We start from the raw sequence: 72,089 nt of genomic DNA on the forward strand, positions 1-72,089 counted from the left end.
GACAGATCTAGTGATCCAGCACGCCAAAACAACATATCAACACAATACATAGAGTATTGCGTTACAACAGCGGTATTTGGTAGAGCGTTATCCTGTTAGAAAACACCTCCTGGAAAGCTGTTCATGAATGGCAGCATGACAGGTCTAATCGCCACATTGACGTAGAATTATGCAATCTGGGTTCCGTTTGATGACCACGAGAGTGCTCCTGCTGTCATATGAAACCACACTCCACATCATAACTCCAAATGTAGGTGCAGTGTGTCTAGCATGCAAATAGGTTGGTTGAAGGCCTTCAGCTGGCCTCCTTCTAGTCGACAGACGGCCATCCCTGGCACCGAGGCAGCACCAGTTTTCATCAGAATACATTGCAGATCTCCACCCTCCAAAAGTGCTCTCGCTTGACACCAGTGACTTCGCAAACTGTGGTGGTTTGGGATCAGTGGAATGCACGCTACAGGCCATTTGTCTCGGAGCTGTCCTTATAGTAACCCATTTGTAGCAGTCCGTTGTGTGACTGTGGTGCCAAAATCCATATTGCTGCTGGAGGTGCAGTATGATGTGCCAAAGCCATACACGGATCACAATGGTCTTCCCTTTCTGTAGTGCCACGTGGCAGACCGGCACCGCGTCTTCGTACGACCGTACATTACCGTGACCCTCGCTGCTAGCAGTTATGCACAACGGCTAAATACCTGTCATGTCTTTCTGCATTACCGCAAAAGGAATTTGCAGCTTCTCGTAGCCCTATTACGTGACCTCATTCAAACTCAGAGAAATGTTGATAACTGCGACCTTGTAGCCATAAGGCATTCTTGCCTAACATCAACTCACGACGTCCGGTCTCAAACATCATTCACGCCGTGAGCCTGGGTTAATCTGCTATTCTGTTATTCTGCGCAACGGTTTAATCTGAGATGTACCTTTTACCCTGTGGTTCCTGCAGGATGCAATTTCCACCCCCACACTACTACAGAAGTCAGACAGACGCTCCTAACGTTCTAAAGAGAAATGCCTGAAAAACTTTCAGCAATAAATATCTTCTGGAGTCGTCCGCTGTAAGGAAATGACATATAAATTTACAAAATTCCTTACGTAACTAGTGGGATACTTTGGTACTGGAGTAGTGCTAGTTAGTGTAAGTAAAACATAAAACTAACGAAAATTATTATTTATTTTGCAAAAATTCTGAAAAATCACAATGATGCTTTTAGTTATGAATTGAACAAGTTATATCCTGGTTCTTTTCGGAATGTGAAGTTACCTCTCAAGGATAGGATTTGCTAATGAAATTTCTATACAGAGTTTAAGATTGTTATTGACTTGGAAGAATGGCTGAGAGGCACGCCTACTCAACTTGAATAATTATCCTTTAGAATGTTGCTAGGTACGGTCGAGGCTATCGCGTGTGAAATGCAGTGAAGTGTACTGTTGTGGAGGAAATATGGTGCTTGCAATAGCTGTAGCGCACAATACCGTAAGCTGCGATGACTGGTGCCTGCGCCACTTGCTGCTGACAAATAAGATAACTCTCGTTCTATCTGGATTGACCTTCGCCAATCAAACTCTCCCTACGCCTTGATGAAGTCAAGGATTTCTATTCGCCCCTAGTCTAACTATTGGCGTGGTACACCGGTCAGATAACCAGTCCAGCGCGATACCACTCAAAAATTCGCTCGCAGGCGTTTAACTATAACTCTGTCCATTCACACTGCACAAAAATCGCAAGGACTCAATATAGAGTCGTACTTCGATTCGCTCTCGACAGAAGTGCTCTCCCAGTGAAGTACTGAGGAGAGACTTGTTCCCACTCCAAGAGCGACAACGGTCCCTCTCCATGCAAGATGTGAAGGGGTATATCTTTCAGTTTCTTCCCTTACTCCTTCAGCTCAAGGCGTCAGAAATATCGTCTGCCAGTCAGCATTGCTCTTCTAAAACGGGAGAATGACGTTTCGTTTAAGGCGACCAATCCGGAATTCTGTAGTATCGGCGTTTGGCGTTTTCTGTCTCCCTGTGGAAATCTCTGAAACTGCGTGCTATGTGTAAAGAATGCGTAGGTTGGACGCTCCCACACAATGTAGCGGAATTTGCTTTTAAGCCGAAAACGGGGTCGTTCCCCCTTTGACTCGGGCGCACGCTGCCTACTCCACGGGCAGCTGAGGTTGACTCATCCTCTGAAAGGACCGGCCTCCCGGTGTGTGGTCTGCTTCTCTCGAACTAAAAGCTCCTGTGACCGTCGTGTCTGGAATGTATGTGTGTACGCCAGCCTCGAGTATTTCAACCCCAGTGCGCACTTGTTATTTGCATATCGTTTACATGAATTCCTACAACATTGACTTTATCTTAACGAGTTCGGGTTCGAATGAAGCGTCTTGATGTGCGGAATATGATTGTGTGGGGGGAATATGTAAGCAATGAGGGTCAGGAGACAATGACGTTTTACAATACTCATGACTGTTACAGTGTGTATTTACAGTAAACCTTATTTTCCTTCTCATAGTAGTGCTACTAGCGCTAGTGATACGCAACGGTCGCGGGATTTGGACAGCCATCACCCTTCAGATGTAGAAACACGCTTACCAAGTTTCGCTTATGTCGCACAACTATTTGTAAGTGTTGCTACTTTTTCCCTTCAGTGTATATAAATAATGTAGTGGATATCACCAGAGACTCTGTGGGACTTCATGCAGGCGATACTGCTGTCTAATGGGAGGCAGCAAAGCCAGAAGACTGCATGGACATCCAGGAAGACCTGTAGGCGATCGATGATTTGGTGCAGGAACTGGCAGTTGACCATGGACGTAATTAAACGTAGCTTACTGCGTGCAAATAGACGAAGAGGTCCATTACTGATACATAAAAATAATGATGATAAGTCAGTGGAAAGAGTAATAATCGTAAAATAACTAGAAGCTATCTGTATGGAAAGCTGATGCCAGGCTCAGCTTCACAGGAAGGATCTTACGAGAATTTAATTCACCCAGAAAAGAAATGACTTACAAAATAAGTATTGTTCGATTGATTCTTTATTGTTCATCAGCCTGGGATGCTTACCAAGTGGGAAGAAGAGACAGACATCCAACGAAGAGCGTCATGTTACGTCACGGGATCTCTTAGTAAACGCAGAGATGCTCAACAACCTCTTGCATCAGTCACCTTAAAAGAGACGTTCTGTACTACGGAGGAAGTCACTGCACAAATTCTGACAGTGTACTTTCGAATAAGAGATTGGCAACATATTACTGCTTCTCACAGAAGTCTCGCGAAATGACTACGACGAAGAAGTCACATAAACGGCAGTTCATACGAAAGTCTATCGACTCGTTTCTCCCATGCACCATTTGCGAATGGAACAGAGAAAGGGACGTATGATAATGACAACAGCTCCTTGGCACATATCTGACATGGTTTGTGGAGTATACATTCAGATGTTCACGGTCACTGTCGTCCGCCGACCGTTCGTGCCAGTAATGCGACATCCACGCACGAAGTCAGTTCCTTTGTAACATTTTGCATCACATACCCTGTAGATCACTTTCGTCGGCTGCCTGGAGTGTTGTATTTTTGGAGCTTTCGGTGAAATGGATATCTACGTCATCCAAATACTTCGTAGTCATCAGTCTTGTATGGCAGCAGCTGAAGATCGTTGCATGCAAAAGAGCGTGAGCCCCATGCATATTCTACCACTGTCTCCGTACCATATTCACAGAATGCCAGGCTACATATCAAGATGTACGCTAAGACAGCTAATGCACCGGCAGCCTTCTCTCCATGAAGATCAGTTTTTGGAAAGTGGCTTGGTTTTAAAACTGCAAGATGAACCTAGCAGGTGTCGCAATAATACTAGGCTGCCCTCAAAAATAATAACTATTTTGTCACTCCTAAATCAGACATAATTACTCTGATGTATTCCCATAAAACTATTGGCAAAGCAAATGACAAACAGTGTGACATTAATATAATACAGCCGTGGCATATCATACAGAGGTGTCAGGTGGAAAGATGCTAACAATCGGCAGATCCAAACAAACTGGTACACCTACTTAATATCGTGTTGGGCCCTCGCAAGCACCTAGAAGTGCCGCAATACGTCGTGACATGGACTCCACTAATGTATGAAGTAGTGCTACAGGGAACGGACACCATGACTGCTGCAGGACCGCCCGTAAACAAGTACGAGGCGATGAAGATCTCTTCTGAACAACATATTGCAAGGCATGCCAAATATTCTCAATAATGTTCATATCTGGGGAGTTTGGTGGCCATCGCATGTGTTTAAACTCAGAAAAGTGTTACTAGAGCCAGTCGGTAGCAATTTTGGATGTGTGGCGTGTCGCAGTGTCCTGCTGGAATTACCCAAGTCCATCGGTATGAACAATGGAATGGAGGTGATCATACATGATGTTTACGTACATGTCATCTGTCAGAGTCGTATCTAGACGTATGAGGAGTCCTCATATCACTCCAATTGCACACGCCCCACGCCATTACAAAGCCTACGTCAGCTTCAACAGTCCGCTGTTGACATGCAGGGTTCATGATTTCATGAGGTTGTCTCCATACCCGTACACGTCCATTCACTCGATATAATTTGAAAAGAGACTTCTTGGACCAGGAAATATGTTTCCAGTCCTCAGCAGTCCAATGTCGGTGTTGACGAGCCAAAGCGAGGTGTAAAACGTAGCGTCGGGCATTCACCAAGGGTACACGAGTAGGCCCAGAGCTCCAAAAGCCCATATCGATTATATCTCGCTGAATGGTTCGCACGATGACACTTGTTGATGGCCCAGCATTGAAATCTGCAGCAATTTGCGGAAGGACTGCACTTCTGTCACGTTGAATGATTCTCTTCAGTCGTCATTGGTCCCATTCTTGCAGGATCTTTTTCCGGCGTCAGCGATGTTGGTATTTGATGTTTTACCTGAATCGTGATATTCATAATACACTCGTGAAATGGTCGTACTGGAAGATTCCCACGTCATCGCTGCATCTGAGATGCTGCGCCCATCGCTCGTGCGCTAACTATAACATGATGCTCAAACACACTTAAATCTTGATTACCTGCCATTGTAGCAGTAGTAACCGATCTAACAGCTGCGTCAGACGCTTGTTGTCTTATGCAGGCGTTGCCGACCGCAGCGCCGTATTCTGCATATTTACATATCTCTGTATTTGAATACGCATGTCTATACCAGTTTCTTTAGAGCTTCAGTGCATTGTAATCGGGAAGTGGCTAGTGGTTGTGATGTTAACTGGTAACGGATAGTATCACAAAAGTTAATACCTCACCCCTGCGGTCGGAGCTGAAAGCAACCTGTTCGTTGACCTCAAAATAAAAGCCTGAGCTAACCGAAGTACTATAAAATGACATTAATGCGCTACGCTATCTCACCATAGCATGTGCAGGCTGAGGTGGCATTGGTTGAACCGACAATCCAAGCCAAGTGCTGATCAGCTTCAAAGACCAGATTAGGTCGGTTCAGGCAGCCGTTCTCAGCATGGAAGTGTGGGGGCTCCCGAAGTTCGAGTGATTTCTGATCGGATGTTACTTAAAAGGAAAACTTGCACTGCTGCATGTTGCGTCTCTGGTTACATTCAGATTGGTTGGACTCCGGACTTTCAAAGCGCTACCCGATAAAATTGCTCGTTAGAAAACACTCGTCCATATCCTACAGTAGCTTAATACCGTCCACGCAACCCTCTTTCACAGAAAAATATCGCATCTCTCACTGTGTCTCTCAGTCTGTCTGTCTGTCTCTCTGTCTCTGTCTCTGTCTCTCTCTCTCTCTCTCTCTCTCTCTCTCTCTCTCTCTCTCTCTCTCTGTGACCAGTGAGGGGGTTTCCCATCATCAACGTCCCGTTTCTCTGTATCTGCGATGAGTAGTTTGCTTCCATGAGCCAATGATGACGGTTCTAACATTGAGTCAAAATTCGTCCTTTTTTTCACCGTTCAGAATGCTTTCACCCTTTCCTCCCTACTACAAGGCACACAAATTCGAATCAAGTGTAATAAAATAGGTTGCCTTAGTTACCGAAAATCACTTGTACTGCTGTTAATCATATCCTTCGGCGTCAGTTAAATATTTCAATCAAATGGGTCTTCAGTACGAATTTGTACACATTACATAGTTGTTTCCAGAAAAATGGTCGCGTAACATTCTACTACAACGAAGAAAACTAATGTATTAACATTTATTGAATTTATTACATGTCGACAACAGATACTCACTTCCCACAAGAGAGCTTTGAGCTGGTACGGCTCGTTATTTAATTTTTTTTTCTTTTTTTGTTTATTGAAACCACCCGCCTCCTCAGTACTTGCCGTGATGTCAGTATCGAGATCGAATTGGAGTCTCTAGTCGCCGCATATCTGTCGCGAGTTGGTTTCTCGCGCGCTGCGAGGTGAAGGGAAGAAGGAAGAAGGTGCTTGCTGGGAGTCATCTCTGGAGTCGGTGTCTGAGGGCAAGGCCGCTATGCCGATGGGCCCTGCAGAAGCAGTCGGTTGGGGACGGAATGCCGTGGGCTCGAAGATCCTAGCGTGAAGGGCCGGTTTTGTCCCGATGGCGATCATCGTGTGGCCATTCAAGGACTGTAAAGGGATTTCTTGGTTCTGGCCTTGGATTCCGACGAAGAATTACGGCAAGTGTGGTGCATGAGGTTGACATAAGAATACTAAAAAGGAGCAAGTCGGTGGCGCATATATCAGACTTGTGGGTGGTGTAAGCTTCGCTTCGGTACTGCAGTCTCCAGTTAGAGCGCTGCTTAGGAGGAGAGCGTAGATATCGGCACTGTCATCTATTTAGCTGCTTTAAAGTAAATGACTGTTTTGGATCGGAGGTGGATCCAAGTGAAGGACCCATTCATTGCTTGTCTTATTAAGAAACCTAAGTCGGCCCCAGCGTGTTAAACTCTGTTACGTACAATCATAACGAGTAATTGACACTCTGGTAGTGTCCACGAGAGAACTATGGATGTACTGTTAAGTGTTTGTAGTAAGGTAAAGATTGACTGTGGAGCTTTTCTGTCGAACGCTTATGAATCGTGTTAATTGCAGTTCACTTCTTATGGTATTTTACGGTTCTACTTCTCGCGGCGATATCACCGATACTATTTTCATAATTTAGCTTGGGACGTCATTCTGTAGTTTGGTGTGGCCCTCTCAAGAGTTTGAAGCCCCTATAATTTCTTATTGCCTTGGTGAGTTTGCCTTGCAACAGTTGTGGATTTGTCTCTTGTTTACCCTACGGTACTGCTGTTTGGGGCAGTGTGGTATAGTCGAAGAGTTCAGATGTAACTCATCTACTGCACCGCCCGTTTTAAGATTTGCGAACCGCATACACATCGATGCATAATCATAGTATGCATGTTAACATTTATCCATCGTTGAAAATCTTTCCCGTGCCGCCTGTGATTCTGAAAGAAAGCACGGCGCACAACAGCGCATGACCAAGACGAAATGAAAAGATAGGCATTGCATATTTTTTTAACGGATGTAATCACTGAGATTAAGATTTGATTCTTGTGTTTTTCTTTATTTAACGTGAAAGGAAAAGATTATATACCTGGTTAATTATTTCATCTATGCTTAATTATTTGTCATAATTCGTTGGGTGTAGTATGCATCACATGTAAGGAGGTTTATGATGTAAGGTGTTTAAAAGGAAGGAAAATATATTACCATACTGTGCGCACCGTAGAGGCTACGGGGTTTCAGTGTACGTTGATAATAATCAGATTTTATTGCATTTAAATTGTTTTAATTAAAAATTTTGTGATCAACATTTTCTTGCCTTTAGATATCACAAGTGATATCTACGACAATTTAGGTATTGCCGCGTGGCATTAGAATCTTTTATTTAGCCTTGCATTATGCTATTTCTATTTTTTTTCCTTTGCATGAAAAGGGATTCTGAGTTTTAAGCGTTGTAATTTGATTCTGATAGCTGTTCTTTGATCTGTTAAAATAATACTTCAGGAACTTTTATTAAGGAACTACATTGAGGATCATGTTGTTCATGATAACGAATATTCACTTACTATTTTAAAATCAAGTTATTAAAGTGTACAATTTTAAAGGCAAAAAAAGGCTTTTCTTAGAGAAACGGTGCCTGCCCGTACTCTCTACTACTTCCACGTATTCAAACATTGGCCTTTGGGAGTTGTGTGATGTTTTGCCCGGTATCTATCCCACCTAACGCCTATGGGGCCATGTCAAATTCATTGTTTCTTTTAATAAGTAGTGTGTGAACAGAAAACAAAAACGTTTCTGCAAGCGAAAATTTCAAATATGTAACAACTTCACAAGCCACAATTTTGATTGAAGTGTTGCATTATAACTTAACTTCAGTTATGAGAAAAGTGATGGTAATGACAGTGTAATATCTTTGGAAAAAGCTATAATTAATTTATTGAGCTACAATTGCTAGTTTACAGCCAAAATAGAATACATCTAATGAATTCGTCTACAAAATAAGCAAAGAACTGAAACTCCACATAATTCTCCATTAGGGATTCTGAAGTTTTATTTTAATATATTAATGGTTTCTTGAGTAATTTCGTTGCCCCATGAAGTGTTTGTCGACATCTCATATGCATCACATTCTTTCTACTGCCTAGTGAAAAGCTGCGACGCCATTCTACTGCATATTCATTACTATTTTATCTCAGCAGGAAGAGTAAGCTCAGAACTAGGAGGGCTACAATTGCGAGTACCAGGTTCACCTAGGCACTGCTGACGGAGCATACGCTATTTTGATTCGTTCGCAAAAGAAGGACAAATACCTTTCATTGTAACTGGGATTTTCCATGCTACGTTGCGAAGATAAATTAGGATTAAAGGGGGGTTAAGTCCTCTTACTGTGTGTCCGATACATTGCAGTTTCGCCGAGTTAGAGCCAACCAAATCACTTAGTGCTTATGTTTTTTGAAATTTTTTTGACAGTTATTGTGATACCTGTAATATATCTCGTACTCATTTCAATACTATGCTATAGTCGTTACTCATAAAGGTCTTCGTCAGTTCCTCGCGACCAGTTGTGGTGGCTTTGCAGAGGCTTGTTGATTGTGGTTTTCAAATTCTGTAGTCAGATTGTCTGCATTTTCCCACCGTTTGAAACAAGTACATTCCACCCGTTGCATCGCAGGCAACGGCAGGTATTCCCATTTAGATTTCAGACGGTACATGAATAATGTTTAGCAAACCTGAAGACTCGTTCCTGAAATTTTGAAATGATTTAATTATAGACGATTCGAGGAACGTAGTTAATTTTGACATGTTTGCGCGTAATTACTTCTACAGTAAAATTTTAAGTTATTTTGGTTATAGGTTAGCATCTGCACATTCAGACCTCTAGTGAGACAGTTATCCTGGTACAATATCTACTCCTCATTACACCCAGCACGATCTCTTGTGGAGTACACTCCTCTCTAATTGTATGTTTTTAGCAGCACCCTTACTTGCTTTCACTCACACTTTATTCTCTATATTTACATTTGTGCACAGAACTGCTTTCTTATTTTGGATGATTAGTTTGGAGAACAAATTGCTCGATGTTGATTGATGGAACGACAACTACTTATTATATAAGAAAAACTATATGTTGACAGCACAATATGTTACAGATTGGGTTCAGTACCAAAGCCAATGTACAGTAAATCATTCCAGAAATTAGATCATTTCAGAAATTAGACCATTCCAGAAATTAGATCATTCCAGAAATTAGGCTCCAATGGTTAGAAATGCTTATATTCCGCGATACCGGAAATTTTGTCGTACTGCGGAAATTTCACGAACCAGGCTACACTTGTTGGACGACACACTGTTTTCAGGCGAAAGAGAAAAGGCCGAAGGCGCATTACGAATAATCCTTATCGCATATTGTGTTTCAAAACAGCGTCCATTGAGACAGAGGCTTTTTGCAGGGGCGGATAAAGATGTATAGGATGTAGGCACATGACCCTCTAGAAATAGTTCTGATGAAATTATATGTACCACTATATGTTATGTAAATGATAATAGTCAGTTGGTGTAGAACTGAAGACAGTAACCGGGATAAAACTTGTAGTTAAAATTTCATCTACGCTACTCAAAACTGAAACTTGATAAAAAAAAGAAATAAAAAAGCTTGACAACGAAGGTTTTTTTTCAAATGTAGTGAAGGTTTTGTAGGTTAATTACTTTACACGTTTAAATTGCGTGTACGGGTTCTGCGCTTAGCCGGGGTGATGTCGCTTTCCTTCCGCCATTGGTTATCCTTATATGATGTACACCTAACAGGAATCAAGACATTGTCGTAGTGCAGAATGATAGCGTGTGTTTGCATTGCGAGATGAGTTTTCACGTTCACACAGAGAGAAGTCGGCGAAATGATTTCATAGGATACGATTGATATGTACGATAAACAAGCGATAAAGTTTGCAAGTATTGTGGCAATGATTGACATCCGTTCAGAGGTTACATGGAGTGGGGGGAAGGAGGGAAGATTGCTTGGTGGTGCGGGAGGGGGAGGGGGGGGGGGGAAGCGAAGGCAAAATATAACTGGCCAATAGCAAGTATTTTATGCACCGTAAGATAGGCAGCCCGGCGTACACCATCTGCCACAGATGAAGAAAACGTAAATTTGGTTGCCTATATTAAGTTGCATACCACTCATTGTTCAGAACAGATCAAAATTCACTGGATGTAATTTAAAATTCTTATTACCTAGTATAAGCTTGTAAAGGCCATATAGAGATTGTCGAACAGACCTAGTATATCTACTGTCAACTTATGTGATCAGAAGAAACTGGAGCAGCAAATAGAATTTATGTTCAGAGAAGACCTATAATCACATATCTCGAGTAGAAGACTACCTAGATAGGAACGCGGAATTGTCATACCGAGACATCTGTGTGACATCGAACAAACAGGTACAATATTTTTTTTATTGTTCCAAAGGCCATTGAATCTAATTTCTGAAACTGTTCTCTTTTTAAGTTTTACTCTCATTAATGATGTAGAACAACGAGAAGAAATGCAACAGTAGTCTGTATTTGTTAAGCCTCATTGCCATTGTCAAAAGCAAATGCGAACTACAAAAATGGCTCTGAGCACTATGGTACTTAACTTCTGAGGTCATCAGTCCCATAGAACTTAGAAGTACTTAAACCTACCTAACCTAAGGACATCACACACATCCATGCCCGAGGCAGGATTCGAACCTGCGACCGTAGCGGTCACGCGGTTCCAGACTGTAGCGCCTAGAACTGCTCGGCCACATCGAGCCGGCTCCGAACTACAGATGTACGCCACCCTACTACTCAAAAACTCGGCTGCGCAATCCATATCCATACATATTACAAAAATTTATACACATGAATACATGGTGTAACGGTCATAAGTGCTAACATTATATGTGTTACTTTAATACGTACACAAATCAGTGTGCTGGTTGACACCAGTGTGTTGGTTGTTTTTTCTCTGTGTCAGTCTTCCCACAAACACATTACAAACTTCACACCTGATGTTTACTGCCAAGTTGCAAATGCATTTCTACCTGGACAACGCCTGTCAGTACTGAATAACTGTTTTGTGTCCACGCGTTCAAACTTGCAACAACTGACATACCACCCAGGGGAAAATAAGTATCATTGACTTGCTTGTGCCCTGCGTACGTGGAGGTATTACCCAACCTAAAATCATATCACTTGTAATCTGCAATTATTAGTCTGAAAATGGCATAAATACTAATATTTTCGTGCCACATCTCTTCCTAAATTACTGGTCCGTTTTCAACAAAATCTTATATATATATATATATATATATATATATATATATATATATATATATATATATATATATATATATATATATATTACGCACTAGTTCTATACAGAAACAGCCAAAGTTGCAAGATTCACTTTTTATTTAATTGATGACTAGTTTCAGGTAGACAAAACAGTATTTTGCAAAACAGCATATAAACCATGTCAAGGTTATGCATACATGCATAAGAAATTGAGGTTTATCCAAGAACATTGACAGAAAAAACATATAACAGTATTCACATATGTCACATTATTACTAAATTATATCAGTGTACAACGCATAGTTCTGGAGATATGACGTCATGTTGACGAAGATGCATGAGAAATAACCACACCATTCATCACGTTTTAATTTGTTATTTGACTTTCTTTCTTTCTATCTTTCTTTCTTTTGGTGGTGCCTTGTCCCGCGGTTTCGCAGGGTCGTCAGCACGGTTACTAACGGATTTGGCAAGGTTAGCTTTAAGGGGTGGCCGGATGTCCTTCCTGCCGCCACCCCGTACCCCCCAAGACGGAATTAGTGTATCCCAGCTGTCTGCGTCTAGTTAATCCATGGAATAGGGCTAACGTGTTCAGATGTCTGCGAGTCGTGTAACTCAGGCGGAACGTGGGGACCAGCCCGGTATTCACCTATCGGGATGTGGAAAACCGCCTAAAAATCACATATAGGCTGGCCGACCCACCGGCCGCCGTCGGTAATCCGTCGGGCGGATTCAACCCGGGGCCGGCGCGTCTACCCGAGTGTAGGAAGCAGCGCATTAGCGCTATCGACTAACCTGGCGGGTGCACGTTTTAATTCGTTATATCTTTACTGCTAATTCTGTTCGCAGATGGTATTGAAAGACACCGCTGTATGTACCTGCAAAATTATGTCACTGTACAACACACTGTTATAGAATCAAGACCTCCTAAAGATTAGTAACGTGAAAACAAAGTTGCAGTTGCTAAGTTCGCCTCATGTACAAGTGAAATACGTTTAAAACTATGTGTGAAATATGTTAGCTACAATTGACATGTTACTTACATGGGCGTAATCAGGAAAAGCTGTGGGTTAAACGGGTCCTGGATCGATTTCATCCAGACTTGATATATTTCTTACTGTTTGAAAGAAATACTGTGGGGTTACGTACCACTAGCCTGCCATTGGTATGACGGTGATAACTTGAGAAAGAAGGTGCGGAGGAGGAAATAGCCACAGAAAATGGATGGGATGTCCAAAGATGGGGTGAGGAGAAAATGGACAGGGTGAGGGGGAAGGAAGAGATGAACAGGGCACGTAAAGTCTTCAAAGGACTTTCATTCCCATACTTTTTGATATGCCGGTGAGTACAGACACCTGAAAAGCGGGCAGCGCGCCTCAGGCCTTTTTTCTTCAAATTTGCGACAAAGCCGCCGCCGTAGGCAAGCGAGCGCGTGTCCTCAGGGGTGCTAGATTACCCGTGACTCGCCACTCGAGCGGCCCTTACAACGCCACCCTCGTAAGAGCCCGGAGGAAGTGTAAAGATGTCCGAGGACCGCCGCCTTCCCCAGGAACAAGTTAGGGCCGCATTAACGTCGCCCGCGACGCCGCTGGAGGGGCTGCCCGCCCACGGCGCCTCCAGGCGTTGACCCTGGGGTAGCGTGAGGTGGCGCGGCGTTTGCAATATTCAAGTGACCTTGCGCAGCCGGAGCGCCGACACAGTAATGACCTGCACAGTACGCGTACTGACCACGAGGTGTCCTCACGGACGTTTTGTAGTGGAATGAGATACCTGACGTCTCTGGATCACGTTAGTCTCATTGAACAGGGTAAACATTCATGAAACTGATAAACAACAGGGACGGATTCCTGACTGTAAATGGTAGAAGAAGGGTTCTCTGAATATGTGTTAGGAAATGGACATGTGCGTGCAACGACAACGAACGTCCCGGAACACATTAGAGAGCTGCATCGCATCCACGTCACAACAAAAAAATGGTTCAAATGGCTCTGAGTACTATGCGACTTAACTTCTGAGTTAATCAGTCGCCTAGAGCTTAGAACTAATTAAACCTAACTAACCTAAGAACATCACACACATCCATACCCGAGGCAGGATTCGAACCTGCGACCATAAGGGTCGCTCGGTTCCAGACTGTAGCGCCTAGAACCGCACAGCCACTACGGCTGGCACGTCACAACAATGTTCAAAGTGGCTTTCATGGAATTGCAGCTGATAGGGACAGCAGCGGTTGTCACGCAGGATACACATCTTCCGATTTTGGCTTACACGTTGTCTGGAGCTTGTACTGGGTTCGTCTCAGTATCCCGCAGAACTCGTCCTCCATATCTGGTGTACTCACAATCCGCCGTATTCCTCCACGTTCGTCTGTCTGAAAGGACCCATGGTCACACAAATGGCATAATGGATGTGATGTGGTTGGTATCTGTGATTTCACTTGTTTTGGTACGGCCGTGCTGCCTCTCGATCAATTCCATCTGTTTGTCCTTACACAAACACTATATCTGCATGATCCCGACATGAATAATGGGCCATTCTGCTGCAAAAAGTATGCTGCCTCAGTCACTCAGACTGCAACACGCAAGGAACACACAGCACATGGTGAGAGGAACTGTCGTTCGTCAACGCCATCTACCGCGGCAACGCTGCATTTTCGGACACATGTTCACAGGACCTTTTTTCCTCCATTTCCAGTCAGGGATTCATCCTTGCAGATTGTCTGTTTTGTTGACGTCTACCCTATATGCTCTACTTATCCACGGAAATGATTCAATATCTTTTAAATTCTGCTTTGAAAATAATGCAATTATCCACACATGATCTACTGTAGCACTTGTTAAAAGCTGGTCACAACATTTAGACTTTAAATTGACCCCGTTTTAATGCCCTGAAATATTCCCCTTTAACAAGCTGAGCACAGATCACGTTTTACTGGGCTTTCAATTGAGGCTGCTGTCCCGTGTTCCGGCGACTACTGTCGTGTATATTCGAGTGAAACATAAAATGTGACAACTAGGAAAGCGGTTTAGATAAGAGAGAAACCGCTATTCATCTTTACGATCAGATGAGCGCATATGGCAGTGCTCTGAGAATTACACGAAAATGGTATCTTAAGTTAACTTTTTGAAACCGCTGTTGTGAATGCTTTAAATGCATTACAAGATGTGACGGAACGGAGACTATCAATCACGATATTTCGGAAACAGTTGGCAGATGCGCTCACACGGAATTTACATGAAGCTACCCCAGTCAGTACCCACATACGAGAGCTATTCGGAAAGTAAGGAACGATATGTCGCGAAATGGAAACCATAGTGAAAATCAAAACTGTTTTATTTCCAACAGTTAGCTACAACTTCCAGATACTTATCTCCATAATCGCCGATCCGACTTAGACGTTTGTCGTAGCCTTGTACCAACTTTCCAATACCCTCGTTATAGAAAGCTTTTTGCCAATTCTCTACGCTGGCCTACAGCTCGTTGTCTGTGCCAATATGTTGTCTTCGCAGCCAGCGGTTCATGTGAGCAGAGATGAAACTCAGAGGGAGACAATTACGGGCTATATTGTGGTAAATCAAACATTTCCAATTGAAAACGATGCAGGAGCATCTTCATTGCCACTGCAGAATGCGGCTCAGAATTGTCTTGAAGAAGAAAACGCGCGACAGTTATGTAATGTTGGCTGCATAGCTTCAGGTGAAATTTTTCACCAGGCCCTCGTACTTGGCGGAAGAGACTATTGTTCTCGGTATCTTTGTGTGCTCCCTGTGTGCTCAGAACTAAAAAGGACGACGTTACGCGATCGACGGGCATACTAGAGACACTGCGCGACACACCTGTGCAAAACCTCATCGGATTTTCGCGGTGCTTTCCATTTCGCGACCGATCGTTCCTAACTTTCCGAATAGCCCTCGTACAAAAGAGCAAATACCGGTTGGGCAAAATGGAGAAAAGTTGCATAAATGGGCAAAAAGGGAAGAAAGCTGCAAAAATTGCATAGACATTTTTCTGAATGTTACAAAACAGACACAGAAACACTCGGCCGCAGTGCACCTAGAATATTAACTTGACAAGTGGTTCCCTTTTGTAATACGTCCAAATCTAAATCCCACATGTGGACTCAATGTTATTAAAAACTTCATTAAAATTACATTTGTTTTTTAGCCTTCTTACTGCCGTTCCTATGCACGGATGTCGTCCAGTCGGAAACTATACTGCCAGTCCGCATGGAGGGATTTTGTACAAACGAAAAGTACATTGTCAAGCCCAAAGGACTGACGTTACCCAAACTAAGAGTCCATTGACGGCGCGCTTAACGTGTTGAATGAAATTTGGCCTATAAGTAAACAAGAACACAATTGACTACTTCATGTGATGTAGTAGCCACCATCTTCCTTATAGAGCAACATAATAATGAAAGGAAATTTAACATCAGCTAAACGAAGACTGCATGAAACCATAACGTTTTCAACAATTACGTCGTAGGTGTAAATCACGTGTTGCTTTGTACATCACCCAGCATTCTGGAACGAGATGGTATGGTAGCTAAACATCGAAGTTTTCGTCACCACATACATGTGCCTTGAAGTTCCACTGCGACCCACACTTACGTTATTAGCTGCCAGTAAAATAATCAATCTGTTGAAGGCCGTTCCTTCACTATCTTCGTAACATAAAATGATAATGAACTTAATTCTCTAGTGAACGAGGTTCTTCAGGGGGCACACATGGGGATTTAAAATGCATAACGGGGGCAGAAAATTATTACGTAAGAGTTGCGAGTTATGTGAAAATAGAGCAGACATTAACGCATTATGCAGAAAAAGGATACAAATCCGGATGAATTAGAACATAACACCTGACTTAACATTTACATACATTTAGAAAAACTGGAATAACAATCCTATATTCGTAGTACAACTACATCTACATTTACAAACATACTCTGCTAACTAGCGTGTAGTATATGGCGGAAAGTACCGCTACTAAACATTTCCTTTCCTACTCCACTCGCAATTGAAGCGAGATAAAAGCGACTGTCCGTATGCCTCCGTACGAGCCCTAATTTCTCCTATCATGCATTCGCAGTCCTTACGTGAAACGTACGATGACGCCAGTAGAAACGTCCTGCATTCAGCTGCAAATACATCTTCTCTAAACTTTCTCAAAGCTGTTCGGCGAAAACAACGTCATCTTTTTTCTAGCATATCCCATTTGATTTCGACAAATATGTTGATCGCATATTCGTCGAGTCTAACGGTAAGACGTCTTCAGAATGCTGCTGAGATGCTTCAATGTTGCCCTGTTGGCAATAGTTGATTAATGCTCAAGGAATCCCAGAATATTACTTAACGAGAGGAAATGCAATGCGAAAAACTACACTACTGGCCATTAAAATTGCTACACCAATAAGAAATGCAGATGATAAAAGGGTACTCATTGGACAAATATATTATACTAGAACTGACATGTGATTACATTTTCAAGCAATTTGGGTGCGTACATCCTGAGAAATCAGTACCCAGTACAACCACCCCTGGCCGTAATAACGGCCTGGGCATTGTGTCAAACAGAGCTTCGATGGAGTGTACAGGTACAGCTGCCCATGCTGCCTCAACATGATACCACAGTTCATCAAGAGTAGCGACTGGCGTATTGTGACGAGCCAGTTGCTCGGCCTCCATTGACCAGACGTTTTCAATTGGTGAGAAATCAGGAGAATGTGCTGGACAGGGTAGCAGTCGAACATTTTCTATATCCATGAAGGCCCGTACAGAACCTGAAACATGCGGTCGTGCATTATCCTGCTGAAATGTAGCGTTTCACAGGAATCAACTGAAGGGTAGAGCCACGGGTCGAAACACATCTGAAATGCAACATCCACTGTTTAAAGTGCCGTCAATGCGAACAAGAGGTGACCGAGAAGTGTAACCAATGGCACCCCATACCATCACGCCATGTGATACGACAGTATGGCGATGACGAATACACGCTCCCAATGTGCGTTCACCGCGATGTCGCCAAACACGGATGCGACCATCGTGATGCTGTAAACAGAACTTGCATTCATCCCAAAAACTGACATTCTGTCCTTCATGCACCCAGGTTCGTCGTTGAGTACACCATCGAAAAGGCTCCTATCTGTGGTGCAGCATCAAGGGTAGCCGCAGCCATGGTCTCCGAGCTGATAGTCCATGCTGCTGCAAACGTCGTTGAACTGTTCGTGCAGACGACTGTAGACTCAGGGACGAGACGTGGCTGCACGATCCGTTACAGCAATGCGGATAAGATGCCTGTAATCTCGACTGCTAGTGATAAGAGGCCGTTGGTATCCAGCACGGCGTTCCGTATCACCCTCCTGAACCCACCGATTCCATATTCTGCTAACAGTCATTGGATCTCGACCAACGCGAGCAGTAATGTCACGATACGATAAACCGCAATAGCGATAGGCTACAATCCGACCTTACTCAAAGTCGGAAACGTGATGGTACGCATTTCTCCTCCTTACACGAGGCATCACAACAATGTTTCACCAGGCAACACCGGTCAACTGCCGTTTCTGTATGAGAAAGCGGTTGGAAACTTTCCTCATGTTAGCACGTTGTAGGTGTCGCCACCGGCGCCAACCTTGTGTGAATGCTCTGAAGAGCTAATCATTTGCATATCACAGCATCACCTTCCTTTCGGTTAAATTTCGCGTCTGTAGCACGTCATCTTCGTGGTGTAACAATTTTATTGGCCAGGATGTACTTGGAGACTCCCGCGCGTCCAAACCAAGTAGTTAGATAGTTAGATTCGATAAAAAAGCTCAACTTCCTCACATGAAATGCAGTTAGAAACCACCTCGCGTGAATAAATTAGCAAACAGCGTAATGGAAAGTTTTGCAAACGCAACGCTGCAAGCGTTGAGCTCCACAAGTTAGCGGATGACGTCGCTTCAGTGTCTCAGCATCAAAATGCAAATGTCTGTGCTAAATGGATCAGCACATCTAACCAGAAGGAAAGAAGAGCATGTTCACGGTAGCAGGTGGAAGCGAGAGGTTTCCCTTTGTGCAACAAGACATGCGTCGCCACGCATCTTCTCTTTATGGGTCGGATTTCATTTAAAGAGGAATGGTTCAGGACACTAAAACCAGGGTCACAGTATCTTTTGAACTCTTAAAATTCAAATGTAGTGGGCAACATTGAGCAAATATTACACGTTGTGTTAATAGTAATCTCCAGTTTAGAGAAAGTCACCGAGTTGCACTGGTTGTCTGCCAGGTCATGTTATTTGCATGTTCCATGTGTAATAATTGCGACCTCTCAGTATGATATGGAACTAGTGTTTCAAAATTATACACGGTGCATCACATTAACTTGACTACCGCCTATGTCCGATGTCCACATGTAAAAACCATACGCAGACGACAGATGACAGCTTTAGCAGTGGAGGTGGGGATGCAGAAAAAGTGCAGCCGTTGTCGCAAAGCGGAAACGTATCTATTTATCGGACGTCTAAAACGGCATGATCATAGGCTTCCAGGCCAAAGGTGGAAGAAACTCCAAGTCCGCTAAGTTTGTAAACTTCACACGCCGCACTGGCTAAAGTATACGACGTTTCGCAGGATGGTGAATCCAAAACCGGCGTCTAAGCAATATGTGGCACCACAGAACACCGATGATAGGGGTGAACGACGGCTCCAGAGATTTTACGGGTGAATAGATGGCCAACAGTTGAGTAGTCGATCGCCCAGATGAACCAAGGATCTACCAACACTTTCTCCTCGATAGCTGTTCAGCCAACGTTGCTGCTTATGGACCTCCACAGCAAGTGCCTTGTTCGTGCATTCTTGCTGGTGTTCATCGCCGACAAAGCCTGGAAATTTTACTCCAGAACTGCAATTGGGCATCCACTTAGTTTTGGTCTTTTTAGATGATAGATGGCAGTGGGCGTGAATGGCGTGCAAGGTTTGAAAGCAAACAGCATGTAGTAATCGTCGGAAAGGTCAGGCCGGAGGAGGGAGCGTTGTGATCCGAAGAATGTTACGTGGGTGATTTCACCATTCTGGAAGGCACAACGGATCAACACAAATAGGCATCTATCCTTAGGGACCATGTTCACCCCTAAATGCAGTTCGTTTCCCTTCAGCACTTTGGCATCTATCAGCAGGACAATGCTACGTGTCACACTGCTCGCAGCGAATGTACGTTGTTCCAAGAGCACCAGAAAGAGATTCACTGCCCACCAGTTCTCCCGGATCCAAACCCAGGCGAGAATCTTTGGGATCACCTCGATCGGGCTGTTCGCGGCATGGATATTCAACCGGCAGTAGAGTCGGCATGGCCTCACATCCCTGTCGGCAGTTTCTAGAAAGTGACTGCCTGTCTTCCTGCACGTCTTGCAGCGGTCTGCGCTGTGAGATGTGTTTTAGGGCTTTTGACAGATGGTCACATTAATGTGGCAGGACAACTTCTCAGCGCAAAATATTCCAACATGCTGATGAACCACGTAACTTCCGAAGTTACATTTATAATGTTTTACACATTCTTCCACGGTTAGCAATCAGATATGATCGTATTGTGTGTTATAAGTGAATGTACTTTTCCATTTAACTCTTTACTACAGTCGGCAGCTGTCTGAATACTTCACTCCTACTTCTGTCATACAAAGGAAGAGCGAGGGACAGTGAAAATCATTTCTCCTTCCAGCATCGTTTTTGCGACGTTATGAGACGTTATTTAGCCACTATAGTTTGAATATTTGTGTGAACACAGTTTGCAGCTGCGGCGTCGTGCCTAATGAGGGCGCTGTCAGCAAGCTCGGCACGACACCAGCGATGGCGTGATTCAGTGTGCACGGCCATCTGGACGCCTGGTAGGACCGAGAGTCCGACAGAGTGAGTGACGCGAGAGAGAATCCTGGAGTACGAGTAGGCCGGCGAACAGGACTGATTCGACTGGACTCTTGGGTAGTTGGCGGCCGATAGAAGGACTGTGTTGTTCGAGTAATGGAGGTACAGCACCCATTGTGATCTTTGCCACAGAGCGGCCTGTTGCTTAAAAGCTACAATTAGGGTGACGCAAATGGAAATTTATGAGTGTGTTGTCATAGAGGATTTTTTCTCATTTCTAGTGCCGGTTGTTACTAACTCCCTCCTTTATACAGTTAGGTCATGTTTAGAGGATATAGCAGAAACAGTTACTGGTGCGTACATAGCTTCTGAGTCTGTGCAATAGTAATTATTTACTATCACATGGCTATCAAGCATTTAGTAAAAGATTACCACTGATTACAAATAATTGTATTACAATCACTTTGGCCGGGTGTACAGCAGTAGTGGGTGCATCGCCGGCTTACGTTATCGTGCCTATTTGCTGGGTGATATAAGCACTCTAAGTAAAGCAAACCTTTGACATATTTTGGTGTCTTCGATATAGCGTTGCTGTAACTGCTCTGGTTCCTTTCGCAATGAGTGAGTTATAAACCTTGCTCTTATTGTTACTGCGGTCGCCACAACTCAAGTTCTGAGTACAAGGCCTAAACGTTTTTTTGAAACTATATGGAAACGTCTTCTCACCCTGTTGTAATTTTTGACTGTAACTAAAGTTCTTACGCCTGTCTATACTGCTGGTTTCGTGTCACTGTATTATTTAGCAGAGACGGTGGCCATAATTACTCAAAGGAACTTCCATATTTACATTCTCACTATTGTAGTAAAGCCGGCCGGAGTGGCCGAGCGGTTCTAGGCGCTACAGTCTCGAACCGCGACCGCTACGGTCGCAGGCTCGAATCCTGCCTCGGGCATGGATGTGTGTGATATCCTTAGGTTAGTTAGGTTTACGTAGTTCTAAGTTCTAGGGGACTTATGACCTCAGCAGTTGAGTCCCATAGTCCTCAGAGCCATTTGAACAATTTTTTGTGGTAAAATTGTCTTGGGTGCTCTAACCCTGTTGCCTTTAAATCATTTTTGTATCCGTATGTGGTTTGAATATTTTCTCATTCCTTGGGTTTCCCCCGTTGTAATTTAATTACGTTATTTGTTTCTGATATTATGCTTAGTATCTTTGAGGCCCGCTACCTGGGTTTGAATTTTAATAAATTCTGATGTTTCCACTGCTGATTATTTGATGTCATTCAGCCAATTTTACTGGATTTTAACCCACTGATCTTGTATCTAGTTTAAAGATAGGTTGTAATGTACAATCTCTCCGATGCTGTTAAATAAAGGTTTTAAAATTATGATCAGTCAGCTTCGTGCCCAGGCCTAACACTTCCAGATAGTTACGTATTTATGAAAAGTATTGTAATTTTCTAACTATGAATGACTGTCAACAACAAGTTTCATGAGGGAGTTAATGCACTGTGGGAATTATTTTATTTAACTCTAGCTTTCGCCTAAAATTATTATGGAAATTCTAAATTTACCTACATCTCTACAAGAGGGCATGCGTTGCTGGTCTAGAGAAATAGTTTCATGAAATATTATTTCTGAGTAGACTAAAGAGCACGTTATGCTGCAGTCGTCTTTCCAATTTTCCCAAAGTCACAAAAGACACGTACTTGCTATCTAAGGCGCAGAACATCCATTGGTAGACGATTAGATACATTAACAGATGTTACGCAGTAACGTCGAAGTCTTATTAGTTACAACGACAGCGATGTCATATTAGTCAGGATACCGTCCGAGCTAACGTCGCAGCTCTGGCATGTAATTTATCGTGTACTGTGGTCTAATTGATTACCGTTAATTTCTTCCCCTGTGAGGAGTTTAAACGGTATTATAACGAGGTCGCGTAAGTTGTGCACACAAGTAATGAGATAAAGACATTCGATTCACCTGTGAAAAATCGCAGAGTACCCTGAATTTCGGCATTAAGTCCACTTCATGTATTACTATGAGATAATTATGAAGGAAATCGGATCGAATGTGCAGAGCAAACAGGAACTATTTCTTCCAGAATATAGTTTTTAGTTATTCCTAAAGGTACATCGGAATTCTCATTTTGTGAATCGAGGTGTATGTATCCCAGATATCTCGGCGACTCATAGATACTGCGGACCCCTAACAAAAAGATCAGTAGTTAGAACTTGCACACTCGGACTTATTTAAATTTGTAAACAATTTTATACCTAGGAATTTATTTTTTATGGCAGTACAACGGTTGTCATCCATTTCCCCCCGGCAATGCCTTCTTAGCACACGAGTAAGCTCCGGACTGTCTGTGAAGGTGAAAGTAATGGTTTCATGAAGCTTCTAGGACCAGCAGTCCCACAGTTTCTAACCCAGGTTGCAGAAACGGCCGGGCCAACAACAAGACATTGTCAGAAAAGTTAAACTCTGGATCCACCGAGCGTCAGGTTCTGTTTCTAGTGAATTCTGAAGGAAGAGCAGAGCATTAAACCGCTGAATGGCTGTAATTTTCTGAATAACAGAAGCCTCTAAAATCAGTAGGTATTAAAGACAATATTTTCCCCTTAGCCACTATAGTTTTTCAATCAAAGGAGATCAGTTAATCAGGCAGTTCACAATACTTCATTTTGGACTACAGTTATTATTGTAAATAACTGATAAAAGGGCAGTAGGGTAATATTTCAGTGGTGCTCTGGGTCACAGGACTTTATGCAACTTATGGTGGAGTCCAGTCGACAGCAGCAGAGCAGCCCAGATCCATGAAATATGAATCTCGCGTCGTTGCAACACAGCGAACAGGCAAGCATGTGCAAGAATCCTATAACTTGCTCACCTGTGCCACAAGAGTCTGTTAGCTTCCTCCTGATTATGTGTGTGATACAATCTGTATGTTCGGTGCTCTTAGATGCATAGTGCTTTCCATTTGTAGCTCTCTTCTTTGTATAATCTTCAGAAGTAGTCTTAGGGTTTAATGTATGCGTATACTTCCCAGGATTTTTTACTGCATTTTGTTTGGAGTAGGTTGTGTGTTATTTGTAGGAATGTGTCCCCATTAAGAAGGAATAGTCGTTTACTAAGTGTACCTTTGTGTTATAGTGAGGACTTGGGCCCAATTCTAAGTGAAATATGAACAGCATGTTAATGTTGAGGTAGTTCAAGAATTAGAGTAAGTGCAGGAACTAGCAGCAGCAAGTGATACAGTAGTAATTCCTTTAGCCGAGATCCTGCAAAATTTGAGACTGCTATCCTATGAAAAGGATTTTTTCTAGTTCACTGAGATATTTCAAAAGCAGAAGGGGATTGCAAATGAGCTAGCTGAATTTTGTAGGGCTCAATTGCCACACGAGGTCGCCAAGGAAGCACAGGAAACATGAACAAGACAAGATACATTTGAAACTAACGTAGGGCAGTTAGCAGAAACTGTAACGAGTTTGTTTACATGTAGTGAAAAGCTAATTGAACAGAAGTTCAATGAGCATAAAACACTGTTCTCAACCAAATCAGTTGCATGGGCTAAGGATAGAGGAACAACTGGTTGCCCAGTATGTCGAAGAAAGCATTCATGATGCAGCGGAAAATCTGTCTTCCGATATTTTCTCAGCAGAAGGTCAGGTGAAACGAGAAAGAAGTAAAAGACCAACGGGCAACAGAATTCTCGCAGTGGGGAGCAAGAGCCGCCAACAATTACCAACCGGCAACCGCAACAACCGATAATTACGAAAGCGGTAGACAATCCCGTCCATTCCAACGATCAGTCAAACTAAGCCTGACTGTACAGTACCCGCCGGCCGTTGTGACCGAGCGATTCTAGACACTTCAGTCCGGAACCGAGCTGCTGCTACGCTCGCAGGTTCGAATCCTGCCTCGGGCATGGATGTGTGCGATGTCCTTAGGTTAGTTAGGTTTAAGTAATTATAAGTCTAGGAGACTGATGACCTCAGATGTTGTCCCATATTGCTCAGAGCCATTTGAACCATCTGTACAGTATCCAAGACGAGCGGTCTTCAGTTGGCACACAGGGTATAAACCAACGCCTGTACCTTCCATTACAGTGATGGAATAAATCTCAGGGAGAAACTCTCTGTAGGGGTCAATAAATGTTTTAGTTCATAAAACGATTTCTAAAGCTTCTGTTCCATTCCGTGGTAACAGTGAAAAGCAGTAAATGAAGAAATACAGAGGATCATGAAATGGGACTTCACTGAACCATCAACCAGCCCCTTTCGCTGTCTGCTCCTTGTGTTCTCCAAACCGCGAGGGAAGGTACAACGTGTTTTGGATACTCAGGTGATTCAAAGTTACCACAATAATGTCGACTAGTTGATTTAATAATTCTGTGGGGACCTTCACCTAAACAGAATCGATTTGTGGCATTCATGTGGACAAGTGTCTCTCAGTTAAGATTCGAGAAATATACAGCATTCATTTATATGGCGGCTCTAAAGTCCTCCCCTCAGGCCTTAACATCAGTTCCACAGTATTCATCCGAGCATTAGATTCTGTTCTCGGATTTTAAGTAAGGTGCCAGCAGGCTTCGTTTGTTGGTGGCTTATTAACTGAACTACTTCATAGAATAAATGTATGATGGTACTCTGCTGGGTATTAAAAACATTTCAGAATGTGAGAGTAAGAGCATACTTGCAAAAATAATATTTTGACCTGGACAAATCAAGTTTCTCAAACACATAATCGATTCTAAATGGATTTTGCCGGTAGTGGAGAAAATTAAAGCTATCAAGAATTTTCCAGTTTCCTGAGCCAAGTGATAACTAAAGGGATTGTCAGGATTAACTTCAGTTTTCCGCCATTTTGTCGCTGAACAATCCATTAATGCGGACTTGCCGTTATGATTATTATGCAGAAATATGACTTAGCAGTGATTATTGACTGTCAACGAGCGTTCAACGATGTTAAGTAAGCACTAGTGACTTCAAAGATTTTCTACAATTTGCTATGTACTACAATAGGGCATAAGGATAGATGCCACGAGAGTGGGACTAAGTGTTTGTCTTTCCCAGACAAAAAAATGGAATACAGTGTACGCTATAGCATTTGATGCCTGATTCTTATGGACTGTGAACAGTCAGACACTGCTGTAGAACCGGAAGCTTTTTCAGTTGCTTGGCGATTTCGAGAATTCAATTAATATTTATACGACGCTCAAACTACAATATATTGTGACCATCAGATATTCAATTTCCTACAGAAGTGCAAATCATTACATTCCAGTGAGGTCCAACAAGGGTACAGTTACGTCAATGGAAGGGACAGCATCATAGTTGATGTCGTATCACGCCTATAGGAACGCCTAGAAGAGGATATTCTCTGAAAAACAATCAAGTTAGTTTCCCTTCCTGCTGATGAGTGATCAAGTACACCCCAAAGAAATATGTCTCGACTGCTGCTGTTACAACAGAGATTGTATCTAATTCGACAACAGCTGCTACGCCCAAACAAACACAGAGTACAGCTGTACTACAAAGTAGTGAACACTGAGTTATTTCATCACAGGACTGAAAAAATTCATAATTGGTGTGTTCGTATCGCAGTATAAGCCTAATCTGATACTTTATAATACTGTGCATGGGGGTATTCTATGACTATAAAATATGTGAATAAATTAAGAAAGTATTGCTACTTCCCTAATCTACGATGGAAGGTTCAACAACTATTGAAGAGTTGCACATTTGTCAAAAATCTAAGTTAAACAACTGTGGTAACAAAGAACCCTCACCTCTTACCATACCTGACAATCCTTTGGCAGTTTTCTACGCCGAAGTCTGTGTCTGTTGCTGAGTCCTTTTGGGGATTGGAAATATATATAGTAGTATTTTCGAACTTTTTACAATCTGAAGCTATATCGATTGATGACAGCTCCAGTGTACCAATTCTCAACCACCTATTGAACGGTATGTCACATGCTCTTCTGTCAGACAATGCGTCCAACTTCACCTGCTACCATTCGATAAGTACATTGGCACAAAACCGTAACACACCGATATTGACATCCTGGTAGCACCCAGAAGCTAACCGATCTAAATGTGTTTTCTGGGAATGAAGCATATTTATGCGAATCTATTATCAGAAGCAGATATTATGGACTGACTAGCTTTATGAGTTTGAAGCCACAATGAATTACCTGCCACCACTTGAACGTAGCTTACATCATGATTCAACCAGAGAAAAGAAGGAGTGACATGTATAAGGTCTAGAACCTGGTGCATAGTACTAAGGACATAAGAACAATAGAACAGGAATACACATGTCACTGAAATCTGATCATATGCCATAACCTAAATGTATTACCAGAATATAACAGATAAAGATGACGACGAGTGTATATGTATCAACATCACTTGAAGAAATTAAACAAAAAAGAAAGGAGAGAATAACTGCGAACTTATGACTGAGTCACTAAACCGATGGGAGTGGTAAACATCTTTAAAAATGGTCAACTTCGGGACTAAGGTAAAAGCGAGTAGTAACTACCAGCAGCTACACTGCGCACATGGAACCTACATGCCTACATATTTCTCCCGTTGTGGAAATAATTATCTATTGTCTATAATGTGCGAAGGGCTTCTACAGAAAAAGCGTTATTTTACAGTAGCCGGTAACAACACAAGCTCACAAAAATATTGTAAAAATTCTTTTATATTTCGATTATCGTATAAAAATGATTTTTTTATCTTTTGGCTACAAAGGACAAAACTACGTTCAGCAGGTATACTGAAGTTTGCACACAAAGACGAGTACGAAGTTAACACTATAACAGGAGCTGACATAATCGTCTTCAGAGATTCAGTAACTGTGCTGATATTTAAGATAACTTTCATTTATTGTTCCGTCTCGGCTGCACACTTTTAATTATATTTCACGTTTCGATCACTCTTCATCATTTTCAGATCTCTGTCGCTGCGTCAGCAACCCGTCTTGTCTGCCCGGAACCACGTATCACACATACCAGAGTACTCTTAGTGCCACCTGTTAAAAGAATACACTTCACCTCACTTTTAGTTGTATAAATTCCTTAAGCGCAGTATTCACTAACTGTGTAGACGTCACTATACACCGGTGACATCTAGTTTGGCACACGCACACCAAACTCTTTACATTTAAGGGGAAAATTGTGTAATCTATTTTTGGAAAAAAATCGATACATGGACATCCGTTAGTCGAAATTGTATGATAGTCACAAATTCAAGTTACATTTGTAGTACGAAAATATGGTGTAGCACAACCGCCATGTGTGAAGTGCCACTTCTTGCCACTTACATGACAACACATAAGGGTTGACGAGATACTTGTACTTATATTGGACAGAGTCATTCTGCTTCTAGTTACTCATAAAACCTTACGGTGCATCTTTCAGTAAGTGTTCAGTTTCATTCTTTTGTCATGGTGTATTTCCTATCATGCGTGTTATCACTTTCCTCGTTGATACCCATTTGAAAATAGCGTAACGCCGTAAAGTGTCAGGTGTAATAATGTCAATAAGACTCTGTGATCAAAACAAATAATGTTATTATAGTGGAATATGATAGCCACATTCGCCTTTGGCAGTAAGTCGGCGATAACCGTGCTCTATGGATTATTACACCACGAAAATCTTCACAACGGCGATATCTGCTGTGACTCAATCATTTAGGAATCTGTGGAAATACGTTCGGGACAAGACTTATAATCGTGATGGCTACTTTTACGAGGTGTGAGAAGACTATGGACCTGGAAATGTCTTGAATTTCTTACCAAAAATATAATTTTACGGCAAATGTTTCGTCTGCCGAGTGTTAGTCTTACCATTTTTAACAATGAATCTGAATGCTGCAGGCTCGCAGTTTGACAGAGGGAGTCCACACAATATCATCGCTATGTACGCCGCTCAAATGGGGCAATACTTTACAGACGTCGCTAAACTCTACAAAATCGGCAGCGAGCTGCGATGCGGCGAAAACGAATAAGCCACTGGGCCAATTTTAGGTACGGGTGAACTTAAAAAGTTAGTTACGCGTCATTATATCTGTGAGCGAAGGGTCGGAAGTTTCTGTCAGTCGTTCAATTTATCGAGAACCTAAGTCAATTCCTTTGTCTCGGAGCAATTCGAGTGAACGTCTTCCTCGTTGGAAAATATCTTCACCACCGCTTCCCCCCCCCCCCCCCACACCCACCCATTTCTGCTTCCTAGACTGCCTGGACATTGTCTTACAGTATGTAGCAGATGTCGATGGCACTCTTTATATTTGCGCAATAGACATTTGTGTGTATGAATTTTCATGCAAACTTTAATCAAAACTTATAGATGTTGCATTCATAAACAGCAGTAATAACGTTTGTATTTAAATCGCAAGTTAAAATTTGACACACATGTTTTTTTTTCTTTTTGTTTACGATGCAATGAAGTAAGATCTTTAACTATCAATGTATATATATCAACGTAAAACCCTAGAGGTTAGATATACGCAAGTTATTTAGATTTGTGAAAATTCATCTTCCTTTGTCACTTACTCAAATTTCCCTGTCATAGGGTTGCAGTGGCAAATTGTAACTTCCTTATACTCTCGCTTATAAAATAGTGACCCGAGGGTTAATTACTCAGCTTTGTCTCTCTTATTACGACCAGATCACATACCTTACTTGAAATAATAATTACTGAATTAAATGTGTTACTCCTTTTCAATGGGACCCTATTTCAAAGGCTGTAGCCGGAATGTCCATTGACCAAACGATTTGGGTATGGTTTGTGTTCATTCGTTGACTATTCTCGTAATAGAAAAGGACCAATTTTCGTAAATGTAGAAGTGTGATTATCACAATTCCTACATTATTCTAGTACAAGGATTTTATTAAACTCTCGAGGTGAAGCGACTCTGAACAATGACGGCAAACAACCAGAACACGTTGGCCGGAAAAGGAGAACATTTTTGTAATATGACGAAGAGAACTATTTACGATATCACTCATGCTTTTCAGATTCAGACAGGTGCATATGAAAGACGTCAAATCGGGGTTCCAACTACAGTTAAAATCCTGTCGCTGTTAGAATGTACCTTCTTGATGCGACAAAAGTACACACGCGAAACTTTGAATTGTGTGCATTTCTTACTGGTGATGTCATCTAGCTGGAGATTTGTCTACTTCAGAACTTCCTCTAACAAGAAGGGACCGTTTACAGTCAATCATCAAGGTTTGCTCCAGAACTCTAGCTGGTGGGTTCTTAAACTCGAAGAAAGTAGAGAAATTATTTAACTAAGTAATCACAATATTACTGAAATCTTTACAGACGAAAAAATTCGGCTTATCCGACACTGTAACAGTACAGCTTTATTTCAAGGACGCAGCTCTGCTATTTACGTTTCATAAATTGCTAACAGGAAGTGTAACTTCTAAGTAGGTTCTCCAAAAGTATTCGAATGATTGACGAAAATGGATAGCAAATTTTCATGGGACTAGATCCGTATTTGTTTCACTGCCTGTGAGATTAATGGGTACGTGCTGCAAAGTAAATAGCTATTGCGGTACGTTTATTACTAAGTGGCGTATCTGTATTATTAAATAGCTGTCCTGATACATGGAGCACCGTCGCAGAAGCTGTATCAATATCTAACTGCTTCCTGGGCATTCAATTTCTGACTTGCGATATTTTAAACAATTATAATTGTGTAGACCGCAATCATGTTGACGTTCATCTTCCTTGATATCTTCCTTTCTTTGATGTCTTGGTGGAATCTTCCGTCCTGGTCTTCACTTACATCACCAAGGTTTGCAGGGAAGTAGTCAAGATGAGAGTGAAGAAAATCAACTTTAATGCTCATGTTACAACACAGCTTCTTAAAGTTGTCGAGCATGTCTGTGACGATTGTCTTGTAGACTGGATCTCTTTTGTTTTCTAGGACACCGGTAACAACTAATTTTAAAAATTGTCCATGCTGCCTTTTCTTTTGTTTTCATTTTGTCGACAAAGATGGGATCTGTCATTAGTTTTCTAATGTCTGGTCCGACAAAGTTTCCTTCCTTTAGCTTTGCCTCAGATAAACCAGGAAACTGTCCACAAATATGTTTGAAATACTCCCCTTCTTTTGGCAATGCCTTAACAGATTGTTTCATCAGCCCAAACTTAATGTGAAGTGGTGGAAGTAACACCTTTTTGGGATCCACAAGGCTTTTCCTCTCAACATTTTCAACACCTACCTGTAAGTTTTTCTCAAGGGCCAAGGTTTTTCTATGTAGTGTTGCTTTCTGTCTCTATTGTCCCATTCACAGAGAAAGCAAGGGAACTTTGTAAAACCACTTTTTTGACCAAGCAGCAATGAAATCACTTTTCAATCAACACATAGTGTCCATTTGTGGTCTGAATATCAGAGTTCGCTTAAAACGAGCTCAAGGTTTTCATAACATTCTTTTAAGTGAACCGAATGTCCAACTGGTATAAAAGCATACTTATCGCCACTGTGTAGAAGTACTGCTTTAAGACTTCTTTTTGAAAAATCTATAAAAAGTCTCCAGTCATCAGGAGCATAGTCTATTTTGAAACGTGCCGTGAGTCCAGGAACGTCACTGCAAAATACCAGGTCGTCTTCTTGAGAGAAGAAAGATACAAACTCCTTTTCCCTCAATCGATACCAAGAGTTCAATTCAGTTCAGTTCAGATTGTGAGAATGGAATGGGATCGGTTTGGTCAGGATCGTAGCAACCTCTGTCTTCTTCACTATCACCTTGCAGAGCCAATGGCTCGTGATCATCTGTATCATCCAAAGAATCTGGAGGAGAGGGTATTAGTACCTCAGGCCCATGAGGAACAGGGCGAATGGCTGATTGAATGTTAGGGCAAGAAATACGGTTTTTGTTTTTCAAATTGAAACCTCGTACGTTGTAAGAACGAAAATGTCATCACTATGTTTTTTTGGCTCCCTCCAGACCACTGGTATTCCAAACGTAAGGACTGCTTTATACGTTGAAACCATTGCCTCAGTTCTTCAACACATACTGATCAAACTTTGTGTGGGGCGAAGGCTTTTCTTAATCGCCTAACTTTATACGAAAATAGGCTAAATATACATTTTCAACAACACCGTAAGTGTTTCTTTGTTGCTTTTTAACGGTATAGTTACGACAAATGTAGCAGAAGCAATCTGGCGAGTTTATACATCCTCTGGTAGCCATTGTCCATTGTCCATAAAACAACTTCACAACACAAGAAAACAGTCACTAATTTAAAGCGCTAGTAACTACAACACGTGAACAGCACAGAGTGAAGAGGTACTGTGAACTAAAGGACAATAGCAAAAGCTCACTGCTTTGTGATGGCGGGGAAAGGGGCTGCACGACACACAGGCACTGAAGTGAAAATACTGCTGATTTCTCGTAATTACTCTTTATTTTACGAAAATTTAGTATAAAAACCGCTAAATAATAGTTTACGGAGATCCTAAAAACCAAAATACAAACTCATTAGAGTGCTGAAGTATCCAAGAAAGCTAAAACTAGACAAACAGTTTGTGAAATAACTGTACGTGATGGAATTTTCTCACTGTTTTTCCCAAAATCAGCGTTGAAAACACTATAATAATCGCTTAATAAATTTGAAACAATTTTTATGTCTCAGACCTGTGTTATTAGCTAGCCTGGAAATGCTTCGAAATGCTAAATATATGTGGCAATGGGATGTATCTGCTAATTTAGGTGTTACATAGCAGGGTTTGTCTTAAACTTTCACGCAGCATATTTCAGAAAATTATGTCTTCATTTCCTTGATCAATGTAGTCAGTCGCTTCCTACACATTTTGAATGTAATTTCGAACCTTTCCCAAACATTTTCTTGATTACGCGCCTAATGTCAAACATTTAACAAATAAACTTAATTATGAAGTACTCAGACGTGTGAAACTGTTTTATGCTCGGGAGTTAGTTTCTTTGAAAATTCTGGGGTGGGGATTTAGTGGTACTATTCTATGAACGTTAAAATATGGGACGGGGCTTCGCCATATATAACGCGCATGAGTATCCTGAGTGAAGAATGCAATGACATTACCTTTTTTGTACCGTTGATGTAGTGTACACATACCATGGCTGGTCCTCCACATTAATCAAATTCTGGTTATGTGGGACGTTCAGCCTAAATGAGCTCAATCGTGGAATGGTTTCGACAGAAGTTTTTGACTTGTCTCTGGCGACGTTGATTGTCTCAGTACTGAGACATGTAATGAAAGTCATTGTAATTCAGCTGTTTAGGATCTTAAACCATCAAGTTTCTAATTCCGTGTTTGGTAATCGTTAGCATGTCCATGAGAAAATGATTCATAATTGAACATTAGAGTGTACTTTACTATTAATAATGATACATACGTTGTTCCGTAATCATTGAGGTGGCTATCTGTAAATATAATTTTGTAACCGTAATACTCCCGAATGACTTAAACCTCATGCAGTCACCACCAGTCTACAATGAAGTGGTCGAAATTTAACTCGTTTTCGAGATACAGTACGAGTACGTGATTATTCATGTAATACTTCAGTATGCGTGTTTGACCTTTCCCCAAAAAGACATTGTCCAGAATAACACTCGTTGAACTACTTGCCAAAGACAGTTTAAAGCTCTTTGTAACGAACTTTGGTGCTGTGTTTACTGAAGTCTAAATGCTTCATCTCGGTAGCTGCTTTGTATATTTACTTCGCAACCAAAGGTTTATTATTACGTTCGCAATTTAAAATTGCCATTCAGCTACTTGATGAAAGCATTATATTTGTAGGTCAAAAATTACACAATACATAACTGGAAAACGTTATACACATTTTATATCCTGCAACATTTGTTTGTTAATCGGATCCTTATGAGATCCCACGCATTTTCGGAAGCAAATTTTAATACCGGTTTCACAAGCTGCGACATTGTCGCGATAAAACAGCGACTCGTATACAGGATGAAAAGTATTTAAACCGACAAACTCTGGGAGGTTGTAGGGGACACCAAAACAAATATTTTTCCCTGATCTCATTTTTTCCTGTGAGGATTATTTAAACCGGTGGAGGCCGTATTACACTCTTCAGTTGTAGGCAACTGCTGTCCGGCAGTGTAGTAGTGCATTGTGTCTGTTTACTAATGGTGCGATACACCTGGATTGAGTACACTGATATGGTTGGTGCGCACTACGTAGCACACCACAACGGACGAGCTGCACAGCGGGTTTATCAACAACATCATCGTAATCGCCGTATCTCGCATCATACGACCTTTGCTGCTGTCTACCAACATCTGCGTGAGACTGGGTCATTTAGCAGATTACCTGGGCAGGGACGCCGTCGCAACGGTAAGAACGTTGCAATTTGAGGAAGCTGTCTTGCAGCATTTTGAGCGGGATCCTTCAATCAGCACTCGTGCAATTGCACGTAACATGGGGACGAATCAGACGAATGTAAGAACAGTCCTTCGAGAGCAATTGTTACGTCCATTTCACTTACAGCGTGTCCACAACCTGGAACCAGTTGATTATCCATCCAGAGCACAGTTTTCGCAGTGGTACCTGGAACAGTGTGAAATGCGTCCTACATTTCCATCCTCTGTTTTGTTTACCGATGAAGCAACGTTCGGGCGTGATGGAGTCTTCAACATGCTCAATTCGCATGTTTGGAGTGAGGATAACCCACATGCCACAGTTAGTAGCGCTCGTCAAGTGCGGTTCTTCGTTAATGTGTGGGTCGGTGTTGTTGGGGACTGTTTAATTGGGCCGTATCTGCTACCTAGGCCATTAAATGTCAGGCGCTATTACAATTTTCTCGCCAAAGCATTGCCAGAATTGGCGGAAGACGTCCCGCTCTCTACAAGACAACGCATGTGGTTCCAAAATGACGGGGCGCCGGCACATTTCAGTCGTCGTGTGCGTCGATTCCTGGACCGACGGTTCCCAGAAACGTGGATTGGCAGAGGTGGTCCTGTACCATGGCCTGCTCGATCCCCAGATGTGTCCCCTCTGGACTTTTTTGTGTGGGGAGAGATGCGCAACGTTGTTTACGCAACTCCTGCTGCATCAGAAGAGGATCTGGTTGCCCGGACAGTAGCAGCGGCCAGAAGAATTCAGGATACTCCTGGGGTTTTTGCCCGTGTCAGACAGAACATGATCTGACGGTGTAACCTTTGTTTACGTGTCAATGGAGGCAATTTTTAAAAATCTACTGTAATTGAAATTGGGTTGTGTTAATGTGTTGGTCATAAAAAAATGGAAAAGTCTATGTTGGTTTAATTAATTTGCCACCAGAGTAATCTTCCTCTACCGGTTTAAATACACCTCATATGAAAAAATGACACTAAGGAAATTATATTAGTTTTGATGTCCCCTGCAACCTCCCCGAGTTTGTCGGTTTAAATACTTTTCAATAAGTTTTCTTTAATGGTCACAAACGTTTTGTCAACAAAGTCCTGGCTGCAGTACATAAGGTCTTTGTTTTTATGAAACGGATCTAGTAATGGTCATTAAAGACCGAAACCGGTAATCTGTTAACAAAACGTTTGTCACTATAGACGTAAATTAAAGGGATCTTATTATATTATTTTAATACGGTACGACATTGTATAAGGATGTAAATAAAATTTATAGATTCATATTTATTTGCAGAATATTTGATTTGCTTTGCTGACAATTCTTCCAGTCACGCAGAGTTCATACTCTACGTTATTTATTGCACTTGAGAAGGTATCAAGAAAAGCCCTCGATTACCTTCAACTTGTATAATAATGCGCATTTAAGAAATAGGATTTACAGAAGCTAACATTCCTCAGTTTGATTTTATTACAGAAAGTACTTTATGGTCTTATTTAATACGGAGCGATTAGTCAGCTATTGATCTACACGGTATGTACATGAGGAGTTACCTTAAAAGATGTTAGAATCCTATCCCTCAAATATTTGTAATCGATATTCTAATTTGCAAAATGGGGTGCTTAGATCAATAACTAAATTTCTGATGAGGTGGAAAGAAGGTAATCAACGTTTCAAACAAACATTTTACAACATAATTATATCGTTGGAAAACAAAAAATTGTTTTGACGTATGCCGAGACAGTTTCTCTGATTCCAGGAAATGTTGTGACTGATTCTGTAAGAAAATTATCGCTAACGTTTTCATGCTTAGCGAAACATTTGTGGAAGGTCTGTCAGCTTGTAGAGTGAACAGACTGAGTCTAGCTGAGTTACAGATATCTTTTGCTAAATCTCATAAAAATTTTCATATCATATGGAATCTGTAGCCGGCCGCGGTGACCGTGCGGTTCTGGCGCTGCCGTCTGGAACCGCGGGACTGCTACGGTCGCAGATTCGAATCCTGCCTCGGGCATGGGTGTGTGTGATGTCTTTAGGTTAGTTAGGTTTAAGTAGTTCTAAGTTCTAGGGGACTTATGACCTAAGATGTTGAGTCCCATAGTGCTCAGAGCCATTTGATATGGAATCTGTGTTCCTATATGAAAACACGAATGAAATTAGATGAAGCGAGAGACTGGTGTTCGTAGAAAATACTGGAAAGACGAGGCTCTATTAGCTTAACATTCGGATATGTAATACATAGACTTCACAGGGAAATACTCAGTATTTCTTTCAGCCAACACAAAATGATGTGACAAGAATCTAAATTAATGATCTTGTGTGTTTGCAGCCATCGTGATCTCATATCGACAAGTCGCAACAGGTAACAAATGACAAAGTGCATCATCCACTGCATTGTGCATCGTTGTGACACAGTTATCGACAAGATGCAACAGGTTGGGTGGATAAACCGTATATGGAGCACGCTTTTGGCCGTTCTATGCAAGTCAACTAATTTTCCCTTTGTTGTCTTCAGTAATCCACTAGAGTGTTCAGCTTGAGTCCTAAACTCTAAATTGAAAATCTTAGGTTAAATTATAGTGGCACTTGTTTAATTAATTTTATTTACCCAGCCTGTTAGCTCTGAGTGATAAATCTCATATTTCGGGATCAAGAGGCATACCGATCCCAGAGCGAGTACTCCCGCGAATTAATAACGAGGGCGGAGGTGACAGTCAGGCTGAATGTGGGTTTAAGGTAATTTCCCACATTCCATTATGTTAATATGTGAATAAAGGGCATGCAGGCAAGGGCGCCTCAGTTACACGATTCGAAAGTATTCAGAAAATTTACAGTTATGAACTAGGCTGTCTTTCAACAGCAGCGCGTGATAGCAACCGACTACTATTCTGCCTTCTCCTCGCTTTGAATATTTTTCAGGCTTTATGGCTCCTAAATTACTACTAGTTGAATTAACCTGTTCCCATTGTCGTGAAATAACCAAACCGTCCAACAATACGATTATTTGTGTTGGAGACTGTACTAGCATTAATCCACCAGTTATTATAATGTCCTTTCTACTCGTTATAATATAAATTCTTTCCTAACATATGGTCGTTGGCGCAATATACCACATAAATACAACGATATGATGACTTTTAAGTTTTTTCATCTCCGCTTGAAGTATTCGATCATTCGTTTGTTCTCACTATTTTATGAGTTGGTTATACACTACTGGCCATTAAAATTGGTACACCAAGAAGAAATGCAGATGATAAACGGGTATTCGTTGGACAAATATATTATACTAGAACTGACATGTGATTACATTTTCACGCAATTTGGGTGCATAGATCCTGAGAAATCAGTACCCAGAACAACCACCTCTGGCCGTAATAACGGCCTTGTTACGCCTGGGCATTGAGTCAAGCAGAGCATGGATGGCGTGTACAGGAACACATGCCCATGCAGCTTCAACACGATACCACAGTTGATCAAGAGTAGTGACTGGTGTATTGTGACGAGCTAGTTGCTCGGCCACCATTGACCAAACGTTTTCAATTGGTGACAGATCTGGAGAATATGCTGGCCAGGGCAACAGTCGAACATTTTCTCTATACAGAAAGGCCCGTACAGGACCTGCAACATGCGGTCGTGCATTTCCTGCTGAAATGTATGGTTTCGGAGGGATCTAATGAAGGGTAGAGCCACGGGTCGTAACACATCTGAAATGTAATGAACGTCCACTGTTCAAAGTGCCGTCAATGCGAACAACAGGTGACCGAGACGTGTAACCAATGGCACCCCATATCATCACGCCAGGTGATACAGCAGTATGGCGTTGACGAATACACGCTTCCAATGTGCATTAACCGTAGGCTTGGTCTCCAAGCTGATAGCCCATGCTGCTGCAAACGTCGTCGAAGTGTTCGTGTAGATGGTTGTTGGCTTGCAAACGTCCCCATCTGTTGACTCAGGGATCAGGACGTGGCTGCACGATCCGTTACAGCCATGCAAATAAGTTGCCTGTCACCTCGACTGCTAGTGATACGAGGCCGTTGGGATCCAGCACGGCGTTCCGTATTACCCTCCTGAACCCACCGATTCCATATTCTGCTAACAGTCATTGGATCTCGACCAGCGCGAGCAGCAATGTCGCGACACGATAAACCGTAATCGCGATATGCTACAATCTGACCTTTATCAAAGTCGAAAACGTGATGGTACGCATTTCTCCTCCTCACACGAGGCCACACAACGACGTGTCACCAGGAAACGCGCTATGCAAGATTGGAATAATAGAGAATTGTGAAGACGGTTCGATGAACCCTCTGCCAGGCACTTAAATGTGACTTGTAGAGTATCCATGTAGATTTAGATGTAGATCGCTATAATTCTGATCAGAGAACAGACCGCAGGTCACAGAAGGAGTGGTGTGCTAGCAGCCGCCGCTGCGGGCGGCGCAAAGAGGGACGCTGGCCTGCAGCGCGTCATACGGTATCACGTCACGGCCGTTCGTGCATAGCTGATGAGCCGCCAATAAAATGGCCGCTGAATATTTGATGGGCGTGGAACGTGGATGTGCTCTGCGCCCGGCGGCGGCTGGCTGGGGGCAACGGACGGCGCCAACCGCCGTAAAGTTGCCACTAAATACGAACAGTAAAAGAAAAAGGTTCGAATATCTTGGCAAAATGCAGTCCATGCTCTCAACTGATGTAAGTGACCAACAAAAGCACTGGCGGTTTACACGCGTGAGCAGAGGTGCATAACAGGAAAATTAATTTATGCACCTGCTGTTAAAAATTATACCGTGCACTGCTGTTGGGGCAGAAACCGTAAGACAACAGTCGATAAATGTGTCAAAAGCTAATATTGTCCCTCTCGGTTCTTTAATTTATCGTTATTACAAAATAATAGACAATTTGTCGGTTACGGCTCATAATTATTACTTCCGAAATGAGTTTTATAGAAGCTGCCTCAGGTGAGGTTTTTATTGCCTGAGCCTGTGTACAGGGCGATTTTCGTAAGTAACGCTTCCTTAATCAGAGCAATCGCGTTCCGCGTAAACTGACTAGTTTTGCTGCAATGAGTGTCTCCTCCCCATCAATATTTTACAACCCCAGTCATTTTCGTCAACTTACAGGTAATACAGCGCTGATAAACGAAGATTTAAAATTCAAAATGTAACGTAGAAGTGCAAAACAAGACGCTAAATTCGAAACATTAAACGAAAGTGACGATACTAGGTAGTGGTGAATTAACACCTTAAGAAATCACGAGAGGAAGTAAAATCCCTCAAGCTGTTGACTCAGATCTGAGTAAAAGGATCGAGAACGGTTCAGTGGAAGAGGTAAGCCAGTACTCGTAAATAAAGCTGCCTTGCATTAAAGCGACAGGCCACTAAAGGCAGATTTGTAACCATAGGCCATACGAAAGCAGCTGCTGAAAACTGCGAATAATTAAGATGCACTCCAATTCATCCTTAGGAGAAAAAATGTAAGATCCTTGTCTACGAAAAACTTTGAAATTTAATGCGAAGTACATGTAAAGAAACTCAAACAGAATTTCTCAACTGAAATTAGCAAGAGCTACATGATAATGTAGCTTTAGTCAGGCAAAAAGTAAAATGCAAACAAAAATTAATATGTACCACATTTGCCTAGGTGGTCATTGCTATAGTGAATTTCTACTCCAAAAGTAAATGTAACAGAAGATGCAGGTTATTGTAGAAAAAAACAGTTGATCAGAGTTTGGTATTGCACAAGCAAGTGAGGATCGCAGGTTTAAATACATTGAATGCAGCTGAAATCAGTTAAAGCTCTAAGGTCTTGGAAGTTACCTTACCTAGAATTCAAAATTACGACAACAGAGACTTGCAAACAAAAGAAGAACTTTATCATCACTACTGGTATACCGAAGAAGTAACGAGAGCATAAAAGTGAAAATTAGCGATCAGTCTGTTATCTGGAGGCTTTAAACTACTTCTCAAATTTTAAGCTAAAAAAAACGATTTTCTTGACTAAAAGGACGGAAAATTGTTAAGTAAAACTACTTGGAAAACTCGAGAACCTCGTAGGGCCGAAGTGGCTGCGCGGTTCTGGCGCTGCAGTCTGGAACCGCGAGACCGCTACGGTCGCAGGTTCGAATCCTGCCTCGGGCTTGGATGTGTGTGACGTCCTTAGGTTAGTTAGATTTAACTAGTTCTAAGTTCTAGGGGACTAATGACCTCAGCAGTTGAGTCCCATAGTGCTAAGAGCCATTTGAACATTTGAACCTCGTAGGCTACTTTATAATGGAGATAAGGTCAAGTAAATAAACGAAAATCTTTACTGTTTTAATGGATGTACGAAACGCTTCCGACACCGTTATGTGAAATACCGTTTTATCGATCAATTGAGCATAGAGTACTACCGTCGACGAGTAAGCTACAGAATTTACATGTAGTAAGAGTGAATACCAAGGGAAGCAATTTGGTGGTAAGAAGAGTGTAAGCGAAGTGACAAAAGTATCACAGTTTTCTTTAATTAGAATATCGAGGAAAGTACGAAGAAAGTGAAAAAGGAACTAAAGTGCAAAGAGAAATAAACAGTAATGGTCTGGTTTAGAGACGACAGAGAACTTTCGTCAGAAGTTACCACAAATTAATAACAACGGCTTGGTAGAGTTGACTGGGTAATTAGTCTTCTTCACAAACAGGACTCTACTGGCATAAAATTTTAGGACGCGATTAGGGAATAAACTCCAGGAACCATCTGCATACTGTAAGAGAATTGATGTAAAATAGGCTTACAACACGCAGCCAGCACTCCATTAAGTTTAACTTGATGTTTTCTATGTAACAAATAACGCCATAAAATAAAAATAGAACTGGTAAATTTTAGAGGAAGCGTAATATTTTCTTCTTTTCTATTTGCAGGCCCTTTTCCGATATTGTTTCAGCTTTCTTACAAAAATTTTGGTTCCATTTTTATTACCTTTCACATACTGTTGTTTTGTATTATCACGTAATAGGGGAGAGAGTGTGGCAGATATGATACGTGAGTTGGAAGACATTATAGCAAAGACGTTTTTCGTCGCGGCGAGATCTATTTACGAAATTACAGTCACCAACTTTCTCTTCCGAATGCGAAAATATTTTGTTGAGCCCAACCTACATAAGTAGGAATGATCATCAAAATAAAATAAGAGACATCAGAGCTCGAACAGAAGGGTTTAGGTGTTCGTTTTTCCCGCGCGCTGTTCGGGACTGGAATGGTAGAGAGATAGTATGATTGTGGTTCGATGAACCCTCTGCCAAGCACTTAAATGTGAATTGCAGAGAAGTCATGTAGATGTAGATGTAATGGTGGAGTATAAGTGTGCTACTGCCCATGTGGAAGTCCGTCTGCAATAAATTGAACAAGGTAAAAAGCTACAGTTTCGAAAGGTAAACAAGAGTCGATCACTGAAAAGTGTTAAAGAAAATATCTCAGTACCCGAGCAAAGGCATACAGGAATGTGGGAGTACTTAAATCGCGCTACTGCTACGGTCGCAGGTTCGAATCCTGACTCGGGCAGGGATGTGGTTGCTATCCTTAGGTTAGTTAGGCTTACGTAGTTCTAAGTCTAGAGGACATAACCTCAGAGGTTAAGTCCCATAGTGCCCAAAGCCATTTGAACCAGTACTCAAAACCTAGGCTACACTGAGAAACTACGCGTGAAAAATAGCTGCGTCTAAATGCATGAGGGTCTTTCAGACGAAATTTCCGAGAAACGTACTTGCCAAATGATCAGTAGTCTTCCTCATAGAGGAGGATATTGGAAATGAGACTGCTCAGCAACGTTCACTTCTACTCAACTTATTGCACGAAAGATGAACGCCGGCCGAAGTGGCCGCGCGGTTCTGGCGCTGCAGTCTAGAACCGCGAGACCGCTACGGTCGCAGGTTCGAATCCTGCCTCGGGCATGGATGTGTGTGATGTCCTTAGGTTAGTTAGGTTTAACTAGTTCTAAGTTCTAAGGGACTAATGACCTCAGCAGTTGAATCCCATAGTGCTCAGAGCCATTTGAACCATTTTTGAAAGATGAACAAACACAGCTGCCGAACAAAATGTACGTGAAGTCAACACGCCGCGTAGCTGCAGTCCCCTAATAATCGAGAACGAAAAATGTGACGAGAGAAATAATCGTTTACGAAATACACTATCTGATCAAGTATCCGGACTTGTATTAGTGGACATTAATTTAGGGTGTGTCCACCCTTCATCTTTTAGACGGCATAAACTCTGCTTCGAATATTCTCAACTAAGTGTCTGTATCTCTGTGGACGAATGGCAGACCATTCTTCCTCACGAGTCGAAATCAGAGAAGGCAGGTATTAGACGCTGGGTTATGAAGCAAAGTCGACATTCTGATTCATCCCAAAGGACTACTTTTGTCCTCAGGTCGGGGTTTTATTGTCCGCAAACCATTGTCTCACAGACGCAGGATTGTGACAGAATGCAAAGTCATGCTAATACAGTCATTGTTTCAAAACTGTTCCTTAGCTGTACGCAGTACACAGTATCGTTACATGAATTGATATCCATCCGTATTTGCGTATTCTGGAGCGTAATAGTGGGACCATAACCTAACAAAGAAAGATATTCTCGTACCGTAACATCACCTCCTCCATACTTCAGTAAAGGTGTGGCACATGACGGCATTCGCCAACCCCAACCCTTCCATTAGATTGATACATGGTATAGTGTGATTCATTATTCCAAATATGGTGCTATTTTGCAACCAACCTCTGCAATGTTCGACGGTCCCTATCCGTCATTGAATGTGGCCTGCTTGGTTTTGTTTTAGGAGTGGTTGTGTTTCCACTACACGATGTCTAGTCCACGTTCGAAATCGCTGAGGTCTTCTATTCCACCAGTTCTGTTGTTACTGCTTCTCCACTGACAAAACAATGCTCCCGGACTGTCCGGATACCTTAAAATAGTTTACTTCACAAGCAGCTCAGTCTCGGACGTTCTCTTAATGAGCAGCCTATTTATTGTCGAGGCCATCTATACTCTACAAAACTTTGCACCCACAGTGCCAGAGAAGTGTTTATACCGAAACTTAGCGGTCATATTTATTAGATGTAGGGGCATCGTAGCATTTTCTCAGAGCTCGAACAATCAGAGAACACTTAGGTTCCTGCCCAGATACGAGTAACATGTAATAAAAAGAAGAGAATTATACCTGCGGAACTGTATGACTTACCATAATTTGTGCAAAGACTGATAAGCGCAGTCAAATCGTTTCTCCAGTTTCAATAGATTTCAAAGTCGTTTCCACCAAGATTGGTGGAAAAGTAAGTCATTTTATGTGCAAAAGAATTAACTGAAGTAACTGACTCAACCTAGAAAACTTTTATAATTTATAGAGTTTACTACAGAACCACATAATCACAGAGAAACTGAATCAGACCCTACTATAGCTCATGCCTAGTAAATAGTATTAAAAAGATGTTCGAGTAACTTTTTCGAAGACGTTTCATACATCAGAAGCGAAATTTACGTAGATAGCAGTGGCGTCGTTTTGCAGTGGGAGACAAATTCCAGTTCTCATTAGTGTTTCGCTAAAAGAAAGTCTTCTTTCTTCCTTATCTGAGTAGTCCCATTTTAGTACCAGGAAGAGGTTTCATCAAACCACTTCCAAACAATCTCTTTACCGTTCCTCTTTCGAACAGCGCGAGCGACAAATGAACATGGAGGTCTTTCCGTGCAAGCTCTGATTTTCCTCATTTTATTACAATGATCATTGCTCCCTATGTAGGTTGGCATCAACATACATTCCTGCATTCAGGGAGGAAGACCAAAATGTAAATTTCATGAAATGATCTCGCCACAGTGAAAATACCTTTGTTTTAAAGGTTTCAATCCCAGCTCATGTGTCATATCCATGGCACTCTTCTACATGTTATGCGATAATAAAACACCGTATGTCCATCTTTGAACTTTTTCTGTTTCCTTCGTCAAAGAGCACCACAGTACACTACTAGAGGACGAACAAGCGTACTACAGGCAGTCTTTTTTGTGGATTAGTTGCATCTTCTAAGCGTTTTGGCATTGTCTGTTTCAGTAATGCTTAATGATGGAAGCGACCGGTAGCAGATCTAGGAAAGGGCCTCTGGACTATTCTGAACTCCTCCATTAATCCGATGAACACTCGAGCAGTACCAACCTTTGGGTCGCATAAGTTTTCTGAATGTGGTACTCTTTACAGATGAACTGTACTTTCCTGGAACTCTCCAATAAACATAAATCAACCATTCGCCTTACATAGCATCAATCCTACGTGGTTATTAATTTTCAAGGTGGTTTCTAACGTCACGACCAGATGTTTAATTATGATACTCCTTTGGATGCTAAATGTCTCTGCCTCATGGTTGATAGGTGTTCAGTTTATTTTGATCCTTAATATAAGACAGAGCTATAGAAACCTCTTATTAGAAACGTAATGTATTGGGTGCATTTTAGAGCAGCAATAAGTATTAAAGTGAACAACATAAATATTGTGTTGGTATATATGTTCGTAGCGCTTTTCCATAAATTAAATAAACTCAGCAGATACGCAGAACAGAAACTTTAGTCATAAATAATACAATCTGCTTCACTATTTTCAATAGTCTGCAAAGATGGGGGAACTTCTCGATTCTGCGACTGTAGAACTCACATAGTTTTGGTTAGTACACCCCAGTGTCGGTTAGTCCGTCACTGAGAGAGCATGTCGTGTTTCTGCTGCTAACATGGGAGTTCACTGTTCGTTTGTCATATATTTTACGAGCTTCCAAGAGGAGCGACTTATTTACTGATACCTGTGTGGTTACTAATTTATTTTTCTAATTTATTGTGTGTTCGAGTGCTTAGTAGGCACAAACTTTCATTTTTATTTTAATAACAGCTTAGCTTACTGTACTGTCCTTGTTATCGACCCTCGTATCGTATAAGCTTTTGTTTGTTTTGGTTAGCGTAGCTCAATGACGGATAGACTGTCAGCGAGAGAGCACTTAGAATTCCTGCTCCTAATAAGCTGAGTACACCATTCGTTTTTTACATATTTTTACGAGCATCAAACAATAGTGACAGCCGTAATGGATAGGGACTGTGAATGCTGTGTACAGATGCGAGCTGAGTTGGCGATCCTTCGCTCACAGCTCCAGGCTGCATTGGCTTCTGTCACACAGCTTGAGTCTGCTGCCAAGGGGCATCACTGAGGAGGGTCGGATGCGGGGATGCGAGTGACATGGAGCATGTCAGCATGTCCCTCGTGTCCCCCGATCGGTCCACTGCTGAGGTCGCCCCAGGTTGCACTGAGGTTGACCCCTCACCTGTGGTCAAGCAGGAGCTCATTCCAAAGTCTAGTAGGCAGCAAAAATTTTCCGAAGGGCCTATCGTAGGGCCTCCCCGGTTCGTTAGACGAACAGGTTTCGGGCGTTATCTCTAGCTGACGATGTCTCTAAGTCGGATGCAGTCGTTGACCCTGTTCCAGAGAAAGTTTCTCGCACCGCAAGGTCTGGGAATTCACACAGGTTGGGCTTGCTGGCAGTTGGGAACAACATTAGGCGCATAGTGGAGCCCCTTAGTAACATGGCTGCCAAAGAGGGGAAGGAAGCCAGTGTGCATACTGGGGGGGGGGGGGGTCATTCCGGATGTGGAAACGGTGCTTCCGGATGCCATGAGTACAGGGTGCAGCTAGCTGCAGGTGGTGACTCATGTTGGTACCAATGACGTTTGTCGCTTTGAACTGGAAGAGATTCTCTATGGTTTCAGGCGACTAGTGGAAATGCTAAAGAGAGCCAGTCTTGCTTCTGAGATTAAGGTGGAGCTTGCCATCTGCAGGACTGTGGTCCTTTGGTGCAGAGCCGAGTGGAGGGTCTGAATCAGAGGCTCAGGCGGTGCTGTGAGAGTGTAGGCTGCAGATTCCATGACTTGTGCCATAGGGTGGTGGGTTACCGGGCTCCACTTATTAGGTCAGGGGTCCACTACACATAGGAGGCGGATACACGGGGAGTGGATGCTGTGTGGAAGAGACTGCGCGGTTTTTTTAGGTTAGTGGGTCTCAGGGAACCAGAGAAAGGGCGACCGTCTAAAGGGAGGCAGGTAAAACACAATAAATTAGTTGTAGAAACGATCACTATTGTAGTTGTAAATAGTCGTAGCTTTGTTGGGAAAGAACCAGGGCTCCAAGCATTAATAGAAAGCACTGAAGCTGAAACATAGGTACCGAAAGCTTGCTAAAGCCGGAACTAAGTTCAGCCGAAGTTTTTTGTGATAAAGAAGCAGATAGTTCCTGCGAAGTAGAATGGGTAGAAGTTATACCTGACAATGGGACAAAACTATTAATTTAATCTTTTCACCGACCCCTGGACTCAGAAGACATAGTTGCTGAACAGCCGAAAGGGAACTTGAGTCTAATTTCAAATAGGTACCCCACTCATACAATTATTGTCGGTGGCGACTTCAATTTACCCTCGATGTGCTGGAAAAATTATACGTTTATGGCCGGCGGGAGGCATAAAACGTCAACAGGAATTGTACTGAATGGTTTCTCAGAAAATTCTTTTGAACAATTAGTTCATGAGCCCACTCGAAGCGTAAATGGTTGCGAAAGCATATTTGATCTCTTAGCAACAAATAATGCTGGACAAATAGTGAGTATCGTGACGAATACAGGGATTAGCGACCACAAGGCAATTGCTGCTAGGCTGAATACCGTAACACCTACAACCATCAAGAAGATATGCAAAGTGCATTTATTTAAAAGAGCTGATGAAAATGTTGTTAACAGCTTTTTAAAAGACAGTCTTCACTCCTTCCGATCTGATCACGTAAGCGTAGAAAAGTTGTGGAATGATTTCATAGAGATAGTATCGCCTGACATTGAGAGATATAAACCATATGAATTAATAATTGATGATACTGATCCCCCATGGTACACGAAACGGGTCATATCGCTGTTGCAGAAGCAGCGAAAAAAGCATGGCAAATTTAAAAGAACTCAAAATCCCCATAAATGGCAAAAATTTGCAGAAGCTCGGAATATAGCACGTACTTCAATTCTTGAATTCCAATTAAGAACAACTGCCAAGATGAAAAACATAAAAGTAGATATCCTCAGTGTAACAAAGCAGCTTCAATCGCTTAATAAAGGCAAGGCCTCCGGTTCAGATGAATAGCAGTCAGGTTCCTCTCAAAGTATGCTCATACAATAACTACACATTTAGCAATTATATACAACCGTTCGCTCGCAGAATGATCCGTTCCTAAAGACTGGAAAATTGTGCAAGTCACACCAGTATCCAGAAATGGAAATAGGAGTAATCCGCTGAATTACGCGCTCATGTCACTAACGTCGATTTGTAGTAGGGTTTTGGAACATATACTACATTCAAACTTTAAGAAGCACCTCGAAGAAAACGATTTATTGACACATAGTAAGCACGGATCCAGAAAACATCGCCCTTTTGAAACACAACTAGCTCTTTATATTCATGAAGTAATAAGTGCTATCGACATTGGCTGTCAAATTGATGCCATATTTTTAGATTTCCACAATGTTTTCGACACCGTCCTCTCAGGCGTCTTCTAACCAAACTGCGTGCCTACGGATTACCGCCTCATTCGTGCAACTGAATTCGTGATTTCCTGTCAAAAAGGTCACAGTTAGTAGTAATAGACGGAAAGTCATCGAGTAAAACAGAAGTAATATCCGGCGTTCCCCAAGGAATCGTTATAGGCCATCTATAGTTTCTGACCTACATTAACGACATCGGAGACAACCTGAGTAGCCGTCTTAGATTGTTTGCTGATGATGCTGTCATTTACCGTCTTGTAAAGTTAATCGGAGGACCAAAACGAATTGCAATATGATTTAAATAAGATATCTGTATGGTGCGAAAATTGGCAACTGACCCTGTATAAAGAAAAGTGTGAAGTTATTCACATGTGTTCCAAAAGAAATCCGCTAAATTTTGATTACGTGGTATGTCACATAAATCTGAATGCAGTAAATTCGACTAAATACTTGGGGATTACAACTACAAATAAAGTAAATTGAAACGATCACGTAGATAATGTTGTGGGGAGAACAAACCAAAGACTGCGATTCGTTGGCAGAACGCTTAGAAGGTGCAACAGGACCGCTTACACCACACTTGTCCGCCCTATTCTGGAGAATTGCTGTGGGTTGTGGGATCCGCATCAGGTGGGACTGATGAATGACATCGGGTTCAAATGGTTCAAATGGCTCTGAGCACTATGGGACTTAACATCTATGGTCATCAGTCCCCTAGAACTTAGAACTACTTAAACCTACCTAACCTAAGGACATCACACACATCCATGCCCGAGGCAGGATTCGAACCTGCGACCGTAGCAGTCGCGCGGTTCCGGACTGAGCGCCTTGAACCGCTAGACCACCGCGGCCGGCAATGACATCGGGAAAGTACAAAGAAGGGCGGCTCATTTTGTATCATCGAGAAATAGGGGAGATAGTGCCACAGACATGATACGTGTATTGGAGTGACAATCATTGAAACAAAGGCGTTTTTCGTTGCGACGGGATCTTCCCATGAAATTTCAATCACCAGTTTTCTACTCCGATTGCGAAAACATTCTGTTGGCACCCGCCTACATAGGGAGAAATGATCGTCACGATAAAATAAGAGAAATCAGGGCTCGCACAGAAAAATTTAAGTGCTCTTCTTTCCTGCTCGCCATTCGAGAGTAGAAAGGTAGAGAGACCACTTGAAAGTGGTTTATTGAACCCTCTGCCAGGCGTTTTATTGTGAATTCCAGAGTAATCACGTAGATGTAGATGCAGATGAGACGAAGAACTCGTCGAGCCATATTCGGAGCGCATCTTCATCCGGAAAATACGTTCATAGGAGATTGCTCGACAGAGAGCGAAAAAGCGAAACTCTAAGGGCGCCAGATGAGATGAATGAGATGGGTACGGAATGACTTACCAGTCGAATTCCTCCATAGTGCTTTTTGTTAGTCTAGCAGAATTCGGGGGAGCGTTATCGTGGAATAGCGCCACTTCACGCAGTCTTTCTGGTGGTTGTTCATGGACTGCGTCTGCAAGACGTCTTAGATGTTGACCATAATTGTCAGCAGTGACACGTCGAGGAAGCAATTCTTATTACAACTCACCAGATGCATGATATCTTTCGTGTATGAGCGCAAGTCTTTGTACGGAGAGTTGCTACTTTATTTGGGATCAACCATTTATTCATTTTCCTTGTGTTAACATAAAGATACCATTTTTCATCACAGGATAGGAATAGCTGGCGAAGAGTTCTCGGGCTACGAGCCGGGTGGCGGTGTCTTCAAACTGCGACGTTTCGACGAGTGACATACTCCTCATCTTCTGGCGAAGTGCCGAGACTTTGCGGATGCCGGTCCCTTTATACCTACGGCGTGCCCCCCAACCCCTGGCCGCGGGAGACTGGGTCTAGAGGAGCCGGCGGGCGGGGTGGAGGGGGAAGCGGGTGACCCGTTCGTGCCTCCGTTAGAGCATTCCTCTTCCTCTTCTTCCTCTTCCTGAAATTTGTCAGCCTGTCTCCTGGAGGTACCCCCATGCAACCAGCTGCCACCATCCGGCGCAACGCTAGTCAGTACTGACCACCTTGGTACATAGGGTGCGCGTCATTTGTGACAAAGAAAGCCTCTCAGACGAATTACACCACCTAAGAGAGGTATTTCAGAAAAACGGGTACAGTGAAGCACAGATTGGTAGGGCCTTCAAGAGGAGACAGGCTGACAAATTTCAAGAAGAGGTAGTTAACAAGGGATTCGCCTTTCTTCCATATTTGGGGCCCATATGAGCCAAAATCGGGAGGCTACTGAGAAAATCAAACATAAAGACCGTCTTCCGACCACCGCCGAAGACGAAAGAGCTACTGGGCTCAGCTAAAGAACCACTGAAACTCAACACACCTGGTATATACAGCATTGCCTGCGAATGTGGTGTACAGTACATTGGACAAACGCAGCGCTGCATCTCGAAAAGGTGCGAGGAACACACCAGGCATGTCCGACTTGGACAGATAGAGAAATCTGCTATAGCTGAACATAGCATCAAAGAAAACCACACCTTTGATTTCGAGAACACCAGGGTGCTGTGCCGAGCCGGGAGCTATTGGGACAGCGTCATTAAAGAATCAATAGAAATACGGGTCCACCAGAATCTTGCGAACAGGGACGAAGGTTATCAACTGAGCGCGGCCTGGAATCCAGCATTAGCCGCAATACGTCAGGAACGCACCAAGAACCGTCCAGCTCACGAGACGCGACCGAAATGCTCTAACGGAGACACGAACGGCGCACTCGCTTCCCTTCTCCACCCGCCCGCCGGCTCCGCTGTACCCAGTCTCCCGCGGCCAGGTGGTGGGGGGGGGGGGGCACATCGCAGGTATAAAGGGACCGGCATCCGTAAAGTCTCGGCACTTCGCCACAAGATGACGAGTATGTAGCTCGTCGAAACGTCGCAGTTTGAAGACACCGCCACCCGGCTGGTAGCCCGAGGACTGTTCGCCAGCTGTATACGCCGGGAAAGCATACATTCACATTTAGGATAGGAATAGTCGGTGCTGTCTACGAACCTATTCATGACGAACAAGCAGAGATGCACGTATGGCCACCAGCTGAATTTTGTGATTTTGGTGTAAGGCACACGGTACATATAAATCGAATTTTAAACCTTCCATATTGCATCAAATGTCGCACGATGTTGGAATGATCACAGTGCATCACATTTGCCAGATAATCAGTACACTGATGTGGATCACTGTGCATTAATACGTCTAAGAAAATCTTCATCAAACTTTAAAGATCTTCCTGAACGCGGAGGGTCTCTAATCTCGATACTATCCCCTTAAAACGGGAAAATCATTTTTTTGCTGTGATCTGTAAATCACAATTATCCCCATATACCGCAGAATTTTCTCAGGCTGCCTCCACTGCTGTCACCCCTCTCATTTAACTCAAACAGGAGAATATGTTTGAAATGATCTGATTTGTCCACTTGGCACTCCACTTTCAAGCATTCACAGCTCCACTCACTATCTCCAGATGGCATAATGAAAGAACATAAATACAAATACATAAAAAGTCGCCCGTTCAAACACAAACAAACACACACACACAAGCTCATATACACACTCCCACGTGCGCACACACACATACACTCACACACACACACACACACACACACACACACACACACACACACACACACACACACAAGCACGCATGCACTCATGCACACTTCCTCTTCCTGTCTGTACACCCACATTTTGCGTGTCGCTAGCTGCTAAAAAGACCTATTACGTTAATGATATATTACGAACTAAATGGCGATAGACAGCCAGATTAGAAAATGCACCAGCGAACGCATAATTATCGCAGCACGTACTTCCTCCCAGCAGAAACGAGCAAATAAACCCCAAACTATGCGTGTGTCTCTGGCCCTTCTCAGCAGGTCAGAGGAAAAATAAAACAGCTCGTCAGTATTCTTTATATTTCCGACGCTGGAAAACTACGCGCTACAGCTTTCGGTAGCGCCTGCGTGACACTGCAGCTAATGCCACGAAGATAGGTTCTTCGGATAATTGACGGTCAGAATGAGTGGACCGTATCACGAAAGTCGATAACGACGCACCATTTGCAAACAACAGTACGGCACCTAAAATTTACTCCACCTTAATGTTTTTTCTATGTCGATGGTTTTAATAGACGTAAATGAAAAAAAAACATAAAATACAAACTTTGCACTGTGATTTTGTAGCTGCTCTCCTCAGGTCATCACCTTTCGTTAAATTTATTTTTTCCTTCTTCCACAATCCCTTTCACAAGAGATTTTCTCAAACCAGTCTTTGAGACACACCGTTGGATATTTCGATTTACGGATTTCAGGCAGACTTGTACTTGACATTTCATACAGCATTTTCGATTTCGCCGGCCTCTGTGGCCGTGCAGTTCTAGGCGCTTCAGTCCGGAACCGCGGTGCTGCCACGGTCGCAGATTCGAATCCTGCCTCGGGCATAGACGTGTGTGATGTCCTTAGGTTAGTTAGGTCTAAGCAGTTCTAATTCTAGTGGACTGATGACCTCCTGTCGTAGACCCTACAAGAGAAAAGTTGTGCATGCATGAGACGTTTACAGTTGGGAAAAAAAAAAAGTCCTGGCAACATGTTACGTCCCTCTGCGTACATATCTCAACATGACTGCAACGAGAAACTGTAGCAAATACAGAAGTTAACTGACAGACATTATTCCCGTATGCCATTCGCGAATTAAATAGGACGGATGCTAAATGATGATCGTAACGGACACGTTTATAAAATAACTTTTTTACCTTTTTATGTCGCTGCGGGGGGAGGGGTGGTAATAAAATTTTCCTTTTAATCAGTGAGGGAAAGCCTATCTCTTCCGGAGAGCCCTGCATGACCTTTGCAGTTTTCACTGGGTTCCGCTTGTTGTAACTCTACAGACGTTTAATTATTTTTTTAAAGTTCACAATCAAAATGTGTGTATGTGTAACTCCATACTGCGAAAAGTTAACTGAGATTCTATGCCAAGGTAACAGAAAATGACAGTGTGGTGTCACCGCCAGACACCGCACTTGCTAGGTGGTAGCCTTTAAATCGGCCGTGGTCCGTTAGTATACGTCGGACCCGCGTGTCGCCACTATCAGTGATTTTTTTAAAGTTCACAATCAAAATGTGTGTATGTGTAACTCCATACTGCGAAAAGTTAACTGAGATTCTATGCCAAGGTAACAGAAAATGACAGTGTGGTGTCACCGCCAGACACCGCACTTGCTAGGTGGTAGCCTTTAAATCGGCCGTGGTCCGTTAGTATACGTCGGACCCGCGTGTCGCCACTATCAGTGATTGCAGACCGAGCGCCGCCACACGGCAGGTCTAGAGAGACTCCCTAGCACTCGCCCCAGTTGTACAGCCGACTTTGCTAGCGATGGTTCACTGAGTACATATGCTCTCAGTTGCAGAGACGACAGTTTAGCATAGCCTTCAGCTACGTCATTTGCTACGAACTAGCAAGGCACCATATTCTTCAAGAATGTATTCTGAACAGATAATATTGTGAATCATGTACCGTCAAGAGCGACGTTCATCATTAATGGATTATAGTTAAGTATCAAACTAATTACGTCCGCTTTCTAAATTCTAATTCCTTGTCATGTTCCAGACCTCACGTCAGTATAGTTCTTCCCTCCTCACGCCAGCCTGCGTGAGCTAAAACGCGTGCCTTTTGGCCTCCACTAGTAACACGGTGTTGGCACTTCCGCCAACACAACAGATAGCATCTCGTTCTTGGAAAAATTAAAAGATTAGTGTGTAATTAAGATTGGAGGCTGACACATCTGCACAGTGTGGTCAAGCCATTTGCTCCCTCACTGTTCCTCATGTTAGCTGTTAGCTAGGGTGGAGATTTAATCGAAAACAAAGGACCATCAGTTAAAGCCAGCATAATTGTGTAACCAAGTGACAGGTATGGTGGACAGAGTTTGGCACAGTGGTGCAGTACCACAGCGACATTAGCTTAGCCGTCTTTACTCTTTCAGATATAGTACAGATGATGTAAGAATTTCTGCTGTACAGGTCTAGCTACAGAGGATGAATATTAGGGTAAGTAACGTCTCACTGCTATCCCTAAAGGCTAACAGAGAGACTGTATTGAATTCTTCGGGTGTGTTTAAGAATAGTGGCCACTTTCTCCACCAAACTCTGTGGCCACTGCAGATGATGAGGCTGGCATGTAGTGAATCAAAGGAAGTGTGTCTCTTCTACGGGAGCTAGTTGGAAAGACGTTAATCGGCGTACAAGCAGCAGCAGTCCCATCGCATCTCTGCACCACCGTGAGAGCTGGCACAGGCGGGCAAAGGCCACAAGCAGTGCAGAGGTTGGCAGGACGAAGGTGACAATGGAAGATAACCTCTTATATTTTTGCCTGTTTTAAATAGAGTACGCACGTTTCCCATTTCACTCTGGCAGAAAACGACAGTGGTTTGTGGTTGAGGATACACCAATGTGGCAGGTGATTTAAACATTCTACATTAGTCATGTCTTGTTTGTGACTTTCATTGTACGTACACATGGCTCTAGAAATCTTCTTGCTTGGATTCTTTTAAGTTACAATGTTTTTCACAAGTCTAGTATAATCTTACAATCTGAGACTCTCCTTAGGCAGCCACATAGTGACATCATAGTATGTCTGCCATCAAAAATGGTTCAAATGGCTCTAAGCACTATGGGACTTAACATCTGAGGTCATCAGTCCGCTAGACTTAGAACTACTTAAACCTAACTAACCTAAGGACATTACACACTCCCTTGTGCGAAGCAGGATTCGAACCTGCGACCGTAGCAGCAGCGCGGTTCTGCACTGAAGCGCCTAGAACCGCTCGGCCACAGAGGCCAGTCATGTCGGCCATCGTTTTTAATACAAAAATAATACAAGAACCGATTCCATACAGAGGTAAGTAGACTTGGTACATACTGAACGTGTATTGGTTTAAATAATGCGCTGTGGTAATTGTTGAAACATTTAAAATCTCTTATTTATCTTTGGATAATTATCTTGAAAAGTGGTTATTTGAATATCGGAATAAAATCGGCAAAACTGTACGAAATAGCCTCCAGATTGCAATAAGTTTCCCCAAAACTGCAAATAAAAGTGGAACATTATTATAAGTCGCAGGAAATGACATTTCACAGCTATGTCAGGATTACGTTACAGTAATTCAACCAGTAAAATGTGATTTCCCACATCCAGTGACTATCAAAGTGTCTGACATAATTTCACTTGTCATAATGTATAGTAATAATAGTAATTGTGACTGTAGGTTAAAACTCTTTTAAATTTTCCCTATCTAATGTACTGTCAAAGGAAAGGGCCTGATACAATTTTTACGTCACAAATCAAATTAATTAAGATAATTCAGACCAACCTGATACTTGTACGTCATCCAGTTGACATAGATGAGTGGTGTAGACTGGGAGGCGTTAAAGAAGGGAGGCAGCTAGTTGAAGGACCTAAGATGGGTAAACATATGAGACTTATACAAATAAACAGAAAAATATTGGTGCACAATTTATTTAAAGTATTCTCAAAAATTACAATTGCATAAACATAACTTAAGAGCACATGTACATGGGTTGTGTACATAAGTTGCGTGGCCAAGTTACGTCAGTGTTTACATGAGGACGCAAGTGCCCCATTGCACTCAAACCAACTTTGGTCCACTAACATCTGAATCTCCCACCTCTCTGTACTTATGGTGTATAATGTGGGTTAACTATCTACAGTACTCCTACGCCAATACGTACAACCCTACTACATGTGTACTGAACTGAGGAGCGTATAAGATGAAATACAGTAACTGGGATCAGTTTTAAATAGTTAAAACACTTTTTAGGAGCATACAAATATCCAAATTAAAACGCTCTTCGGTACATATGTTGATGGAGCTAAGCACTTAATAGGAAGCCACGGACAGAAAATGAAATCGAGGGGAAGATTACTAGTTGTGCTGGAGGAAATTTAACGTTTTAACAGCATAAGCTGCTTTACGGAACAAATTCTGAATGAAAACGGCGAGCTTAGTCAGAATATTTTAACAGATTCGAGAAGCTGCTTTATTTATCTGACATTTTGACGGCGTGTGTTAAATGTAGTTCGTTAATATACGGAAAGAATAGCAATTCTTACGCTTACCGCATCGGGCGTGTTCAAAGACACAGCAAAACCATATCGTTGTTTCCCATCTACACTCCTGGAAATTGAAATAAGAACACCGTGAATTCATTGTCCCAGGAAGGGGAAACTTTATTGACATATTCCTGTGGTCAGATACATCATATGATCACACTGACAGAACCACAGGCACATACACACAGGCAACAGAGCATGCACAATGTCGGCACTAGTACAGTGTATATCCACATTTCGCAGCAATGCAGGCTGCTATTCTCCCATGGATACGATCGTAGAGATGCTGGATGTAGCCCTGTGGAACGGCTTGCCATGACATTTCCACCTGGCGCCTCAGTTGGACCAGCGTTCGTGCTGGACGTGCAGACTGCGTGAGACGACGCTTCATCCAGTCCCAAACATGCTCAATGGGGGACAGATCCGGAGATCTTGCTGGCCAGGGTAGTTGACTTACACCTTCTAGAGCACGTTGGGTGGCACGGGATACATGCGGACGTGCATTGTCCTGTTGGAACAGCAAGTTCCCTTGCCGGTCTAGGAATGGTAGAACGATGGGTTCGATGACGGTTTGGGTGTACCGTGCACTATTCAGTGTCCCCTCGACGATCACCAGTGGTGTACGGCCAGTGTAGGAGATCGCTCCCCACACCATGATGCCGGGTGTTGGCCCTGTGTGCCTCGGTCGTATGCAGTCCTGATTGTGGCGCTCACCTGCACGGCGCCAAACACGCATACGACCATCATTGGCACCAAGGCAGAAGCGACTCTCATCGCTGAAGACGACACGTCTCCATTCGTCCCTCCATTCACGCCTGTCGCGACACCACTGGAGGCGGGCTGCACGATGTTGGGACGTGAGCGGAAGACGGCCTAACGGTGTGCGGGACCGTAGCCCAGCTTCATGGAGACGGTTGCGAATGGTCCTCGCCGATACCCCAGGAGCAACAGTGTCCCTAATTTGCTGGGAAGTGGCGGTGCGGTCCCCTACGGCACTGCGTAGGATCCTACGGTCTTGGCGTGCATCCGTGCGTCGCTGCGGTCCGGTCCCAGGTCGACGGGCACGTGCACCTTCCGCCGACCACTGGCGACAACATCGATGTACTGTGGAGACCTCACGCCCCACGTGTTGAGCAATTCGGCGGTACGTCCACCCGGCCTCCCGCATGCCCACTATACGACCTCGCTCAAAGTCCGTCAACTGCACATACGGTTCACTTCCACGCTGTCGCGGCATGCTACCAGTGTTAAAGACTGCGATGGAGCTCCGTATGCCACGGCAAACTGGCTGACACTGACGGCGGTGGTGCACAAATGCTGCGCAGCTAGCGCCATTCGACGGCCAACACCGCGGTTCCTGGTGTGTCCGCTGTGCCGTGCGTGTGATCATTGCTTGTACAGCCCTCTCGCAGTGTCCGGAGCAAGTATGGTGGGTCTGACACACCGGTGTCAATGTGTTCTTTTCTCCATTTCCAGGAGTGTACATTCGTCCGCAACACATCAGCGACTGAAGACAAGAATTTAGAGCGCAACTAAAGAAAGCGACCCCCGCTGGCTGCAATGAACTTACCGGCGGAGAACGTTTCTTGTGCGTCCCATTGTATATCGCATTTTATTTGGTATATTACTTCGTAATTTGCGGTGGTCAGTTTGAAATTCATTTACTACACCCAGTTAATCTTTCCTCAGTCTTTTTCTGTGTATTTTGTTTAATTTTCTTATTTTGAGATTAACATAATCATATAACTGTGCACACCACTGTGCCATATAGAAGATGTGTATTTGTCACTGTGTTAAGTACACTCCTGGAAATGGAAAAAAGAACACATTGACACCGGTGTGTCAGACCCACCATACTTGCTCCGGACACTGCGAGAGGGCTGTACAAGCAATGATCACACGCACGGCACAGCGGACACACCAGGAACCGCGGTGTTGGCCGTTGAATGGCGCTAGCTGCGCAGCATTTGTGCACCGCCGCCGTCAGTGTCAGCCAGTTTGCCGTGGCATACGGAGCTCCATCGCAGCCTTTAACACTGGTAGCATGCCGCGACAGCGTGGACGTGAACCGTATGTGCAGTTGACGGACTTTGAGCGAGGGTGTATAGTGGGCATGCGGGAGGCCGGGTGGACGTACCGCCGAATTGCTCAACACGTGGGGCGTGAGGTCTCCACAGTACATCGATGTTGTCGCCAGTGGTCGGCGGAAGGTGCACGTGCCCGTCGACCTGGGACCGGACCGCAGCGACGCACGGATGCACGCCAAGACCGTAGGATCCTACGCAGTGCCGTAGGGGACCGCACCGCCACTTCCCAGCAAATTAGGGACACTGTTGCTCCTGGGGTATCGGCGAGGACCATTCGCAACCGTCTCCATGAAGCTGGGCTACGGTCCCGCACACCGTTAGGCCGTCTTCCGCTCACGCCCCAACATCGTGCAGCCCGCCTCCAGTGGTGTCGCGACAGGCAGAATGGAGGGACGAATGGAGACGTGTCGTCTTCAGCGATGAGAGTCGCTTCTGCCTTGGTGCCAATGATGGTCGTATGCGTGTTTGGCGCCGTGCAGGTGAGCGCCACAATCAGGACTGCATACGACCGAGGCACACAGGGCCAACACCCGGCATCATGGTGTGGGGAGCGATCTCCTACACTGGCTGTACACCACTGGTGATCGTCGAGGAGACACTGAATAGTGCACGGTACATCCAAACCGTCATCGACCCCATCGTTCTACCATTCCTAGACCGGCAAGGGAACGTGCTGTTCCAACAGGACAATGCACGTCCGCATGTATCCCGTGCCACCCAACGTGCTCTAGAAGGTGTAAGTCAACTACCCTGGCCAGCAAGATCTCTGGATCTGTCCCCCATTGAGCATGTTTGGGACTGGATGAAGCGTCGTCTCACGCGGTCTGCACGTCCAGCACGAACGCTGGTCCAACTGAGGCGCCAGGTGGAAATGGCATGGCAAGCCGTTCCACAGGACTACATCCAGCATCTCTATGATCGTCTCCATGGGAGAATAGCAGCCTGCATTGCTGCGAAAGGTGGATATACACTGTACTAGTGCCGACATTGTGCATGCTCTGTTGCCTTTGTCTATGTGCCTGTGGTTCTGTCAGTGTGATCATGTGATGTATCTGACTCCAGGAATGTGTCAATAAAGTTTCCCCTTCCTGGGACAATGAATTCACGGTGTTCTTATTTCAATTTTCAGGAGTGTATTATCACCATAATGCACAATTTACTTTTAAGGACTGCACTTGTTTGTACTACATGCAACGAGTTACTACACACATCAAAAAAAGTTTTGCATCACCTCGGTTCCAAGAGTTCCGGAACATGTACAGAAAATTGAAATAGAGATAAACATAAACATCATTTTCGCCCTTTTTATTGCTCATGAAAACTACACATTGCATGTTGCACCACCACACAGAGAGACCTTCAGAGTTGGTGGTCCACACCGCTGTACACACCGCTACCTATATTATCCAGTAGCACGTCCTCTTGCAATGATGCATGCCTGTGTTCGTTGTGGCATACTATCCACAAGGTCATCAAGGCACTGTGGGCCCAGATTGTCCCATTCCTCAACGACGAATCGGCGTTGATCCCTCAGGCCGGCCGCTTTGGCCGAACAGTACTAGACGCTTCAGTCCGGAACCACACGGCTGCAACGGTCGCAGGTTCGAATCCTGCCTCGGGCACGGATGTGTGTGATGTCGTTCGGTTAATTAGGATTAAGCATTTCTAATCCTAGGGCTTGTTACTGTCTGTAATTCAATCACTGCGTATTTTCGAAATTTTGCATCGGTTAAAATGAGAAGTTCTGTGTGTCACTACGTCACAGTCTTTCAAGCAGTATACATGGGGGTGTTTTACAAGAAGCACGAGCTCTGACACCAATCACGCCACCCTAGTGACCATGGAAATGACGCTTGATAATATCTTCACTCCTTAAATTGTTTATTAAGGTAGTCTTTCTAGTCTGTGTAAGTGTGTTTTACGCGAGTAGTTTCTCTTTTTTTGATTGAAGTTATTCCAGCTAATGAGGTACATCCAAACAACAGCATTGTGGTTGGAATGTAGTTAGTATGAATGGTTCATAGTGTCTTGTATATCTTGTTCCGCATCATATTAAAGTGAACAACATATACGTATTACAGTAATTCCCAGTCCAAAATGTTTCATTTCAATACCTGTTGAAAATCTTTAGATATAGTTCTGATAATACTTAGATTTTATTGTACTTTTCCATACGGACGTGTTATATTAAATGAGCGTAGCAATGATCACGGCCGTTGTCCATGAAAACTGCCAGTGATAACGTACCTGATCAGTGATAAGCGATGGTGATCCTCACGGTATTATTTTATGCTGCAGAATTCATGTTAATAAACAATAAAATGTGTAATTGAACTGACGATATTTAGAAAAACTACTGCGCCCATTTAAAGATAGAGAACGAAACGTGAGGCGTCTTAATTTTAAACTTTGCGCACATTACGAAAAAAACAATTGCAGATGTGGATAGGTAGAGGAGAATTGCTTTTTACAATCATATTTCAAGAATGTGCTGTAAGAGACTTACAAAATATACTGTAATTGTTCCGAAAGATTGAGGATGGGTACCTTTCCAAAGAAAAGCAAGGACTGAGGAAATCAGAGAACAACGACAAAAATGTAGGAAGTGCGGAGGACAGAGATAAAAAGAAGTAGTAGAATTAGTAGTAGTAGTTTGTTCGTCCTGAGATATGTTTTACAAGGGTATTCGACATATCTTAGCATTACAGTTTAAGAACAGAAAATGCATACGTATATATGGTGTACTGGGTATTGGTGCAGATATGTCTGTTGGTGACTGGGGATGGTGTACTGAGTAATATTAGATCATTATTTAGCTCTTTTGCAGACTAATAATACTAGCTGTTAGGAGTAATACTAGCTGTTAGGAGTGTTTTTTAGTATCTCTAAGCGGCAAGAGCAAGCCATTGATTATAATTCTTCCTGGGCAATAGATCGGGTGCTCAACTGTGGACACGTAGAAGCAGAAAGGTGAGTCTATGGTGCTGTTATGGCCGTGCAGAAAATATCAGGTCGTAAAATTTGCGAAAGAATGTTGAACGCGGAAAAGAAACAACCACTACGGTGATGTGTGTACATATTATTACACACGTATAAAGATATATACACTCTTACCTGTTACACCATGTGCGTGTAAATATAGGTCATTTACATACTGAAAGGTCTAGTTTGAAGAGAATGCCACAGGTAGTTGGTCGTAGCCTTACGGAAACCACAGAAGATCTAAATCAACATGACCATATAAAGATTAGAGCCTCTACTCTCCAAAACATAAGGCCACACTGTTTAAAACAGTGCCACGTCACTGGGTATCACCCTTGCCTCCACCTCCCAGTGTTGTTTTACAAGGAAAAGGCTAATTCTATCCTGTTCACTCATTTCTCACTCCAAGTCACGGCGACACATTATACAATATACACACAAATAGTTTTACAATACAAACACAGACTATCAGTTGATGTCGAGACCGTGGCTACGATGTCTGTCTTCTGCAGCATCTCATCGACCTACCCTGAAAAACTGACTTAGCATCACTCTATGGATGAGAAAGAGGATAACATTTCAATACTACACACTGTATAGCCCTGGGAGTAAGTTATTCCGGGGAAAAATAAGAAAAGAATAGTTTGAACGTGTTATGTGAAATTATTTGTTCTATTATCAGTAATATTATCTGCATGTGTGTGTGTTTATTTTTTACCAAACTCATACTCTGTGTAATGTGTGTAATCCTTGAGAACACAGAATGTGTTGCTTAATAGTTACAGCGTAACTGCTTTTTAGAAATAAGTTTGTTTTAGTAAACGCTTTATGCTACTTTGGCTGTTTATTGTAGGCCCTACAGTTTTATTACTTGACAGAAAATGCTGTTTTTAGTTGTACCTTTATTCATTTTTGGTAAATGTATGCTCAGACTTCCTACCGTGCCATGTTCATGTACAGAGCTGTTTCTGCAGTACTTATCAATACTACTGATGACGTGTATAGCTGGGTGGTAAATGTACGCTCGTGGTGTAGTTGAAATCGTCAGTGTTTTGAACAAATCTTTAGAATGAGCTCGACTACTATTTTTAGGAATTATTACGCTATTGCGTACTTTGAGAACCGTTTACATATTTTGCACATTTGGTCCCCAGAAAGTAATTCCATAGCGGAGAAGTGGGTGTACATGTAAATAGTATACAACTTAAAGAAACTGGCTGTTATATACTGATGACAGAACTGCATAACATGCAGATGACATTCTATTTGCAGCTATTCTTTTGTGTTCACACCACTTCAGGTGAGAGTCAGTATTCATTCCCAGATATTTTATGTTTGTTACGCAGTCAACAGAGCTGCCATCTACATTTAAATTACCAGTGCTGTTTTCTTACTGCGGACTGAAATTCGTAGCACTTGTTTATTTACTTTAAATGTCACTTTATTGCATACTGGCCAAGCGTAATCCTCGTTGGGGGTTTAGTTTGCTTTCTCTGCAAGGAATTACCTTGTTTTCTCTATGACCATAATATCTTTACGTCAGCAAATTAATGTGGTTTTTAACGGTTGATGCAAAATATGAAAAACGTATCTAGAAAGTAGCTATTTTTGTGAAATGTAACGCCTATTTCCCAAGACTATTATTTGCATATGTGTAACCTGATGGTGTGGGAATATACCGAGACGGTAATTTCTGGCTAAAGGGTTCTTCTCTATCTTTTGGTTTAAATTAAACAGCGTTATTCTAAACAACCTTGCCATTAGGTCAATGAGTGTTTTACGTTCAATATCGCTAGCGTGACTTCCCTAACTAACCCTACCATCTGTTACACTTTCTACGTTCCATAATGCAGTAACGACCACCTCTCAAGTTCTGACATATTCATCAGGCGAATTTGCTATAATATGACCTCTTAAACAAAATTTCCGTATAGAAACGTGTCTTTTTCCTCATTGTCGTTTATTACAGCTTTTTCTGAGACGCTAATCAAATGGTTCCTTAACAAGACGTACAATTCGTGTTGAATATTTTACCCTCTTCCTTTCCTTGTATATTCCGATTCGGTATTTAGCTGCAGAGATGGGTTAAGTACAGTGGAAAAATTGATGCCTTACATGCACGAGTAAAGAAGGAGATCAAAATACACTTTTAAAGTATTCGCCTCGGATGACTATTGTTGCATAAAGCCCTGCGTTCCATGGCATCGCTTTCCTCCTTTTGCCCCTTTTCCAGGCCTCAGTATCTGCACGTGTAGACAAGACAGGAAACATAAATTCCGCGTACTTACATTTAGAGTATATTTGAGACTAGTTAGGTTCTGTCATAAAAAATGGGATTACGTACACTTCGTTATCTTGTTCATTCTTATTCATTGATCTTTGCTAGAACTACGCACCAAACGGTGGTATCGGATATGGGAGGAAACGGGCATCGAAGTACTTCATCTGTGTGAGCGCATATCTATGTTTCTGCGAAACATGACCATTAACTGCCTTAAGTGATTCCCCTTGTCGGGCTGCCTGAAATGCCTGTCTGCTGCTTATCGAAATAGGAAACTGCTGGCTGCTGTCGTCTTGAAAGAAAATAGCTGAGAAGGAACTTCAGTAATTTATACACCACCTTTGGTGTCGGTAACTAGCTTACTGACAGCATCGTCGAGCGTATAGCGAGGGATACGTTAATATTTTTGGCTCAACTGATACTGGTACTTCATGACTTACTCTTACAAAGGTGTCCTAGGTACTTTACAAATAATTTTATGAAGCAACATCATTTAAAATCTTTGAAGCTATACGGAGCGGAAAAAAATACGTTCCGAATTGGAAAGACAACCCGAATGATGTTAATAAACCATTAGGGATCATTTACTCAAAAATACCGGTAGATAATACAGCGGAAACGAAATAAATTTTCGTTGAAAAGCTAAAATATTAAAGTGTGACGGAATCACAACTCTCACATACTGATACTGATTCTTTCAATACCTTCAACATTCCTTTATTTTTTTTCTCTGCTATGCCTAGAAGGTGTAGTCATTAGAATTAGAAGAAAAGAGTGCTTTGGCTTTGACGATCAGCAGCCGAATCCTTCCCTACGAAAAGGAAGAACATTACCGTGGTACTACTTTTTATATTATTAGAATTAGCCAGCCCGCAATTCTAACCAGTTTATCGTTAGTGACACAAGTGCGCACAGATCGTGTGTCATTACAAAAAAAAAAAAATGGTTCAAATGGCTCTGAGAACTATGGGAGTTAACGTCTGGGGTCATCAGTCCCCTAGAACTTAGAAGTACTTGAACCTAACCAACCGAAGGACATCACACACATACAGGCCCGAGGCAGGATTCGAACCTGCGACCGTAGCTAAATGATAGATACATTTATGGAAGAACTCGTTGAAAAACTGAAACATTCTTAACATAACGTTTTTGTCAGTTTTGCGACATTGCAGCAATTAGCTTTGTAGTTAACTTCATGCTGTCATAAATAAATCAGCTGCAAGTATTTGATATGATTATATTCTGAACATGCCTACACTTCGGCAACGGTTACAGAAGAGTAGGCGAATGAGACAGCCAACCAGTTGCAATAAATCTATCTGAAAGGAAGTCTTGCATCCAATCGCAGTTGTGCTCCGATACTCCGTAAGGTCGTATTTTTTTCCATTAAACGGCAATGCGGGATCGTATCTAATGCCTTACTGAAGTCAGAGAACACGGCATCAGCCTGAGCGCCGTTGTCGACCACTCTGTGGATCTCATGGAGGAATAGAACTAGATGAGTTTCGCAGGATCTCTGTTTCTGCAACCCATGTTGATTTTTAATAGAGGAGCTGTTCAGTTTCCAAAAACGTCGCAATTCATTGTGTACGTTCAAAAAGTACTTTTGAATTATATAGGGGTATTTTGTCATCATTTACTTTTTTGTTAAGAATTCTGAATCGTAGCATAGTGATGGACGTTATATCAGTGAGACCCCTAATGTGTTACTAAGAAGTTAGTAATTCAGCTACAGTACCGGAACAGTCAGGAACCTCACCAAAATCGAACTGTCAGCGAAGATTCCCAGTTCTCGTGCTATACGTAATATCCCACTACGCTACCATTGAATGTAATTGTAGACATGGGCAAAGGAAATAGCTGCATGCAGATAACGGCCACAGTTCGACAAGAAAGATGCTCCACAAACTATTAGAAATATGTGATATCCAGCTGAAACCAGTCATTCCTCATTTATGTTAATTTTTTAAGGCTAGCAAATAGCCAGGAAGTTTATTGACAGGTTTTCACTGCTATTCCAAACAGTCCCAGATATTTTCAGTGGTACATATGTGAGTCCTTTCGGGCGTGACCGAACGCACGCATACCATTTTGATAAAGCAACCACTATGAATTACGACACAAAGGAATTGCCCACATAAGCTGCGAATGAGCATTGATTTAAATAAATGGGGAAAGTTGAAAAATTGTGCCTGAGCAGGACTCGACTCATGTCTCCTGCTTACTAAGCAGATGCTTTGACCACTAAGCCATATGAACAAAGTTTTCATCGCAATTGAACGAACTATTTTTGCCTGCCTCCTGTCAGAACCAAATTCTCACTTATCCTCACACTGCTAACGTAGCGCTCCTTGTCCATAGTCCTCATTACTCGCAGAATTTCGCCAATTTCCGTAACAGTTACAGCCTGTTGTACATCCGTACTGTAGAGATCATAGGCAATCCTCGCCTTAAATATACACTGCAGAGCAATAAAGAAACTGGTATACCTGGCTGATATCGTGTAGGACACCCCGCAACAGGACATGGCAAGGACTGGACTAATGTCTGAAGCTTTGCTGGAGGGAATTAACACCCTGAATCCCGCAGGGCTGTCCGTAAATCAGTAAGAGTACGAGGTGGTGGAGATCTCTTCTCAACAGCATGTTGCAAGGCGTCCCAGACATGCTCAATAATGTTCATGTCATCGGAAGTGTTTAATCTCAGAAGAGTGTTAATGGAGCCACTGTATAGCAATTCTCTACGCGTGGGTTGTAGCATTGTCCTGCTGGAACTGCCGAAGTCTGTCGGAATGCACAATTGACATGAATGGATGCAGGTGATCAGACAGTATGCTTAGGTACGTGTCACCTGTCAGAGTCGTGTCTAGGCGTATCACGGGTCCCATATCATTAAACCTGCACACGCCCCACACCATTGCAGATCCTCTACGAGCTTGCACAGTACCCTACTGACATGCAGGGTCCATAGATTCATGAGGTTGTCTCCAAACCCATACACGCCTGTCCCCTCGATACAATGTGAAACGAGACTTGTCCGACCAGGCAACATGTTTCCATTCATCAACAGTCCAATGTCTGTGTTGACGAACCCAGGGGAGGCGTAAAGCTTTGCGTCATGCAGTCGTCAAGGGTGCACGAGTTCAGTTCGAGTCCGAAAGCCTATATCGATTATGTTTCGTTGAATGGTTCGCAAGCTGAAATTTGTTTATGGTCCACCACTGAAATCTGCACCAATTTGCGAAAGTGTTGCACTTTTGTCAGTTGTCGTTGATACCGTACCGTTCTTGCAGGATCTTTTTCTGGCCGCAGCGATGTCGGAGATTTGATGTTTTGCCAGATTCCTGATATTCACGGTACATTCGTGAAACGATCGTAAGGGAAAATCCCCACTTCATCGCTACCTCGGAGATGCTGTATCCCATCGCTCATGCGCCAACTATAACACAACGTTCAAACTCACTTAAATCTTGATAACCTGCAATTGAAGTAGCAGTAACCGATCTAACAAATGCATCAGATACTCTTTGTCTTATTATAAACGCTGCCGACCACAGCGCCGTATTCTGCCTGTTTGCGTGTCTCTGTATTTGAATACGCAAGCCTATACATCCGAACGACGGACGTAGAAGGCAGCCAGTGATCCCCTGACTGCGGATGCCCAACAGGCTCTTACTCGTATCGAGATCGGGGAAATGCCGCGAGTATTGAGGATCACGGGTATGGGGTACTAGTCAGTAGCGTGTGGATAAATTTGCGGCTGACAGGAGACATGCTGGGATACTGCATGCAGCTGTGGTGACCACTGTGGCTTAGTGGTCAGCGCACCTGCCTAGTAAGCAGCAGTCTCGGGCCCCAATGCCGGGCCGTCACAAATTTCCAGCTTCCCCCATTGACTTACACTCCTGGAAATTGAAATAAGAACACCGTGAATTCATTGTCCCAGGAAGGGGAAACTTTATTGACACATTCCTGGGGTCAGATACATCACATGATCATACTGACAGAACCACAGGCACATAGACACAGGCAACAGAGCATGCATAATGTCGGCACTAGTACAGTGTATATCCACCTTTCGCAGCAATGCAGGCTGCTATTCTCCCATGGAGACGATCGTAGAGATGCTGGATATAGTCCTGTGGAACGGCTTGCCATGCCATTTCCACCTGGCGCCTCAGTTGGACCAGCGTTCGTGCTGGACGTGCAGACCGCTTGAGACGACGCTTCATCCAGTCCCAAACATGCTCAATGGGGGACAGATCCGGAGATCTTGCTGGCCAGGGTAGTTGACTTACACCTTCTAGAGCACGTTGGGTGGCACGGGATACATGCGGACGTGCATTGTCCTGTTGGAACAGCAAGTTCCCTTGCCGGTCTAGGAATGGTAGAACGATGGGTTCGATGACGGTTTGGATGTACCGTGCACTATTCAGTGTCCCCTCGACGATCACCAGTGGTGTACGGCCAGTGTAGGAGATCGCTCCCCACACCATGATGCCGGGTGTTGGCCCTGTGTGCCTCGGTCGTATGCAGTCCTGATTGTGGCGCTCACCTGCACGGCGCCAAACACGCATACGACCATCATTGGCACCAAGGCAGAAGCGACTCTCATCGCTGAAGACGACACGTCTCCATTCGTCCCTCCATTCACGCCTGTCGCGACACCACTGGAGGCGGGCTGCACGATGTTGGGGCGTGAGCGGAAGACGGCCTAACGGTGTGCGGGACCGTAGCCCAGCTTCATGGAGACGGTTGCGAATGGTCCTCGCCGATACCCCAGGAGCAACAGTGTCCCTAATTTGCTGGGAAGTGGCGGTGCGGTCCCCTACGGCACTGCGTAGGATCCTACGGTCTTGGCGTGCATCCGTGCGTCGCTGCGGTCCGGTCCCAGGTCGACGGGCACGTGCACCTTCCGCCGACCACTGGCGACAACATCGACGTACTGTGGAGACCTCACGCCCCACGTGTTGAGCAATTCGGCGGTACGTCCACCCGGCCTCCTGCATGCCCACTATACGCCCTCGCTCAAAGTCCGTCAACTGCACATACGGTTCACGTCCACGCTGTCGCGGCATGCTACCAGTGTTAAAGACTGCAATGGAACTCCGTATGCCACGGCAAACTGGCTGACACTGACGGCGGCGGTGCACAAATGCTGCGCAGCTAGCGCCATTCGACGGCCAACACCGCGGTTCCTGGTGTGTCCGCTGTGCCGTGCGTGTGATCATTGCTTGTACAGCCCTCTCGCAGTGTCCGGAGCAAGTATGGTGGGTCTGACACACCGGTGTCAATGTGTTCTTTTTTCCATTTCCAGGAGTGTATATTAGGGCCCACACGCAGCCATTGTCAGTAATTCCTTTGTATCTTACTTTCCTTGGTATTAAAATCTGCAGATTTAGCGGTCTAGTCGAGATTTCACAGGTTTCCTTACTGTTCGTATGCGTGCACCCCTGTGAACACTGCGGCTGCCACCTTGGAGGACGAGAGTTTCCAAGCATAGTTGCTACGAAATTGGAGAAGGAACAATGTGTACCTTAAAAACCCGTTTCATGTGTCACGGTGACCTCAAAGAATGGGCCCACATCATGGCGCGCAAAACAGCCCCGAAACATAAATACCTTCGGCGTGAAGTCCTCAGTAGTTTGCTGTATGTATTCCAATCTTTTGACCCTTTACAGACCCCTCTAGGACTGTGGAGGTTAATACCTGACCCTTTATAAAGTCGTTTCACCCTGTCACTTCTTCTTATCAGTGTTTTCCGTATGTCCCTCCCTTTACCGAATCTGGGGAGATCCTCCTTCTCTGTATCCTATCAGACCACCTGATTTTCATCATTTCTCTGCAGCACCACCTCTCAAACGCTTCGATTTTTTTCCGGTCCTGTTTTCCAACAGCCTATTATCCACTATCATACAATGATTTGCTCCAAACGTACAAGATGATAAATTTCTTCCTCAAAATAAGGCCAACGCTTCACACCAGTAAATTCTCCTTGCCTAGAATGCCGTCTTTGCCTGTGCCAGTCTACTTTTTCGGTCCTTCTTGCTTCGTGCGTAACAAGTTGTTTTCTTCCCAGATAGCAGAATTCTTAAACATCGTTTATTTATTGAACAACGACGTTAAGTTTCTCGTTGTTCTCATTTCTCCAACTTATCATTACTTTTGTCATTCTCCAGTTTACTCACAATCCAAATTCTTTTCTCATCAGACTGATAATTCCACTGAACAGATGTTGTAACTCTTCTTCACTATCACTGAGGATAACAACGTCAACAGCGAATCATATTATTGATAACTTAACATCATGAATTTCCATCCCATTCTTCAACCTCAGTTTTATTTCATTCATTGTTTCTTCGGTATATAGATCGAACAGTAGAGAGAGAATTGAAAAAGCTGTGAAGAAGATGAATGGGGGGAAAGCCCCAGGACCTGATGAAGTATCAGTGGACATGATAAGAGCAGCAGGTCCAGTGGGAATGCAGTGGATGTATAGAGTACTATCAAGCGTGTGGAGAAATAGTACAATACCTGACGATTGGAGAACAGGAGACATTGTTCCCATCTTCAAGAAAGGCAATACAAGACTTCGTAAAAACTACAGATGAATAACCCTTATGAGTCATACAGCCAAGATTTTTGAAGGAATTTTACTAAATCGAATAAGTGATAAGATAGAAAAGGAGCTGAGTGAAGAACAGCATGGGTTTAGGAAAGGAAGAAGCACGATCGACCTGATATTTTCTATCCGTCAACTGATGGAAAAAGGTTGGGAGTATAACAAAAGGGTGATGATGGTTTTTATGGACATAGAAAAGGCATATGACTCAGTTAGCAGGGAAAGACTCTGGGAAGAAATGAAGAAGACAGATGTAGAAGATGGTTACATTAATTGTAATAAAGAGAATGTACAGAGGACACAATTGTAGAATTAGAACACAACTGGGGAACTCTGAATGCTTCGAAATAAGGCAAGGACTTCAGCAAGGAAGTATTCTATCTCTTGCACTTTTTAATGTTATGATGGAGGGAATGAAAAGGGCAGTTAAAGATATAGTAAAAGAAAAAGACAAAAAGATGATTTTTGCAGATGATATGGTAATATGGGGTGATAAGGAGGTAGATGTACAGTTACTGCTTGATGCGTGGAGGGAAGTAATGAAAAGGTATGGATTAAAAGTAAATAAAGATAAGAGTGAAGTAATGGTATTTGGAAGAGAGAAAGGAATGAACGAAAATATTACCTTGAATGGAGAACCCCTCAAAGTGGTAAAAAGTTAGGGGGTGAAATATCTAGGGATGAAGGACTAACTAACGAAATTAATAGGAGGTTACAGAAGGGAGGCAATTTCTACCAAACAATAAAACACCTGATTTGGAGTACGGAAGTTTCAGAAAAAGCCAAACGCCTTATCTATAAGAATTATTAATTCCCTATGGTCACCTATGGTGGAGAAACATGGACCATGACAGAAAGGGACTGGAGAAGACTGCAAGCAGGGGAAATGAAATTTCTCAGAGCAGTTAAGGGAAAAACAAGAATGAACAGAATAAGGGATTTAGAAATTAAAAAGGACCTTAAACAAGAAAATATGAGAGAAGAAATTGAAAAGAAGAGATTAAGACGGTATGGGCACGTTAAAAGGATGCATGGGCAGAGACTCCCCAAAATTATGGAGAAGACCTAGAAGGCGCCCAAGAACACGGTGGAAAATGGGAGTGAGAATATCAGTAGAAAGGAGAGGTGTGACCTGGCAAGAAGTGGAGGAAGAAAAGTAGTGGGAGGACCGAGCCAAATGGAGAGGACTCGTCAGCACCCAAACCCGGCGATAGCTGCAGCGGGATTCGGATATAGATAGATAGATAGTAGGGAGAGAAACTGCATTCCTGTCTTACATCCATTTCAGTCTGGTCTTCCACTCTTATTTTTCCCTATGGTTCTTGTACATATTGTATATTACCTGTCTTTCCCTGTACCTTAACCTTATCTTCGCAGAATTTCGAAGATCCAGCATCACTTTACACTGTAGAACGCTTGCTGTTTGTCGACACATAATATGAGCGTATTTTGAAATTTCTAAGATCTTGGTTCCAGTATCAAGTGCAAGATCAACGCTACCTCTCTGCTGCCTTTACCTTTCTTGAAGCCAAACTGATAGTTATCTCTGAGATGTCCAGTTTTTGATTCCGTTCCTCTGCAAAGTATTTATGTCAGCAGCTTTGTTGCGTGAGAAGTGACGCTGATTGTTCATCAGGATTCGCATCTGTCTGCCCTTGTTATATTCGGAATTGCGTGAATGATATTTTCACGAGAATCTGATGATACGCTGCCAGTGTCATATATTCAACTAGCCTATGTTAATACTCCGATTTCATTCAAATGAGAGCACTTCACTGCCATGACTTGGAAGAGTAATTTAGTCCTACTAAAAGCAGGCCCTGTAACATTTACTGAATGTTGCACTATACCTCAAGGTGACACAGATACATGTCGTTATATACACATCAAAAAAATTTATGCATCACCTCTGTTCCGAGAGTTCCGGAACTTGTACAGGCAATTGGAGTAGATACCAACATACACATCATTTCCGCCATTTTTATTGCTCATGGGTTGGATTGTTTGGGGGAAGAGACCAAACAGCGTGGTTCAAATGGCTCTGAGCACTATGGGACTTAACTACTGAGGTCATCAGTCCCCTAGAACTTAGAACTACTTAAACCTAACTAACCTAAGGACATCACACACATCCATGCCCGAGGCAGGATTCGAACCTGCGACCGTAGCGGTCACGCGGTTCCAAACTGACGCGCTTAGAACCGCACGGCCACACCGGCCGACTAAACAGCGTGGTCATCGGTCTCATCTGATTAGTTTAGGACGAGGAAGGAAGTCGGCCGTGCCCTTTCAAAGGAACCATCCCGGCATTTGCCTGGAGTGATTTAGGGAAGTCACGGAAATCTTAAATCAGGATGGCCGGACGCGGGATTGAACAGTTATTGCTCATGAAAAATA

This window comes from Schistocerca nitens, chromosome 6, assembly GCF_023898315.1.
Source record: "Schistocerca nitens isolate TAMUIC-IGC-003100 chromosome 6, iqSchNite1.1, whole genome shotgun sequence".
NCBI lineage: Eukaryota > Metazoa > Arthropoda > Insecta > Orthoptera > Acrididae > Schistocerca > Schistocerca nitens.